The sequence below is a fragment of the Populus alba genome, chromosome 4 (assembly GCF_005239225.2).
Source record: "Populus alba chromosome 4, ASM523922v2, whole genome shotgun sequence".
NCBI classification, from domain to species: Eukaryota; Viridiplantae; Streptophyta; class Magnoliopsida; order Malpighiales; family Salicaceae; genus Populus; species Populus alba.
The window spans coordinates 9,696,624-9,762,396 of NC_133287.1; the positions used below are offsets into that span (position 1 = coordinate 9,696,624).

General features: G+C 31.7%; 5 protein-coding genes and 2 long non-coding RNA genes across 13 annotated transcripts in view; 1 reads left to right on the forward strand and 6 right to left on the reverse strand.

Annotated features, from left to right (window-relative positions):
• Positions 1-2,917: 2,917 nt before the first annotated feature.
• On the reverse strand, positions 2,918-4,525 carry LOC118056065 (uncharacterized). Its single transcript, XR_004688755.2, has 2 exons — positions 3,379-4,525; positions 2,918-3,293 (listed from the first exon to the last, which is right to left on the reverse strand). It is a non-coding gene; the product is annotated as an uncharacterized lncRNA (long non-coding RNA).
• A 2,984-nt stretch (positions 4,526-7,509) lies between these two features.
• On the reverse strand, positions 7,510-23,439 carry LOC118056028 (isoprenylcysteine alpha-carbonyl methylesterase ICME). 3 transcript variants are annotated; one of them, XM_035068122.2, is made up of 11 exons: positions 23,009-23,439; positions 22,457-22,533; positions 21,816-21,885; positions 21,628-21,708; positions 21,261-21,335; positions 20,906-21,007; positions 20,679-20,819; positions 19,880-19,945; positions 19,615-19,758; positions 19,211-19,301; positions 7,510-7,780 (listed from the first exon to the last, which is right to left on the reverse strand). In XM_035068122.2, the coding sequence occupies exons 1-11, from the start codon at positions 23,287-23,289 to the stop codon at positions 7,640-7,642; spliced, it is 1,269 nt and encodes a 422-aa protein (XP_034924013.1). In that variant the 5' UTR covers positions 23,290-23,439; the 3' UTR covers positions 7,510-7,639. The 3 variants fall into 3 exon arrangements, with proteins under 3 accessions (XP_034924013.1, XP_034924012.1, XP_034924014.1); XM_035068121.2 differs by lacking the exon at positions 7,510-7,780 and adding an exon at positions 18,308-18,918 and having other exon boundaries at positions 23,009-23,436; XM_035068123.2 differs by lacking the exon at positions 7,510-7,780 and adding an exon at positions 18,864-18,993 and having other exon boundaries at positions 23,009-23,438.
• On the forward strand, positions 10,871-15,191 carry LOC118056029 (uncharacterized). Its single transcript, XR_004688752.2, has 4 exons — positions 10,871-11,367; positions 11,480-12,650; positions 13,791-13,878; positions 14,803-15,191. It is a non-coding gene; the product is annotated as an uncharacterized lncRNA (long non-coding RNA).
• Positions 23,440-29,270: 5,831 nt separating the features above from the next.
• On the reverse strand, positions 29,271-38,010 carry LOC118056016 (uncharacterized). Of its 2 annotated transcripts, none has more exons than XM_035068095.2 (9): positions 37,758-38,010; positions 33,561-33,681; positions 33,294-33,394; positions 31,417-31,542; positions 31,178-31,298; positions 30,951-31,035; positions 30,576-30,689; positions 30,454-30,493; positions 29,271-29,641 (listed from the first exon to the last, which is right to left on the reverse strand). In XM_035068095.2, exons 1-9 carry the CDS (start codon positions 37,932-37,934, stop codon positions 29,489-29,491), a joined length of 1,038 nt encoding a protein of 345 aa, XP_034923986.1. In that variant the 5' UTR covers positions 37,935-38,010; the 3' UTR covers positions 29,271-29,488. The 2 variants fall into 2 exon arrangements, with proteins under 2 accessions (XP_034923986.1, XP_034923988.1); XM_035068097.2 differs by having other exon boundaries at positions 37,754-37,887.
• An 8,401-nt stretch (positions 38,011-46,411) lies between these two features.
• Positions 46,412-48,446, reverse strand: LOC118056062 (cinnamoyl-CoA reductase-like SNL6). Of its 2 annotated transcripts, none has more exons than XM_035068169.2 (5): positions 48,028-48,446; positions 47,678-47,853; positions 47,282-47,467; positions 46,971-47,124; positions 46,412-46,797 (listed from the first exon to the last, which is right to left on the reverse strand). In XM_035068169.2, the coding sequence occupies exons 1-5, from the start codon at positions 48,299-48,301 to the stop codon at positions 46,499-46,501; spliced, it is 1,089 nt and encodes a 362-aa protein (XP_034924060.2). In that variant the 5' UTR covers positions 48,302-48,446; the 3' UTR covers positions 46,412-46,498. The 2 variants fall into 2 exon arrangements, with proteins under 2 accessions (XP_034924060.2, XP_034924061.2); XM_035068170.2 differs by having other exon boundaries at positions 47,678-47,850; positions 48,028-48,441.
• A 1,093-nt stretch (positions 48,447-49,539) lies between these two features.
• Positions 49,540-56,158, reverse strand: LOC118055960 (proline-rich receptor-like protein kinase PERK8). 2 transcript variants are annotated; one of them, XM_035068010.2, is made up of 9 exons: positions 55,779-56,158; positions 54,281-55,337; positions 52,949-53,359; positions 52,309-52,395; positions 51,779-51,849; positions 51,437-51,519; positions 50,923-51,070; positions 50,136-50,297; positions 49,540-50,041 (listed from the first exon to the last, which is right to left on the reverse strand). In XM_035068010.2, the coding sequence occupies exons 2-9, from the start codon at positions 55,266-55,268 to the stop codon at positions 49,829-49,831; spliced, it is 2,163 nt and encodes a 720-aa protein (XP_034923901.1). In that variant the 5' UTR covers positions 55,269-55,337; positions 55,779-56,158; the 3' UTR covers positions 49,540-49,828. The 2 variants fall into 2 exon arrangements, with proteins under 2 accessions (XP_034923901.1, XP_034923900.1); XM_035068009.2 differs by having other exon boundaries at positions 54,281-55,542; positions 55,779-56,157.
• A 6,037-nt stretch (positions 56,159-62,195) lies between these two features.
• Positions 62,196-65,773, reverse strand: part of LOC118055959 (glucan endo-1,3-beta-D-glucosidase) — a 3,647-nt gene continuing 69 nt past the window's right edge. The window contains exons 1-2 of one of the 2 annotated variants that reach the window (XM_073408793.1): positions 63,406-65,773; positions 62,196-62,464 (exon numbers count right to left, since the gene is read on the reverse strand). The exon at positions 63,406-65,773 is cut by the window's right edge and continues 69 nt beyond it. In XM_073408793.1, coding sequence (XP_073264894.1) covers positions 63,474-65,699 — 2,226 coding nt within the window. In that variant the 5' untranslated portion in view covers positions 65,700-65,773 and the 3' untranslated portion in view covers positions 62,196-62,464; positions 63,406-63,473. Of the gene's footprint in view, positions 62,595-63,405 lie in introns of both variants that reach the window. The other variant, XM_035068008.2, reaches the window with a different exon arrangement.

Here is a 65,773-nt window from a genome sequence, read left to right on the forward strand (position 1 = left end):
ATTTTTAAATTCATCCCTTTTATTTGTTCATGGAAAAAAAAAAAGGTTATTAGGTCAATCTTCGGATGTTGTATAAACTTGGATGATTATTTTTATTAAAATAATATTATTTGTTATCTAAAAGAAATTATTGGTGGTAATATAATCATGTCTAAACTGAATTTTAAAAATACTTAAACAACTTAGATATAGTACAATGCATGATAAAGAGATTTTATTAATAAGGATTCACACACACAATAATTGGGATTTTTTTTTTGAAGATAGGAACTAATTCATGATTTTTCTGAATTATAAAGCGGATAAGCAAACAATAAATTTGAGGGTATTTGAAACCGAATACCCCCATAATAGATAGAAGAGTAGTTATTGAATCACATAATTTGGGCCATTAGAATATGAGGCCTTTGTGTACTTAATTTTTATTTAATGGTAGCATATCTTTCAAGTAATTCAATATCTCTAAGTTTATGTTTGGTTACTAACCGTAATATAAAGACAAAAATATTTTTTAGTTATGAAAATAAAGGCAAAGTTAAATTATATATAAAAAATAAAATTATCAAAAAAATAATTATAGAATGAATTTATGTATTTTTAAAATAAGAGTATAAAATTGAACATGTTTCTAAAGATAATATATATATATATATATATATATATATATATATATATATATATATATATATATATGTATTTTTTTTTTATCTCTAAAGTATTCTTATAAAAATCTCTTAATTTCAAAATTATCTCATATTTTTTTAGATAAATAACGCTAATTGTTTTAAAAATTAAAAAATAAGTCATTTTTTTTCTTTTCAGTGATCCTAACTTTCATATCAGGTATATCTTTTTTAATTGTTTTAAATATCAATTTCTTATATCTTTCATTGTAATTTATTGAGGTTGGTTTTTCAATTAAAAGATGATAATTTAATTTGAACGTACTCTTGACTTGAATAAGTGAGTGTTTTCTTAACTTGATGGATAACAAATAGGTTTATGAATATTGTCAAACTTTGACTTAAAATCCAATCGAACTTAACCCGAAATATATATTTGTATTGTATAAATTGGCGTTATTTTTTGCTTAATTTTTTATCAAATAAACGAGAATGATAAGATTCGAACTCGTGATTGCTTGGTCATCAAGGCTCTGATACCATATTAAAAAAATCATTTCAAACTCAATAGTTTAAGTTGTTAGGTAAAGTCTGAAAATACAATTTATATTATTTTCTAACATATATACTTTCAAATATATATATTATTTTATTGTTTATTGATTAGTAAATAATAGTAAATAATGGATATTTATTCTATACTCGAAGCCCGATGAATATTTTATCAATATCTAATTTTTTGCTCAATAATTAATAAATATAATATAGATATCAAGAAATCTCAACCGTGATTGCCATTTTTATCCCTACTCCTAATGCACATGTCATGGGCCAACGAAGAGGGAGAAAGAAAAGGTGAAGGGCATATAATGCAGGAAATCTCACTAAGCTGTGTGGGAGCTGTAAGCCTATTAGCTGTAAATTTATAGGAACTGAAAGGGATTGTTTTTTCCTTGGTGTGAGAAAAAAAGAAAAAAGAGAAAAAGAAGAAAAGATCGCAACAGATCACATTAGAGACACTACTTTTTCCAGCAATTGCTTTTTGATGTTGCTTTATTATTTGTCTATGCAACTTCACAACCAAATGGCATTTTGTGTTTGAGCTTTTTTAAGAGCTCTGTCAAAGTAAATATTGGGATGCCATCTACTCATTTTAAGCTATTTTAATCCGCGTTCTGTGACTGAGTTGTAAATTTTATCCCAAAAAAAAAATCAGGTAAGCAAGCTATCTTGATGTACTTTTTTATATATAAAAAATTTCAAAATATAAATCTAAAAAGTCTACACAAGTATTTATTTAAATAAATCAATAGTTTTTTTATGTAAATAAACAAAAAACAAATATTAACAACAAAGAAATTGAAGAATTTAAGAGATAAATGTAAATCAAAATATTCAATCACACAAAATAATATATTTAACTAACTGTGTTTATTGAACTTGTTTATTTAAATCAATAAAAAATAATAAAAAATAAAAATACAAAATAAAATTTATTGAATAAACTCAAATAATAAAAAAGATAGTACGCAACACCTGAAAAGAAATATTATATAAAAATAAATATTTTTTATTTTGAAAGATAAAGTTTTAGAAATATTATTTTGAGAGGGCTAAAAAGATAGTGGTAGCAACTGCAGCCAAATCGAAAGAGGCCATCACCAGCAGCAAATGAGGACTAGTCAACCTTTTGAAAATCTCACTGAGATGCTGAACCTGAGAGCTTCCCAGAAGACAGAGGAAACAAAGCCAACCAGAGCAGGAAGGCCCAACAAAAATGCAGAAAGCCATCAACCCCCAAATTAGAGATTGATATGATTATTTTCATGGAAATGCAGAACCATGAAGAACATAACCTAAAACTTGAGAATTGAGAAAGACAAATGAAACAGGCTTGCAGGTATTATCAAATATCCTCTTGTTTTGCTCTTAATTTCCAAATTAAGTAGATTTTTTTTAAGAAAGTTCTCTCTCATGTTCTTCTTGTGTATCCTTTCTTTGTGAGTGATTCTTATTGTAATATACCATCTCTTATACAAGGAGTTGTCAACTTACACTTAATCTCTAATTCTTTTGTTGGGTTCTATCATTTTGCATCTCTATATTTTTTTTTTTTTCTCTTTGAATCTCATTTGTTTATCCACTCACTCTTGAGACTTGTTTCTTCTAAACACTCAGGATCTGATCCTTTAAAAGCCCTATTAGACCGAGCCAAGTTTGATACTATTATGTTGGGAAGAAATGATATGTCGAGGGAAATACGATGGAAACATATTCCATTCATATCATATTACTTTTTCAAGAGAGGAAGTCCCATTGACATGTACTTAGATTACAACGCTTTCAACAAATATATTTATACTAGAGATAATTCAAAAGACTTAGAATAATTATAATATTAATACATTATACGAGCACTTAGAAAAGCTAAATGAGTTTTTTAGATAAACTTCAAAATTAATTCCACCACCAGCTGATTACAATTTCATTGCGAGACTACAGCACTAATCATTTGTTGGAGGGTGGCAGGCTAGCAGTGTAATTGGTTGGGTCTGCAATTAGGCACCGGTGATGGGGGTGGCTGCAGCACGCCTCCACGGCCCATTCCGCCATTGCTCCCATCATTGCCCTCAACGTTAGTAATTTCATGCCTGACGCCACCTTTTCCGTCTGCAATATGATTAACATGCCCACAGCATCAAAATCAAGAACTTGAATACTGGAAACACAAGCAAATGGAAAGAAATGCACTCACCAAACTCAAGTAGCTGTCGAGCAACAATGAGAGGATGGAGCAAAACGGTATGCAGGAGAAGAAAAGCGATGATAGATGTTTTCATCTTGGTACAATTTTAGCTAGCTAAGCAATATTGGACCATAATTTATAGGAAAAACAATATTATAATATAGAGAGAAAAGTTCATGTCAGTCGTCCATATTAATCTTTTCTATGTACAAGGTTTTTCAATATTCTTTCACGGGAACACCTAGACTTGTTAGCTACTAAATTTGACCATCTTTCTTTTTCCACGGGAACAGTCAGCTACTAAATTTGACTATCTTTCTTCTTCCACTTGTACAGTTATATTTGGTAAAGATACATTTTTTCAAGACTTTCTTATAATGAGATAATTCTTCTTTGACTATGTATCCTTCTTCTTCAACTCTGTTGTTAGGGAGGCTCATATATTTCAATTGAAGTTTTCATCATCTTAAATGATGGTTAATTTTCATATGCCTTGACTTTTTAAGTCTAAGAAAAGTTTTATCTAGATTGTCAAATTCCACATCAATATATTTTTGTTGAAATTAAATTTAAAATATTTAGAGCAAACCGTTTCGTGTATAAATTAGTGACAGTGTTGCATTTAAAATAGCTATTACTCTGAAAATCTAAGTGAAAAACCCTCGTAGACATGTTTCGGAGAAAGGAAGGAAGCAGTGTTTTTCTTTGTGATAATCCATGTTTCAAACACATGACTTCACGAGAATCGAAGAAACCTTGAGATTCTTATCTAAGAAGAAAATTGCTCCGTTTCGTAAATATATCATAGATTCACTGCTGTAGGCAGTGCTCTATATATACTTGCATATAATCAAACAAGCAAAACATGCACATAGACTAATTGAGAAGTTTTTTGCGCATTCAGAGATTACATAATTCCGAATAAAAGACTACAAAACGTACATATGTAACATCTACAGGATTGCAAGATTACTAAAGGAAACCTGTAGCATATGCATATCTGCCATGGCTCCCTCGGAGCTTTTATTTAATTTCCAGCGACCATATAATTACATTGATGATGGAAATGAAAGTAACAGATAGCCCTGGTGCTTTGAGCTCACAGCTTTTACGACTAGATAACGGACCCAAATCAAACTACTCTTTCATTTTCAAGGGCGATGGCACTCACGCTTGTAAGGTTTGCAAGGTTTTTTCTTCTTGGGAGGACAATCTCGTTGGTAAATGCTACATCCACTGCCAGTTCGTGGAGCATAGGAAGGAGGCAGGCTTCTAGATGATACATCGCCAGTTGATGGGATATTGACGGTAACGCTATCTTTTCCTGCAACGTCAACGCACGTTTAAACACGTTATGATCTGTATAACAGTATTAGGATGGATCTACAATACAGATATTGTTGATTTAAAATATGAAAATTAAATGACGAAGTCAATCCATGTTTGACGATAATAAACCAAGATCTTTATTAAAAAAAGCTTTCACACAGACTAGCTGATAGAAGATGGCCATACCATAGTCGACCAATTCTCGAGCTGCCGTGGATAAAGGAGAGAAGGCGATGGTAGCTATAAGAATAGCTATCACTAAAGCTTTCATACTGAAGAATATTGTGTTTTACATGGCCATTGCCTCTCCTATATCCTTTTTATTTATAGTCAATATATACTTTTAATAGAGATATATACTGATATTGAGGTTGTCTAAAACATCCTCGGATATTATTGTATTTACGAAGTTGTTATTGGCTGGAAAGCTTGGACAATTACGAACGTCCACCTGTCTAAGTCAGGAGATGAGAATCTGAGAAAGAAAAAAAAGATGCTTCTTGGATAATGCGAAAACCTAACCCTAGGAAAAGATTTCTAGAAATTCTACACCCTTTGAACAAGTCTATAGATGAGAAGACCTGTATCTTTCGTTTCGGTACCTTCGAAGAAAATTCCTTTCTCTCTTTCCTTGTGGTGCCAAAAACTAAAAGACAAATATGATTATTCAAACAGCAACAAAGATATTTTGCATTTACAGCACTGATTAATTGTTATATTATTATAAAGTATTTTAAAAATAAATAAATTAAAATATTGATGTATGGACTTGACTCCAAGTCAATGTAGGAACGACAAAGACAATGTAACCTCCCCGTAAAGCGACCCTCAAAACAGAAGGGCCTTCAAATAATTAATTACCCTTGAAAGACAGTAGAGTGGAGATGCCAAAAAGTAAATAATTCTCGATTTTTCTCAAGATTAACAATAAAAAATAAGTAAAATAGACTTGGTGATAATAACAAAAAAAAAACTGAATCTCCTAGGTATTTTTACTGTGGTGTTTTTTTTAAGCTAATTTTTTTTTTTTTTACAATTCCATCCTTGATTGTGATTTTCTTTCGGTTGATGGTCTTTAATAGATGCATATTCTTGAGAACTAAAGGTTATTATCAGGTTTTTGGACTTGATTTAAAGTACAAAAAATAAAGATCGTCAAAAATTTAGTCATTCTTTATCAGTTTATTTATATTATACGGATAATCTTGAATCAAGTTTTTTCTTACATCGGTAAATTTTGTTGTCAGTTTATTTATTATAATTTTTTTTTGGTTATCAGGAATGCTTGCATCCCCTTAATAATTTCTTTTTTAAGTTGAAAAAAGTTTAGATCAGCCAGAGAATCAGCACATACCCCTATTAGTATCAAATGTGAGTACTCCTCAACATAGTTATTAAATTCGGTATGGAGGTTGACCCGGTTAAAAAACCGGGTTTTGGATTTTATAGGGCCAACTCAAGTCAATTTATGTCAACCTGGAAAAATTATATATATATATATATATATATATATATATATATATAATCCATGTAAATATATGTTATACATATTATAAACAATTTTAAAATAATATTTTAAAAAGTTTTTTATTCCACATTAAAAAGATATTATGTTAAGCTTTTAAATTTCAACATTTAAATTAAAAAGGTTTTTTTTTATCCCACATTAAAAAAAAAACATAACTTCTTTAATGGGAACATAGAGTATATATACAAAAGAACTTCAAATCTCACATTGAAAAAACATGATTTTTTTTCTTGGAATATAAAGTATATATACTAATGGGTTTCAAATCCCACATTAAAAAAACATAACTTTTTTTTTTATGGAAATATAGAGTATATATACGAAAGGTGTTATCCTTTTAAGGTATTTTTATTCCACATTGAAAAAACATGATTTTTTTTTTAGAACATAGAGTATATATACGAAAGGTGTTATCCATTTTAAGTTGAAGTATTTAAACTAAAAAGGTTTTTTATCCCACATTGAAAAAATATGATTTTTTTTCTTAGAAATATAAAGTATATATACTAATAGGTTTCAAATCCCTCATTTGAAAAAAAAAAAAAAAAAAAAAAAGCCAGGTCTTGTCTGGGTTTGCCCAGATCCTGAATCGACCTGCCAGGTTACCCGGGTTTGGCCTGGTTATTGTCACAACCGGTCTTTTATTAAATCCCGGATCAATCCAGCCATCGAATTAACCAGATTCCAAATCAACCTACCGATCATACCGGGTTTAATAACACTGCTCCTCAAGCATCGGAGTTTTTCCAGTTTAAATTACTTTACTAGTCAAGCTAGTCCCTACTCTTTATATGTATATGTGGAACACTTTTTTTTTCATAAAAAAAAAAAATAATAAACAGTAATGTTGATGTACGGACTTGACTCCGAGTCAATGCAAGAACGACGAAGACAGACAATGTAAGGAAAAAGACAATGCCTTAACTCTATTGGATAGACAGTAGATATGCCAAGAAGTAAATAATTCTCGATGTCCAGAGACATTCTCAAGATTCCCAGTCACCATAAGTAAAATAAACTAATTAAATCTCACGGAGCACTTAGGATTTCACTCTGACGTTTGGCATTTGTAAGCCTCTTCACGGAGCGCTAAGGATTTCAACAGTGCTCCGTTGCAGTTTTCCGGATTTGTTGTTTTATGAGTTGATGATGTTTTATACTAGCACATTCTCGAGAATTAAAGGATCTCTTAATTTGAAGCCAATTTCGTGAGAAAATTCTTGAATTTGTAGCTAAAGACTTGGAATAATTATAATATTAATACATTATACGAGCACTTAGAAAAACTATATGAGTTTTTTAGATAAACTGCAAAATTAATTCCACCAGCAGCTGATTACAATATCATTGCGAGACTACAGCGCTAATCATTTGTTGGTGGAGGATGGCAGCGTTGGTTGGGTCCGCAATTAGTCACCGGTGATGGGGGTGGCAGCACGCATCCACGGCCGATTCCGCCAAAGCAGCGTCTTGTTGGAGGCATCCAAATCCTGCCATTGCTCCCATCATTGCCCTCAACGTTAGTAATTTCATGCCTGACGCCACCTTTTCCTTCTGCAAGATGATAAATATGCCCACCGCATCAAATGCAAGAACTTGAATACTGGAAACACAAGCAAATGGAGAGAAATGCACTCACCAAACTCAAGTAGCTGTTGAGCAACAATGAGAGGATGGAGCAAAACGGTATGCAGGAGAAGAAAAGCGATGATAGATGTTTTCATCTTGGTACAATTTTAGCTAGCCAAGCAATATCAGACCATAATTTATAGGAAAAACAATATTATAAAATAAAGAGAAAAGTTCATGTGACACAGCTAATACAGTCGTCCATGTTAATCTTTTCTATGTACAAGGTTTTTCGACACTCTTTCACGGGAGCACCTAGACTTGCTAGCTACTAAATTTGACCATCTTTCTCCTTCCACTTGTACAGTTGTATTTGGCAAGGATACAAGTTTTTTCAAGACTTCCGCATAATAAGCAGCACCGAAGTAGTATTTAAATAATGAGGAAGTTTGGTGGTGAGGAGACTACAAGTCTACCATTGACTTTATTGGATTCTAGTGATTTTTAAAGAATGTTTTTTTTTTTTAAAAAAAATATGTTCTCCAAATATATATATATATATATATATATATATATATATATATATATAGTAGTAATAAAAATATAAGTACGTAGCCTAGTAGTTGAAGGGACTTATTTCCTTTCTCCACACCAAGATTCAAGCCCTACTTGTGTACGCTTGTCACCCCCGCGGTGCCTTACATGCTCACTGAGCTTGTAGGATGTTCAGTGAGTTCCAGAGATTAGTTGTGGTGCACGCAAGCTGACCCGAATACCTCGGATTACCAAATATATATATATATATATATATATAATATATATAAAAGTATGTGACCTTCATGGCTTTCTGAGTTTGCCATTACATTCAAGGTGACTCCGAAACAAGCTAAAAAGCAAAAGTTCCAAGCACAAGGACTATTCCCGAAAGAAAATGTTGAAGAGATTTCAAACATAAAAGACAGGCTAATATATATATTAGCTGCGTACCCTCTAAGATTAAGATGTGATATTTTTTTTTTTTGCGTTAAAAATGTTCATGTAGCATAAACGTTAACTAGATTGGAACAAATAAGTTGGGATTATTTTAATTAGATGATAAAAAAAAAATGAAAGTAAACAAATTAAATTAATAAAAAAAATGATAACAATAACCTATTAAAAAAATTATAAAAGAAGATAAATGATGTAGCTTAATTCTCAACCCATTAAATATAGAAGGAATAAATAGCGTCAAAAAAAGCTAGTTTGAATTAATACAAGTTAGGATGATAAATTTGTATCTCAAAGAATAAGAGGCAAGTTAACTCGGGTAAACCTGTCAAAATCATGGCTTAGATCATAAGATTGAGATAACCCGATAAAAAAATATATAAAAAATCACAAAGCTAAAAAGAAAATAAGTTGAAAAAAGATTTTTTTAAAAAAATGATCTCAATACTAACTTTCCAAACTCATGACCCAATGCTTTGGATAAAAAAACACCCTATCTAGAAAAACCAGGATGTCCAATTCCTAACCAATTAAATATTGAAGGATTAACTTGGAAAAAGAATATCAATTACATAAAATGATCCCAAAAAAAATGACAATTAAAAAAATAGAGATCAAAATTGAAATACAAAATAAATTTTGTTTTTTTTATTAAAGGGTGAAATTGAAATTTTTTTTGAATAAAAGGACCAAAAAACAATTAAATAATGAGGTTCAAAATTCAAATAAAAATATTTTTTTTGATTGAATGTGAAATTGAAAAAAAAAATTCAATTCAACAAAATACCTAAAGAATAATCAAAATAAGAAGGAAAAATTTGAAAAACATAATATATAACAAATTGATTGAATGATGATATTGAAAACATATAAAACTTCTACAAAAAAATAAAGAACAAAATTTAAAAATTAAAAGAATAAGGATTGGAATTGAAATATCAACAACAAAAAGGGCTAGTATTTAATTTTTAAGGGAGAAGAGAGAAATAACAAAAAACATCATAGGAACATGAAGTATATGTGAAATTCAAAGGACAATATTAAGTGAGTGAACAAGTAGAGATTAAATTAAATAAAAAAAAAATCAGAACAAGTAGTTGGAATTACTCAAAAAAATAAAATTGATATAAAAGATGACTTATGCATGGATATATTGTCCAAACCAAACAAATCTATGTTGGATCAATCTTCTAAAATTACCTATTGAATTAGTGGTCATGAGTTGTTGTTAGGAATGATCAAACATATCAAATGAAGTTTTCATCATCTCAAAAGATGGTTTTATATGGCCTTGACTTTTTAAGTCCCAAGAAGTTTTTTCTAGATTGGGAAATTCTACATGAATATATCTTTGTTGAAATTGAATTTAAAATATTTGAAGCAAGCTGCTTCGTGGATAGATTGGTGACAATGCTACATTCAAAGTATTTATTCCTCTTATATAATCAAGTTTAATTTTTGACAATTAACTTAAGAATAAGTTTTTCACCAACAAAAGAGACTAATGTGGGAAACTTTATTTATTATTTTTGGTATAATTATTTTTATTGTATTATTTCCTTAATTATTAAGATTTTTTTAGGTTTTAAGGTGTTTTGTAAGTGTTCAACATGCAGTCTAGTAAAATAAGCATAACTTTTTATTTAATTGTTAAATGAATATGAAATTTTAACATAAGGTTTTAAATTTCTTGTTTTCTATAGGGTTTAAATTCCATAGTCATCGGAGATTGCAAAGGTTTTAAAATAAAACCAAAATGTTATTGTTCAGGACTTTTTTTATTTACCCATTCGATTTAGGATTCTTTCTCCAAGTCAGATTAAAACTCTTTTATTATTTTTTAATTTTTTTGTGAAATCTTTACCAGTATATAATAAGCCTAGAAGAGCAACGACATAGAGTTATGATTAAATATTATTGAATTAAATATCTTTATGAATTTATTAGAGTTTTCTCAAGGTTGTAAATTTAGAGTTTGCGATATTATAGTTTCTTTCTCCATAATTTATGATTGTAAAATTTTAGGGATTGAAAAACTTTTTTTTACCTGCGCTGCATGTTGCGTCACAAATTAAAAAAAAACTAAAACAGATCAGAGAATCACTGTAGATTGTGTCTAAAATCACTGTGGATTGCACTGTTCACGTTTAAAATTCATTCTTGCGGCAAGTCTTAGCCAGTTTTGTTTCACTGTTTTTTCATTTATTTTGTTGGGCACGTGGCAGCATCCCTACCATATATCTTTATGTTTTTTTTTTTTTAGCAGGTTACAGGTAAAGCTTTTCATCTCTTTGTTTTTTCTGATACAAACGCAGAGAACGCCTCCCAAACAAATCAAATAACACATTCACAATTGTAGATCTAACTCAGTTAAAATAAAAAAAAATGCTAGAAGGGCTTAAGAAAACATTGTGCCCACGGGGTGTAATTACTGTGTGTTGGAGCAGTTCTTATCGTTCACGGAGGGAACATCGTCTTGGTTTTACTCTAAGATCTCAGTTTGCATCAGGATTTCAGTTCTCACCAGGAGTTATGGGCGGAGCTTGCGTTTCGTTCACTCAAAAAGAATGGGATCCGGATTTGTAAGTGATTTTCTTCGTTACCTTATAAATCTTTGTGTTGATAGGGAATTTTAGCTCCTCCTTTTTCTTGCTGCTTGGGCCCTCACGAGCAGATTTTATAATTGCAATATAGATCCCAAAAGAAAAGACCAGGAAATGAAGAGTGAATGACGGCTTGGATTTCATGATGGCTTAGGCTAAAAGGGAAAGGGACTTTAGTCTGCAGAAACGTGGCCGCCACCAGAAAATCTGGCTTGATTTTAGAAGTCCTTTCTTCTGGGTTGTATGTGTTCTCAGTATGCTACATTAAATGCAATGCCCACTTGGTTAGATTTGATTGAGAGAGCAGGTGAGTTTATTTCATATCTGGTCATTTTTTCTTGAGCGGGAAATGTGGAGACAAGGTGAGGGGGCTGATTTGTTAGTTTAGTTCTGACTTGGGTAGGTGGTGGGTTGTCCTGGTGGAATATTTTTTAAGGACTCTATTTCATATCTGGTCATAGCAATCACTTAGGTTTTGTGACATCCAGTTACTTGCTTTTTATCATGTTAGTAGGCATTTATTTCCCTTTTTTCCTGCAAAGATATATAATGCTTTAAGCTCTGCTTTTGGGTGTGGTGGCTGCTAATTTCCCCCCCATGTTATACTAAGACAAAGGTTAGTTTTTTAAGATTATTCTATGCTTTTTCTCAGCTTTAGTTTTAAATCAATTTGGGTTGCAAGTTATAAAATTTGTACTGAGAGGTTTGTTTAGACATGTCAATGCTTTTTTCCAGCTTTTTCCTTTCGTGTGAAAGCCATATTTCTTTATTGTTTCTTTGCTGTATTTTTAAGATTTTGCTCCTTTTAGTTTTCTTAATTTTTTTTACTTTTGTTGAATGATTATTTGTACCAATCCTTGTGCCTCAGTGACATTTGACTATAAACATTCAGCAAATCAAAGTTAATGGAAGCATTCCTAGAATGTACCGTGACAGGGGAGATCATTATGATTTCCCGAAATATGATTTGAGACACCTGTAATTTCACTTAATGCAGTGGTAAACTGACATAGTCTGTGCTCTTGCTTAGGGAAGGGAGGTGGTGTGGGATAGTGATTTACATGCAGATGCTTTTTTTTTTTTTTTTTTTTTTTTTTTTCTGTTTTCAGTTTATGCTTAACTGAAGGGAACATTTTAGTATTTTGAAGAAAGAGTGCTTACGGAGAAACTTAACACTTAACATGGACACATTTATTATATCAGGGAATTCGCTTGCACAAGGGGTTGCTTAATCATTGGCAGAAGTTCACTTTTAATCCCAGGTAATTTGCTTTGCTCAGATGCTTCATGCATGGAATTACCTGACATTTATACTCAGTAGTTTGGTGAAACTTTGGGTGACATTTATAGTTATGGTTGGTATTATTTGTAAAGAGAAGCATGTTTCAATTGGTGACTGCACGTTTTAAGAAATTAAAAAAAATAGTAGCAGAATGGAAAGACCATGGAATTTTCATAGAGTTTTAGCGAAAAACCTCAGTATAATTTTTATTTTCCGTTTTAAATTTGTTTTTTTACAAATTAATTTGTTTTTTTTTTTTTGAAATATTAGAAATATATTGAAGTATTAGAAATATATTGAAATACTTTGTTGATAAAGTATTAGAAATATATTGAAATAAAGGTAAAAAAGACAAGTGCATGACATGATCATCCATTTTCAAGAACAAAAGATTGTGCTCCATAGGCTGTGAAACCACATATGCCAGCTAAATACATGTTTGTAATTTAAATATTACTTTGTCCATGCAAAATTAATGTGACCCATCATTATATAAAACACCTACTCTATAGTGAAACCCATTATTATTTAAATATTACTGTCCATGCAATTTTTATTTTTATTTTGGGTCCATGTTTTTTATAGTTGAGAGTTTTATGCTCTAATGCATGTGGTCTTTTTAATTGGCAAAGGCTGTCATGTGGCATTGTTTTTTTTTTTTTTTTTTTCATTTCAGTAACTGCAGTTCCCCTTATTGTTTTTATTTGCTTATGCGGTTTTGTTTGTTTTTTTTTTTTTTTCATGTTCATGTCATCTTATATGTATGCCTTTGATTGGGTTCCATGTTTTTTTTTTTTTCTTCAGTTTACTAGGTAATGTGTGATTTGTATTGTGTTATTCCATTCCTTTGTAACATGATCACCATAATTTATACATTATCTAATAACATATTTTTCCTGCATTATGTTCACACAAAGCCTTAGGTGGCTTCATTGTTGTTAAACTTCACGTTGTTTTGTTCCCTTTTAAAAAAAATTGTTATTTGAGATGGGGCATTTGAAGTTGATTGGTGCTTTAGATATGAGAAAAATAATTTTTTTATGGTTTTTTTCCATCTGGATTTTAGGTGCTAATTTGGCTGATTAGTGGATTTATGCATCTGAAAATGTTTGTTTTACAGGTTGCTTTATTTTGTGTGGACCTTCTCAGAATTTTTAATGGTGTAGGCTATTGATTTTGCTATCCACTTTCAAGGAATGTTTGACAAGGTATTTTCATGCCGTTTTTTTTAATTAAACAGTGTTCTGGTCTTAGTTGTTTCATTCTTTCTTACAAGCTATTTTCTACTAAATTTTTTAGAATATCTTTGTTGTTGTTGAAAGAGCTTAAGTTAGGTTAATCAATGCTTATTCTTTGTTTGCATGATAGCTTGAGATTAGGGTGTTGTTTTGTTCTACTGGAAAATATATGCTTGCTGATATGTGTATTTTTTTTTAAAAAGGTGTTGCTTGAACTCATAAAAATAATAATTGAACTCATGTTAATGGTTATTTAAAGAGATACATTCTGAAATGAAAGATGCTTAAGAATAAAAAATAATAATATGTTGAAGATTTTTCCGTTTGGGTGTTAATTGCTAGGTTAACTGATGAAATAATTTAGGCAATCAATGTTATTGCTTTTATGCTTCAAAACGGAGAATTAAATTGTTTTTTGGTTTGACATGGTAATTTAAGGTGTTGTATGTTGAATTAAAAATTTTTGGCATGTTGTTTTATATTTCCTTGACCTATGAATTAAATTATATATAGTTAGCAATTAAATTACCACTTTAAATTTCAGTGTGTACGATTTCTGCCTGAAATGGTTTTCAACTTTATGCTTAACCATTATTGTTTTGTTTGGTTCTATTTTTTCTCCACGAATATACATTGCTCATTTCAAGACCTTTCAATTCAATTACATATAATTGCTGGCTACTTTTGTTTCCAACGAAACTTGCATAGAAAAAATTCTCTTTTTGAAATTATGCTGTTAATTCCCATGCGTTTAATTAATTTTAGTTGCATGTAATTGGTGGCTGAATTATTGTTTTGAATTTAATTGCATATGATTAGTGGCTGAATTGGTTTTCAACAAGATTTTGGTTGGAAAAAAAATTGATCATTTGGTATCAACTCTGTTTGTTATAGCAAATTCCATTGTTGCCATCGTCAACCGGTTTGCTAATAGCCAGACCGCCTTCTTTGATAGCTTTGCTCAGTCTATGATAAAGATAGGAAATTTAAGTCCTTTGACAGGAAGCAATGGAGAAATCAGAGCTGACTGTAAGAGGGTCAATGAGGGTCTTCGGAAATTCTATGCTATGAGATGGAAAAACTATGCATTTCTTTCCTCCTTTTCAGCCTTTTTCCCTCAAATTCAACGTGTGCTAGAACTATATAATAAGAAGGGTGGGATTTTTTCTGGGTCTGAGCAGACCTCGGAACTGAACTTTGAATCCTCCTCTAGGTTGATGTATTAGGAGTGTACCAAATTTGTGTTAAACACATAATTTGAATGGAAGAAATTTTTAATATTATATATTGTTAGTAGGAATGAATAGAGTTCAAAAAAATTATTAGCTCTGCAGTACAAAAGCAGAGTTGCTGCAGATCACTTGGATGTAAATTAACTAACATAACAAAACAATTTGGGTTTGGATTGGTCATATCCGACCAAGATAAGGATCTGGCATGGTTTTAATTTGGATAAATCAACTATGAAAACAGCATATGTGAACATTCTCTTCTCTCTATATGCATATTCTTTCAAAGTGATTTTTTATAATGGCTTCCAGGAAATTATTTGCTGCTGCAGTTCTCATATCCAGATATGTTTCTATTGATGGTTGCTATTTTATTTTATTTTTTAATTATAAATATATTTCTGAATGTGATTCGTGGGCGAGTGGAAATTTGTAAAACCACATATGCCAAATAAATACATGTTTGTGATTTAAATATTACTTTGTCCATGCAAAATTAATGTAACCCATCATTATATAAAAACACCAACTCTATACTAAAACCCATCATTATTTAAATATTACTTTGTCCATGCAACATTTTTATTTATTTATTTTGGGTCCATGTTTTTTATAGTTGAGAGTTTTTTGCTCTAATCCATGTGGTCTTTTTAATCGGCAAGGGCTGTCATATGCCATTGTTTTTTTTATTATTATTATTTCAATAACTACAGTTCCCCTTATTGTTTTCATTTGCTTCTGTGGTTTTGTTTGTTTTTTTTTCTTTTCTTGTCATCTTATCTGTATGCCTTTGAATGGGTTCCATGTTTTTTTTTGTTTTTTTTTTTCCAGTTTACTAGGTAATGTGTGAGTTGTATTGTGTTCTCACATTCCTTTGTAACATGTCCAAAAAATACAAACAATAATGACTTGGATTTATTGTCTTTACATTGCAGAAGAATTAGCAATTCCTCTACAAATGACTTGGATTTAGATTCCTGTAACAAGAACATTGGGAGGAATCTTGCAGCTTATTTTCACTTTTGATGTTGTTTATAACTTAATCCATATTATCATGACTGCTGCCTCTGTAATTTTAATATAATTTAGAAACAACAATGTCCTTTAAGTGCTCGGCAATCTGGCAGCTTATTTACATTTTGTTGTTGTTTATAACTTTATCTATATTATCAAACCTTTAATATTATACCTAACTGCAGTTCTTTTTATCATTGCTTAGCAATTATTATTTTTCATACATGTTATTTTTATTCTGGTGATAAAATATATTTTCATTCATAACCTAAAATCGCCCGCAGCAAAGCGCGGGCAGTCAAGCTAGTAAAAATACTATGATATATCATTGTTGTTGACTAGGCTCGATTTAGATGAATAAAGTATCAAATGGTAATATTCCTCAAACAGTCAAGTTTTCCTGTTCAAATTATTTACTGGTCAAGCTAGTTAGAGCAAGTTGGCCTAGATAAAGCTCTTTATATGTGTGTGTGTGTGTGTGTGTGTGTGTGTGTGTATATATATATATATATATATATATATAGGGAACCCTTTTAAAATAAATAAAAATAAAAATAAAAGAATGTTGATGCATGGACTTGATTCCAAGTCAATACAAAAATACAAAGACAAAAAAAAAATAAAAAAAATTGTACAGTGAAGATGCAGGATGGAGGAAATTGTTTTTTAATGCAAACAAAATTACATGCACTGTCAAAGTGTTTATATTTGTGTGTGTGTGTGTGTGTGTGTGTGTGTGTGAACTTAAAAGGGAAAGTATATATTTAAAAAAATATAATCGAGAACCATACTAAAAAAATCTCAAGATAGATTAGTTAAAAAATATTCAACTCCCACCAAACACTCAGTCAAAAAACTGTAATGTATATTACGATATTTTATTATGTGACAAATAGAGCTTTTTAATTTTTTTAATTTACTTATACAATAACAAAATTATTTTTTGTAAGAAAACATCAAGTTAAAATCCATTTTAAAAAATAATTTTATAGTATAATTCTTTTTTTTTTCTTATTAATATATCGTTTTTTAATAATAGCAAATATCTTTTATGTTTTGGATTCTTAATTTATTAAAAAGATGAAAGCAATTAGATTAAAAATAAAAAAAAATATAGACAATTTGAAATAAAGATAAAAATATCACAATATAGAAGCATTCCACTAGTATTTTTTCACTGTACATTTAAAAGGAAAAAGACTTATTTGTCCCTAATTAATTTAGTAATAAGTAATGAATCTTACTGAAAAACTAAAATACCCTAAAAAGCTAAAGTTAAGTTTTTTTAGACGGAAGGGCAAAACCATAAAATCACCATTCAAATACAAAAATAATTAACATATTACTATTCATGCATGAACATTATTCATTCAAGCATTGTTATTTTATTTTTATGACTTCACATTCATGTTAGCTTTATTTTATATATAAAAAAGAAGCATTCTTGCCTTGGGCATGTAATGTAAAAATTCATTTTTAAAAGCATCCTATTATTAACCTATGTATTTTTTTTTTCTTCATGTTTATATTATTTGTATTTTATAAAACTATATTTTTATCTTTTTACGTATATATATGTATGTAAATATTTATTTTTGAAAAAATAATTAAAAAAATCATCGACAAGTTTTTGTGAAGTTAGTGTCATTATTTTTTTAAGCTTGGGTTTTAATAGATATGTTGATATGTCTTCTAATTTTTTAGACAACGTAGACCTAGCATGATTTTTTTAACCTTAAAACAAGTTTAATAATGAGTTGATATATTTTCATCCAAGTTTTGATTTTGATTTTTACCGATTAGATCAACGGTGTTTTTTAGTTTTAATAACTAACATACATCTAGTGCAATGTATTAAAATAAAAAAAAATAAGGTTAATAATAATTTCACGAGTGTTCTCCTAGTTGGTCAAGGTGAATTTACCGGGCATGAAGACATAAAAAACTGTGTTGGGAAACATTGCTATAAAATATTTACTTTTTTCTTTTTGTTTAAAATGAATTTTTTTATTTAAAAAAACATTTTTAAAAAAAATAAAAAAACATTAATTTTATATATTTTCAAGCAAAAAAAAAAAAACAATTTAAAAAGCAACTAATACTATTCTTCCAAAATCATAAACAACATAGCTAAATGATGAGATTCAACAGTCAAGTGTTCTAATTAAAAAGGCCATCATGTAAGTGCATTACATATATTGCATCTTAACTTTAAGGTTCGTTATAAGGTTTGTTCGGCATATCACAGGGCAGTGAAACTATAAATATTTGGCCCATGCAAGGAAATGGACATCAGCAATGACCGCCTAGTTGATGTAGTTTTCAGGTGCATTGTGCGCCAATGCAAGCCGGAAAGACTCTTCAATACTAATCCACAGTGTACCGGAATGATAGTTCGGCGACAAATCAAATTAGGATTCATGTTTGGCATGGTTTAAATAACTTGTTTTTAAGAAACAAATAATAAATTATATAAGAGGCCCCGCGAAGGATGCATATACCCAATGACGATAAATAAGAGGGTGTGCAACAACAGAAATGGCCGTTTCTGATATAAGAGGAAAGAAAAAAAACCTATTGGTGTTCAAAGCATAGAAGTTCAGGCTTAGAATGGGCTGATATGACTGGCCATTCTCAACAAAACCTCAGGAACTAGGCGCCTTCTTGGAGGTGCCATAGCATCCTTGGCAAGAGCTTCCTCATCACCAGCATGTATCACAGCGACCAGATGGTCAAACATGTCATCTTTACCACCTCTTAGAGGATCCTGAATAAGGTCACCACCCAATCATCAGGGTGTGTTGGATTCTCGGTGTCTCAAAATGAGTTCTGACGGCCAGTTCTAAATAAATTAAGCCAATTTGTATGAAATTCAGTTTAGTCCTTACTCTGACTGGCTAGCTTCTTATTGAGGGTGATTAAAAAACAAAAACAGAATATCTGTTCGTATACCGATGTGGTAGTGGGATTTTGATTGACTAAAAAAAATTCACAATTTGGCTGAGAATCAGCAACCAATCATAACAACTATAAAACAAGACATCCAACTCAGCACTTACTTGAAGAAACAAGTCTGAATGGGTTTTCCCATCAAACAAAATCAGCTCAGTTTGTGCTCCTAACCTTTGAAGAGCAGCTGCAAAATCTTTGCTGAAAAAAAAGAAGCTTATATGTAAATACAATGCGGTGAATTGTCCAAGAACTTGAGATTAATGCAAAGTTTCTCAATAGATTATTTAAATCCAAACGGATTATGATCCAATTTCAACTCTAATTTCATTTCTTCATAATTTTCAAATTGAAATTGTATGAATATCTGACACATCAAGGAACTTTGAATGGGACGAATTGTATCGAACTTGATATAAGCTATGTACTGAGATTCCAAAGCACTAGACTAAACCATTTATATATCTTTTTAATTCAAAGCACATCATTGATGTTAGAAACAGGATATTCTAACCTGGCAAATGATGGGATTGAATAATCAGCTGTTCCGTGAAAGAGAATAACAGGAGGCAGAAGAGAAACAGCATTTCTAATGCTTGGGTCCTCTATTCTAACTCCAGGAGAAAAACGTTTAAGGGATTCTTCACCTTCCATCATGCTGTAACCACAAGTCAGAAAAAATTTATTCTGGGTAATGAACTTTAGGCAATAAATGCATACTAGTATAATTCATGAGTGAATAGTGATCAGCATCCAGTGAGCTAATATTCTGAGGGTACCTTAGAAAAAGAGCACGGTACAGGCCTCGGTTGTTGAAATGATCGACTAATTTGCATAAATTGTACCTGTTCAGTGTTTCCAATTGATCTATGTGTGGATTATACACCATAGTGCACATTACAAGAAGATTAAAAAAAAAAAAAAAGGTGCTGAAAAAAACAAATTATAACTGTCAAATCATAAAATCCTCTTCAATCATTGAAACTGCAAGCGATCCGTGAGTAATTTGTACAAAACTAGATGATGTTTTCTCTAAGACATTCCACTTTATTTTCCATCTTATTTTGATTAATATCATATAAAATAAGATCAAAGTTCAAAAAGAAGAAGAAAACAAGATGATAACACAGCAGAGAACAAAGTCTGCAAAGGAAATTTGGTAGATTGATATCCTCATGCTGGGATATGTACCATTATTGTCCAGAGCAGCAGCGCACAGATGCTTAATAACTACTGGAACTGGCAGAGCTAATAACTACGCTCATCATCATGAGAATGTTGAAACATCTACAGAGCCAAAGAAGTTACAAAAATAGCTGATAGAGCTGAGAAGGTGTTTAAACACTATCCCTGATTCCCACAATCTGGTAATATCATAAGCAAATATTTTTTTCTCATTATAAGAAAACCAACCAGTAGATAGTAAATTTGGTTGAAAGAAACAGAGCCAGAGATTAGATCAGTGACTCTTTACTCATTCTCAATAAAACATTCTACTTGTAAATGGTAACTTAATGCTTTCCTTGATTTTAGTAAACTTCCACGAGATTCATGAAATAGATAGAGATGAAAGCTTACCCTCCAGATAGACCAAAATATGCTTTTATCTGGAAGACACTCCAGGAGATGCTCTCCTCTCCCTTAGCTTCTCTGATCGCTTGGTCCAAGAGGGCACAAGCAGAAATGTGTGCACCAGCTGATTGTCCCATTAGATAGATTCTACTCAATAAAAAGCAAGAAGAAATCAAGGAAATAGTTTTAAGATAAGAAGGAACATGGAAGAACAAAAGAAACTATTATATCACCTGTTAGGGTCACCTCCATATTCAGCAATGTTGTTGCAAATAAATGAGATCCCCTGAGAAGCATCTGTTACCATATCACCAATGGTTCCCTGGGGAAAATTTCTGCATAAGCATGCCGAACAAGCATGGTTGATGGAGGTAGACGACAAGGGAGCAATATGTAAGCAAGTAAATGCAAGTTCAGGGATAAGTAATGTTTCAAAAATATAAAAGACTCACGTTCTTCAAGCTGTCATAGATAAAAACGTCACTTGAATGTTGAAATGTATTATGTATTTTCCATCCCACGATAATGGGTTAATGAGAACAAAAACCATGAACTAAAATATGTTATGCTTAAATTGAAACCACATACCTGTAATCAATACATGCCACTATGATGTCTCTTTCTGCCAACTGTTGTCCTAGAAGACTTCCCCATGCTTTATACCTAGATCAGCATTAACGCACAGCAATGTAATGTGAGATGAAATGCAAGAAAATATATGGCCGTATCATATTCTCTGGCTCAAATCCTGCTTGCTTGAGGCTGTTTTGTACCAGGTAGCTATACTCATAGTAAAATGATTCATATATGGTATTTAAAAACTGTGACTTGGGCAACTTACAAATGAATAAACTGAAATCAGCACAAAATCCACAACAAACAATGAAGAATTCAAAATATGCAAATTCATCATGAACTCTAAAAGAAAGTCTACCAGCAACTTTAAATGGCTCACCCAATAATCCAGGCACCTCCTGTGACAAATGCCATGACTGGCTTTGGTCCATCTAAATTTTTTGGCAAATACAGATCCAACCTGAAAAATCACCGTTGCATTAGGAAAAATATAGCTTTGAGTCTATGATATGTGACAAGCTCAAGTTCATGGATATGAAAAAAATGATAAATCATAGGGTCAAGTACCTGTTTCTGGGTTGATCACCATAAACAATGCTTCGTTGAACCTGACTTGAGAAGAAATAATTATATGCAACTGCAGAGATCAAAAGGCAAGTTATTTTCCATCAATCTAATGATTTCACTGAATCTGATAGTCAACTTTTCCTGCAACTTCTTGAAAAACATAATATTTAAGATTTCCCCGCCCATTGAATGCTTGATCTCCAACTTATGGTCAGATACATGTTGGACATATTATTGAAAGAAATGTGAAGGTTATTTGGTACAGGCACTGGAACCACAAAAATCAATCTTTGAAAGTATCAAACAACGAAAAATGCATGAAGTAGGCTCAATGCACACGATCGAACTAAGATAAATACAATTGGTAGTTAAATAATAGGGTTTCCAAGTAAAAAAGATCGAAAATAGAGCAAGTTATGAAAAGCTGGGCAGTTGCCATTTACAGTGCATGAACTGAACTGGTTTAACTCATTTGAATTAAAACAACAGAACACAATTTCTTCTTTCATACAGAATTCTCAGTTCACTAAATTTACTTGCATTACATTTGAATTAAAACAACAGAAAACAATATTTTACTTACATTTCATAACCACAAGCTCATAATCATTAACTAATACTCATGCAACAAAAATACACACCTTGAAGAAAACCCGGCATAAGTAGAGCAGCATAAATGCCAAGAGCAGCTAATCTTGTGATCCACCGGTAGCCTACCCTGAATGAAAATATATGATTAAAAATGACATAATGCAAATGAAAAGAAATAACATTAATAAATAAATAAATCTTCTTTCTCCACCATCTGCTCCTTGAAATACTAACAATTTTAACCAAAGCAATCATTGCAGGAGCTAAATAACAACAAGCCTGGACCACCAGGCCGTTATTGCTCTAACATGTATAACATCAGTAATTACAGCTCTCAAAATTCATAACATAAATGCTTAATATATATATATATATATATATAAACAAAATTTAATTATTAAAGCTACACAGTTAAGGGAATATAATTATTTAAAAAAAAAAAACTGTTTAAAGGAAAGTCGGAAAATAATAATAAAATTTACAGGCATTTCTGTTTAAAGGAACGTCGGAAAAAAACTGTTCAAGTATCATACAAATACTTACACAGGTATTTCTACACAGTTACGATTGCTATACCATGATAATCAGAGAAGATATTTTACCCTAGATATCGGAGCAGAGTGATGGTAAGCCGAGTGAGCAAGTAGGTCTCGGCGGCGGCGTGACCGATATCTCGACTTAACGACTGTTGCCTCTCCGGCTTAGCCAGCTTACCGGAAACTCGTCTCCGCTGCATTTGATTAAAGCTACCGCCATTAACACTAGAACCCCGAGAAAGCAGCGGTTTGGCGTCCGTTTGATCGTTGTCATAACTCATTGTAGTTTCAGTCCCTAACGAACGGTTGCGATTTGGAGAAAGGGTAGCCGGCGGTGATGAGGTCATCGTGGCCGCTAGATTTGGATTCGGATTTGAGAATGATTTATTAAAGAGCGTGTGTTCTTGTTATTGATGGTGGAGTAATAACGGTTGAGTGAAGCCGTTGGAAAAGGAAACGAAGAAAAATGGACTCCCAATTTCTCTATAAATAATCTGCGCTCGGGTGCCCCAATTTCACAAATAAATAATCATTTATAATAATTATCAGTGTTTCTGCTTAATTTTTTTAATTTTTTAAAATAATATTGAATCGAATTCATTTGGATTAACCATGAATCAAACTTTGAGCTACGTCATAAACGGAATCAGGTTTAACAACTTAAATGGTTACATGGTTAACAAGTTAATAATAATAATTGTTAACAATTTACTTAGTCTAATTGTGTTATTATAATAATAAAAATAATCCAATTTAAAAATATTTTACTTGGTAGAATTGTGTTGTTGTAATATTAAACAAAAAATCAATTTAAATATCACTAGACATCACATAGTCGGGCAATATTGCGGAGTAAAAAAATAAAAATTTAAATGTGAAATAAATAAATAAATTATAGGAAATTATTTAATATTATTATTAAATTTAATTCAACAAGTCAACCTTAACTCTGTACTTTATTTAACTTAGATTTAAAATAAAATCATATAAAAATTAGACACGATCAAGTTAAATTAGTGATTTTTAATTAACTTTAACAATCAATAAAAAATAAGGTTTGATTTTAAAAAAAAAATTAAGATAATTTTTTTTAATTTTGAAATAATAATATATTAGAATTTTATGTCTTAACTTATTAAATTTATTATCTAAGTTATTTTTTAAACAAAAATTAACTTTTATTTTTATAAATAAAGAATGAAGAATATCTCAAGTTTCTTTGCATGCCGACGGTAATGTACGATGAATTAAAATAGAGCAATAAGAAAGTTTGCGAGAAAAGTGAAGATGATTTTTTATTTTGATTTTGATATAGCAAACAAACAAGTGACGTACTAAATTAAGTTTTTCTTTTTTTCAAAATTTAAGTCAAAATCCTCCATGCTACCGTGCCAGCCATATCATGAGGATGTGGTAGTAGAGTCGTGACCTGCCCAGCTCAGCTCCACTCAGATCTAACTCGATTAGCCGCAACTCTGTAATTGCGTTACCCCAGTAAGGGTCCACACCAACTTTTGGAACATCCTCGACTCTTTCAGAGATACATTGCCATGTGGCGTCTAATTTGCGATTAGGACCCCACGTTTATGGCCACCACCACCCCTCGCGTGCGAAGGAGATGCCACACCATTAAAGATAAGTTTTTTTAAAAAAACAATTAATAAAGTAAATTAAAAGTTTTGATGAAATAATATCTTTTAAATTTTTTTTTGTAAAATAAAATATTTTTGCATTGTCATATCTTTCTAAGTATGATTTTTACTAAAGGTAATTTTTGATAAAATAAAATATTTGTATATTGTCAGAACTAAAATTGTTACCTATTACTTGTTCAGACTATAGGAATTATACTATAGCTTTCACTAAAATATAGGTATTATAAAGTTATTTACAATTATATACATTTATATTATCTAATTGTGACTTTAAAAAAATATAATTAAATTGACATATTTATAATTCTAGATGATGTGCTCGTAAAGTATTTGAAAATAATCAAACATATATAATATGTTAATAATTTTTTAAATGATCAAACTGCATCGATTTAGCTACAAAAAACACATTTCAGTTGCCATCGATACAAATGATGCTTTGCAAGCTATAACTTGTTGGGATAAAAATAATAATTATGACTAGTTAAGCCACTATAAAACTTACGTATCACAATAAAATGCATGAAAAAACGAGATATTTACATAAATACATCTCATAATTACAAATAAAAAAGTATTTAGTTTGGTATATAAATATTACACTTTAAGTTATTACTCTAGATTTACGAGTAGATTTTTTCACCTAAATATATGCAATAGGACCAACTATTTTTATCTTAGCTGTACATTTCAATAACGTTAAAATTTTATATCAAAATAATTTTTTTTTATGGGTCAGGAATTTAGATTTTCTTATAACTATTTTTTTTTCACATCAATAAATCTTCTGTGTCGGTGATGTATGTTTTATTCCTTTCTGAATTGCGAATTAACTAATAAAGTTGGGCGTTTTTATCTGTAAAAGAATCAATCCACGCATGCAATATATTTGGTCACTGAGAAGACGAGGTAACAGGACATGAATCGATGCACGTGGAGCATGTTACTCCCTGCAAAGATAGAAAGAAATCTAGCACCGAAGTGTTGTTCTGCCACTACTGAGCATGCATGGTGACTCATGCATAGGACACTCTGCTTCTTCTTCTTCTTCTTTTTTGGATCAAATCATGTGGTAAGGAAAATTGATCACGCATCTCCGCAAGCAATAGGATTTCCCCATTTTTGGGCTGTCCTAGAAAAGCTTGGATGCAGGTATTATAGATGCTTTACATGATAAGTAATTGATTTTTTTTTTTAATCGTAGGAATGTGAAAATAATAAATAACTTGAAAAATCAAGGTTAATTCATAAGAAGGTCAAGTATACATAATTGCAAATAATGAAATAAAAAGCATTAGATAGATATTTAAGATGTGATATTTATTGTTTTAGAATTAAGATAACAAGAACATCTAAAGAGGGTGAATTAAGTTTTCCACTAATAATAATAAATATCGCAATTAACTTAATTAAATACAATTAAACAACAATAAAATTAAAGTTCTTAAAGTAAAGAATGTAGGGATAGAAATTACAAACTTGATTTTTAATGTGGTTTAATAAGCTTATATCCATACCTTAACCACAAAATCAGTCTGAAGTATTGTATTATTTACTAATCCAAGCCAAGGATTATAAAGTCCTTGAGGAATCCTCATAAAACCCCTTTTCATCACTTGAAAAAATACTCTCTTTAAGATTTTTTTTTCCTTAGTGATGTACCTCACAAATAACTAAGAGTTAATTTTTCATTTAAACTACTGAAGGATTACAATTGTTTGATATATAACAATACTCTCTCAAAGTGTAGATAATACAATTAAAACTTATATCTTTATTGTTCACTCAATAGCATTTAGAATGTACGAAGATGTTTAAGTGTAGTGAGTGTAAGAATTTATACTCTTATGCAAAAATATAATGTTTTAATGCACAATATAAGTATGATTTAGGATTGATGATTTGAAGTTGTTTTTAATCTTAAAATAACTTTTGTGTGTGTGTTGTGTTTCTGGTAAAAACTAGTTATTTTTATAGTCATTATTGTTCCTCTGACAGCTAAAACGATTGATTAGTTCAAATTGGTCAAGTTAATCAGTTGACTGGTTCCTACAAATTTCTAGGTGTGTTTATTCTTGATAAACAAGTGGTCGATTTATTCACTTCATATAGTCAAAAGGTTAATCAGTTTAACTTAAAATCTAGTTTTAACAATTTTAAACATAATGGATCTTGAACTGACTAAATACATATCAATCCTATAATGCATACAATGTGAAGTGTGTGAATTTATTTTAATTTGTGCTATTAAGTAAAATATAGAGATTTAGATAATAAACACTAAAATGAATCCTTAAGAACTAAGTCTTCACTTGCTTGGAATTTTGGACTTGATTTATTTATTCATTTAATTTTTCATGCTTGTTGATGATATTTGTATAAACTTGTTTAAACTTAATCTCAAGTAAGTATATCATTAGTATATTTTCATTTAATTGTTATCATCAAAATATATAAACATTAATATGTGACTCAAAGGTCAACAATATTAATGTAAAGATTTAACAAAGATAAAACAATTATCAAAGTTAAAAAATCTACTAATAGTCTTTTTATAGACTAAAATTTAGAACTATTTATATTGTGGCTAACTATTAATTTGATGGCTGGACAAAACATCATTTATAACATTATAATATGAACAAATGGTCTTTATTATTAAAGTTGTAGATAATTGTTTCATCTTTCCAACCTAAAAGTAACGGGCTTCTTTAGACATCTAACACTTCAGATATAAGCTAAACACCAAATAATATCTGGGTTATGGGATAAATTCAAATTTTTATTCTGTTGCTAAGATTTGAACTTTAAAAAAACAATATTTATTCTTAGAATCTTCATGAACATTTCATTTATACATATTAGCTCTCCATTAAGCTAAATCACACCTAAATCTGAGGTCGATAACTCTAATTATAACCTAAAAACCAAATAGTATTCCAGTTTAAATAGAACCAGCTCGACTAGGATTTCTTTTTCTAAGCTTAGTTCTCTTTTTGTCTCTCCATATAAACCCTAATTTCAATAATTAAAAACATCAATCAATCATTTGAATTATAAAATATGTTTATTTTAACAAAACTATATTTAAAATTAGCATTTATTATAAATTAAAAATATCTTATATTATTACAATTATTATTATAGAAGGTATTTAAGTTAGAAAACTTAGTGGTAATTTAAGTTTGAATCTCTTTCCTGTTAAACCCAAGAGGCTTTCCAATAAGATTTCAAAGCCTTGTATTCTTCGTTAGGGTTCTTACTTGGGCTGCCGTGAGAGTTTTGTCCAAGAATGTTGTCAATGATCATTTTAGAATCAGATTCTAATATTATATTCCTAAGCTAATGCTGAAAGCATCACAAGAATCTTGTCCTGTGATTTAGATAGCTCTCTTAAAAACTATGATAACACTTGTACTCTTTATTATATAGGAAATCATGAATGTGTTATTATTATTTTATTATTCAAATTATAAACTTCATAATCTCATTACACAACCCAAGGCTCGAAATCATCATTATTATATTAAGGCATTAATGAGCTTTTTAACAGCCAACAACTCTTTTCTTTTTCCAGCAAACAACAACCCTGTCAGCCTTCTCTCGTGCCACCAACCCAGTAGCTAATCGAGGAGTGCTACAGTATTTGCTATATGTAGCGAGTACTAGAGGTAAATATTTTCGATTTGATTTGGTTTTTATTTAAAAAAATTAACTAAATTGAATTTTTATTTTTTTAATTTAAAATCAAAATCGAATTAAAACTGGTTCAAACTAATTATTTTTTATTTGGTTTGATTAATTGAGAAAAAGAATAAAAAAAAACCAATATAATCTAGTTTTGTTTCATGTGAAGAGCAAGTTGATGCCAACAAAGTGAAAATGAATGATAAATTAATTAATTAATCTAAATGGCAAGAATTTCAGCCATGTACACAATGCAAAATAACAATTTTAACCAACAAGATTTCTACCCATTCATAGAAAAACCAAAACAGCCCAAAAAATCCATGAAACAAAAATAGATAAAAAAAAAAAAAAGTGCATATCCTTTTATGTAAAAACATGTGGAAAAAATGCACATCCCTTTTATGCAAAAGAAAGTTTTTTTATCTCTTTATCTGTTGTTTAAAAATAATGATTATGAAGTATTCAAGTATCAAGATAAATATAGTATGAAAGAGAAAAAGATTGAAAATTTAGGGTAATGCTGATATTTAAAGTTTTGGCAATAATTGTTTTAATGCTTGAGTTTTGATCTAAAGAATTAAAGAACAATGAAAGAATTAAATAAGAAGAATAGTGAGAGAGAGAGAGAGAGAAAGGCAACTTAAAAGATATTCCAATAAAAATAAGAGACAATCGAGACAAATTGTGAAGATTTAGATTTCAAATTCAGTTCAATTCAAACTGTTTAAGATTTCAGAAACCAAATCAAAGCAAATTTTTTTATATATTCTTTAATCAGTTTATTCATTTTTTTTTAATTCAGTTTTTTCAGTTTTTTTTTTTTTTTAATTTTTCCATTTTAATCAGTTTTTCAATTTTTTTCACCCCTGACAAATACTGTTCATTTGGGTAGAATAGCTATCCAAGCAGGAGCAACAATGCTCTGCTATTTTTTCACACACACTAGCTACTACAGCTAAGGATGAGTTTGGCTCCCAAGAGTGTGGATGCAAGTAATAATTTAAGCCAAGTAAAATTATAATACATTCTCCTTTCTATCTATATAATCTGTAAAATAGAGCAATTTGAGATTAACAGTAAGGATTTATCCATCCAGGACCAAGCTGGCTCGTTGGCCACACATCTTGATTTGGTTTTTTCTTCCGAAGAATGAAGCTACCATCTCAGATGATTCTTTCTTCCTTTCTCGTTGGCCACACATTTACCTAAGCCACCATCTTTGAACAGCAGAAAGTGGAGTGTTCAAGAACGGGCAGTGGCGGTGGACAAGAGGATTGATGGTCCTTCCGATCTGAGCCCACACGCTCTGATGGTAACCAGCAGTCACAGGGGCATGATACATGAGCTTCAATAGCTGTTAAGAAAAAATTTGAGAAACAAGAAAGAAAGGCTTAGTTAGGTCATGCACCTAAAATATTCTAAGATCACTGGAATGCCACCATTTCTTAGCTGAAAATGTTCCTAAAAATCTATAGTGAAATATTGTACCAAAAGGGAAAACTCATTCCATTTTCTTAGCTGCAAGTAAGCGTATCTCATCCACCAAACACAACAGAGCAAATTTTAGGGTCCCGTGAGATTCAAAGACCATTTTGAATCCCCCCTACCAATCACCATTAAAACATACTTAGGAGCAGAACCTAAAAATAGTAGCACGTTCTTCGTTTGATCAGCTCAAGACAACAGATTCATAACATCAAATTCTCATAATGTGCTTCAAGCATTTTGATTTTTGCAGGACCAACGCTTTTCAATCTGGCTCCAAATTCTTTGGAGGACTCGTTCAATTTCATAAGTTTACACCTTCACAATCCCAGGAAATTTCCGTGAATTAAATAGGAGGAACACATTTGCCTAAGTGTATGCATAGATAGTCTCTAATCTACTTCTTGCCTTCATTTCTTAAATTGCACCACTATAATATATAAGCACTCCACTTTTGAAAAGATCAATTTTCATCAAAACTTTGATTCAGTTCAAATGCATGAGTGATTGCTTCCCTGCTTTCCCAACAGGAATGGGTCAGCATGCATGTCCGTATTGATCAAACAAATATCTATTTGGATCCACCCCACAAAAAAAAAAAAGAGGAAAAGGGGAATTTGTTTACATTTTCAACAATGAAATTCATTCATCACAATATTGCATGATCAGAAAGTAATTTACCTGCCAGTACATGAATGTTTGTATTATGTTGCGTTGCCACCTGCATTCATCAAACCATGATTATTATTCCAACAAGAAAAAAAGGTCAGATCAAAAGGAAGGGAATAGGTTTAACAATTTACGAGAACAAGGAGACAATTAACAGGAAGCCAAGCCCAATTTCAGTATGAGAGGACAGAATGCTGAGGGTAGTTGTGTTGGACTCCACCCATACACAAGGGTCTTCAAGGTACTTCCTGTGGAACCAAACACAAACTTTTCAAGAAGAAAAGAAAAACAATGAATTACAAGATAGATGCCACAAATTCACAAGTTAAGAAACTAATATAAAAATGAAACAACAGTAACAACAAATCAACTCCAGTCAAATGCTAATCATTTGAAGGTCCATGACCACTTGACCGGTATAAGGAATAACCATAGAAACTTGTGCCAGTCAAACTACTGAAACTAAATATCCGTGCATTCATTGATGTGAAAACACAAATCTCTTCTACCTGTACAAGGTGGAACTGCTGAAATTACACCTCAAGAATTTGGCAACATGCTCCAGTGATCGGCACAAAATGGGAATTAAAGCAACTGCAAAAATGGTCAACATCAATACTCAACGAAAACACTGAGCTACAGAAATGGGCCAATTAATGGGAAATTGGAATCAGAAAATTATTGACTAAAAAAACATAAATTCAGAATAAGAAATTAGAAGCCAATTAATGCTCACCTTTGAGGCAAAGATGTGAAGTGACAAATGTAAGGCAGTAGATGAAGTAGATAAAATCTTTGGTTGCAATTATTGACTGAAAGTAAACTTGAATACCCTGCAAGTTCCATGCTCTGGGTCTCTACAAAAGACACAAACCTGGTTAGTGAAGAATAACTGTAATAAAAGGAAGACAGCACTGAAAAATATGACTTATAGGATAGAAAAAGAAACTGAAAAGCATATGTATTTCAGGTTACCCCATATAATGTGTACAAGGAATACAGAGACGAGCATGCAGTGCCCATAAACGACAGCCGATATGCCCTACTTGAAAGATTTTTAGGTGCAAGGGGAATGATTGCAAGCACAGCCACAACAAAAACCTGCAGGCAAGGACAGAAGCATATTATGAGAGATATATACTGAATTGAATGTACAATAAGGGTAGAAGCCCAGATTACAAGGAGATACATCAAAACCTGTGGGTAAAAATCTTTAGTTCTCTACCACAAATTAACAGGTTTATACCAGAAACTTAAAACCTATCCTCAAGAGAAAAAAAATAAAAAGAAGAATAACATCTTACTCCCAACCCCTCTTTGGATGGAATACAAGAACCAGAACCCTCCCCTCTGTCCTCTTATCTCATTCTTATTTTCTGAAAGAACCTAACAAATCTTACCACACTTGATTCAGGATTTCAGTGTTTTCTATGACAGTATATAGACTAAAAAAAATGACTAACATATTATTCCCAGAGCTTCAAGGGAAACAAGGTTCAGAAATAAGCCAAAATTAAAATCAAGACATCCCAAATTTTTGCTAGAAATTTATTCAGGACAGCCACATGGAGCCCTTCAGAAGTCAAGGCTTTCTGATTATTTCCAATAAGACTACAGGAGACTTGATTCACATAATTGGGTTTAATTAATTTTACAAGCCAAGGGAACTGTTGAGTTTCCAGGTTTGTAGGTATGGTATGAATGTTATCAGAGGCTTATAAATTGAATGTATTCATATTTTTTGGGGTTTTGACCAAAGTTCATACAGGCTGAAGAGTTAAGATTAATCGAAAATTTTAAATGCATCCCTGTAACGCTTCAATCCAAAATCAGGAATAGTTACGCAGTTTTAGAAAATTAGTGACTCTAACCTATGAGCAAAGCTGACAGGCCCATGGCCGCAATGCCTGAGGCTTGCAGATGGAAAACTCAGACGTTTCTGTTCTTTTCTTAATTCTCTCAGGAAACCAACTCAATCTAATTTTTTATTCCATCAACCCTGAAATGTTACCTAGGTGGTGGGAAGAGGCAAAAGGAGGGTGGGTGGAGAAGGAGGTAGCTAATCATTTACAATGAAGAGCTTCCTACAGTCAGAACCAGCTTTTGGCGAATCTGAAATAAGTGAAATAATTCCATCACATGAAAGCTGCTCCATAAAAATGTGTCTAACCAAAATTGAGGTCCTGTCTGATCAAAACTTTACTAGTAATTCAAGGAGTTCAAGAAACTAACTAAACAAGAACAAACACATGGTTCTTAGGAATTCAAAAGATGGATTTAGATATTTGTAAAGTTCAAGCAAGTAAAAGATGAATGGCTTATGCACAAATATTCAGCTGAATCTGTTAATCATCTAGTTTTACATACCTAACAGCCTAGAGAATTTCAGAAGGTTGTGAATGGAGCTGTGAGCTTTACTTGGGTAGTCAAGCTGATTAGCTGGAATTGGTGGTATAATCAATACAGGAAAACTCATTATGGGCTGTTTCTCAAGCAAGATTTTTTTAACTTGCAGAAGGAGTAAAAAATAGATCACATTTCAGGGAGAATAGTCCCCTCTCACCTCTAAGGATTTCTATATAATTGATATACTAGATAATCTCTGGTCAATTGCCGATCCTCTATCTTACATGTAGTGAACAAAGTATACAATATAACACCCAAAACAAAAGGCATAGAGTGCATATTAAGTTTTGTAATTTTCCGTTCCTTGTGAATGAAGAAAGCAAGCAATAAAAATGAAAAGAAAGAAAATTATAGTCCATAAACAAATAGAAATGTGTAGCACATTTGACAAAATCTATCCTTCAAGTATTACACATGCAAGCATACGAGGGAAAAGAATACTCTACCCAAGCATTGACAGAAAATTGTATGGTTTGTCGATACAAGTGGACAGAGGTTGGATTTTGGCCTGCAGTTGCTGATGGTCCAGAGGCTCTAGCAGTTGACCCTACAGCATCACAATTTTGGTCCAAAGACTCAATCTTATAAAAGAAGCAAAATGACAGACCAATAACAAGATAGTGAACTTGACTTTTGTATACATGTAGAAGAAGAAAAATTCATGTGATTCTCTTTATTTCAATCAAATTAAAAACTGGAACAGATTTTCCAACCTGTATTGCGTATTTGAGGTTGGCCATCTGAAGGGGGTGATGATGAAGAGGATGATGCAGATGAGTTTGTTGACTGAGACGAACCATTAGTAGACATCACCTCCACCACTAGATCAGGGTCCTGCCAATTAAACATGTACAACAATTATCAACTACAGCAAATTCATATGCAGCAGCACCTCTTAAATATTACATGAAAATGCGCAGCAAAACTCTAATTAGCAAAAACAGCAGAAATAGTAAACTAGAAACGCATCATCATTTGGCATTGCAGTGAGCTGGATTGCACAGCTCCTACTTGGATAGTATCCAGGGATTATTAGTGTAAGGATCAACAGAATCCTTTGGCAAGTATGGGATATGGATAGGAGGCTCATAACCATAGAGTATTTTGTATGGAGTGGACTTAGTAGAAGCATAGTAATGGGTATTGTACCACCATTCAGCTAGGGATAGTCATTTGGACCGTTGACTAGGATTAGCCCTTGACATGCACCTCAGATAAGTCTCTAGACATTTGTTGACTGCTTCTGTTTGGCTGTCAATCTAGGGATGATAGGCCGTAGAGAAATGCAATTCAACCCTTTGTTGGCCAAATAAATGCTTCCATAACTGATTTAGAAACACAGGGTCCCTGTCATTGACAATGGTAGCTGGAAACCCATGCAACTTATCCACATTATCCATGAAATCAGTTGCTACAGTCACAACAGAGTATGAGATGTGATAGGGCTATGAAATGAACATACTTGTTGAATCTATCCACCATCACATAGATGACACTTTTACCATTAGACTTAGGGAGGCCCTCAATAAAATCCATGCTTATATCATTGAAAGGGCCTGTGGAATAGGAAAAGGCTGTAGCAAGCCTGGACTGAGGACAATTTTTGTTTTATTCCTCTAGCACACACTACACTCACATATTGCCTGATGTGTCTCTATTGCCTTTCCCAGTATAATAAACCCCCAACTCTTTTAGCAGTAGCAATAACTCCAGAGTGACCCCCTATAGGTGAATCATGGTACATAGCAATAAGCTTCTTTTGCAACTCAGGATCATTACCAACTACTATTTTTTCCTTCCTGTTTAGATGACCATTCACACATTATAGTGAGGGTGTGAGTTAGGATCCTGTAGCATATCATGAATAATCCTTTGTGTAGTGTTGTCCTTTTCTCAGGATGCCTTAATCAGATTCATTAGTGTAGTGGAGACCAATGACACTACCATAGTAAACAGCTCTCCCTTAGGATTTCTAGATAAAGTATCAGTTGCAGTGTTATCCTTACCCTTTTTGTATTCAATCTCAAAGTCCAAGCTTAATAGCTTACGGAGCCATAAGTGATGCGAGGGAAAGGTGATTTTCTGCTCCATTAGATACTTCAAAGTAACATGATTTGTTCGAACCTTGAAATGTCTGCCTAAAAGGTAGTGTCTCCACTTAGAAACTGCATGATGTATAACTATCATTTCCTTTTCATAGGTGGATAGAACTTGTTGTCTTGGACCTGGAGATTTGCTAATGAAGGCTAGTGGGAGACCCTCATATATCAACATTTCCCCAATGCCACTCCATGAAGCATATGTTTCTATAACAAACATCTTGTTTAGGTCAGGTAAAGCCAAAACTGGAGGTTGAGTCATTTAACTGTTTCAGCTTCTCAAAGGCTTCCATTGCCTCTCTGTTCCACAAGAAGGCATCCTTTCTTAGCAACTGTGTCAATGGTTTACAAATCAATCCATAACCCTTGACAAATTTCCTATAGTAACCTGTAAATTAAAGAAACCCATGCAATTGTTTGATTCGAGGTTCAAACCAATCAGTCACAGTTGTTTAGATCAACAATGAAAACATCTACCACAAAGCTTACCCCCTACATCTTTCACTTGAAGTCCTTACACATTGCAGTGCAACTCATAGTACTACCATTGGCTACCTCAACTGTTAAAGGCTTAATTGATAACCAGTCATATTGTAACTTCCTTGCTGATTCAATGTTTAAAAAGTTATGAGTACTACCTGAGCCAATCAGAATGAACACTAAATGTTTTTCCTTTCTGCCAGTGACCCTTAGCATATGGAACCCCATTGTTCCTTCCAATGCATTGATGGAAATGAGTGGAGTAATGGTATCTGGTTTATTTTCTTCCACTTCATCATCACCTTCTTCATCTTCCACTATGCACAATGAATATAGTTTCTTGTTCTTGCATCTATGGCCAGGTATAAACCTATCATCACACTAAAAGCATGTTCTTGCATCTATGACCAGGTATAAACCTATCATCACACCAAAAGCATAGGCCCTTGGCTCTTTTATCTTCTAATTCCTTGGTTCCTAGTGATTTGGTAGGTTTGGAATTTAGGTTGTAGGTGTAATTTGGGGTAGGTAGTAACCCAGCTTGGACCTATTTTAAGGCAGGGTTGTTTGGTGGGTTTAGGTTCTCAAAAGGGTTCTGGAATGATTGTGGTTTTGTTTGGGTGGTCTGTAGGGTGGTTTGAGTGTAGTGTCTGATTTGTGTGGGGTGTGATCTTCTAAGGATAGAATTTTGTTTTGTAGACGAACAAGGTTGTAGGTCTGTTTTAGTGTTTTTGGCTAAAACATTTTAACTAAATTCTTTATCTCTACCTCTAGCCCTCCAATGAAGAAGAGCATGGCTTGTTTCTCGTTGATCTCAGCTCTGTTACACAAGACATCAAAATCTTGTACGTAGGTTTTAAGATTTCTAGTCTGCCTCAGGTCCATCAGCTCTTCCAATGGGTCCTTCTGACCCCCAAAACTTGGCACATAAAGCCTCCACATACTCTTCCCATAGTATACCCTGACCTCCCGAACTCCTAATATAATTTTGATGCCAATACAAGGCTTTCCTATTTAGATGGTAAGAAGCTAACTTCAGCTTCTTCCATATCAAAATATTGATTACATTTGTACAACCATTTGTGTACAACCTCTCCATCAAAAGGGTGGAAATCTTGTTTTGGCTTGTGCAATCTGTAGCAGTGCTGCCTTTCTTCACAGGACTTGCAAGTTTTGGTTGCAGAATCTTCTGTGTAAGGGTTCAGCTTCTCCCTAGCAGAGCTGGTTTCACCAACAGTCTATTGTAGAGTCTGCAATATAGATATTTGTTGATAGGATAGACCACTAATGAGGTCCTTCAGTTCATCCAATCGAACTTCATGGTTGGATGTAGTATTCTCTAGCTTTTTATTGTAAGAATCCAATATCTTCACCATGTGTTCATATTTTTGGGCTTGATCTTTGTCAGATTCGAGAGAATCCTCCAGTCATTTCAAGTCTTGATATCAAGTGTCAAGAGCCATTCCACTGATGTGAAGACAATGAGTTTTGATACCACTTGAGTGAGCTAGATTTCCACAGCTCCTACTTGGATAGTATCCAGGGATTATTAGTGCAGAGATCAACAAGGAAAGCCCTGCTAATCAATGGTAGCAATGACAGAAGCAAAAAAGAAGAAGAAGAAGAAAGGGAGAGAAGAAGAAACTTAATTCATCATAATTCTCTTTTTGTTATTCCCAGCAGAATTTATGTTCCATATAGGGTACTGTGCTTCCTAACAGTACAACTCCTAATTTTTTATTAACTAACCCACTCTTCTTCCTGACTATCTTCTTTCTTCAACAGGGTGCATAATGTATACGCAATTAGTCAGTAATACGAACATACGACAAAATCTTAAAAGTAACATTGCAAATGTCATCAAATGACATAGCAATACTCTATCCATCGTGTCACAAAATCTCATTTGTAAGAAAATGTGCATTATTCAATCAAACCCACACATCCTAGGATTCTCAAGAATTAAAAGCCAAAATTTCAAAAAGAGCAACAAAAGAAACCAAACCCATTAACAATTTCAACCAAGATCCAAACTTTGATATTTGGCTTATACGCATAACCAAGAATCAAGAAACCCGTACTACCAACAACAGAACCAAACCTGATAAGTAAATTAAACAAAAAGAAAAGGTTGGATTAATTCACAATACTGAATACATGCAATATTAATAAGATTATAGTGGTAGAAAATCAAGTAAAACAAGATTCCAAACCCAAAAACAAACAAGACCCATTTGAAACCCACTATTCCAAATCCCAAAAACCCAAGAATCAAGAGCCAAAACCAATAAAAGTGAGAAGGAAAAGAATAAAGAAAGAGGGTGTACGGACGATGTAGCGTTGGTAGAATTTGCGCTTGAAGTGATCAAGAACATCAGAGCGAGAAGACAAGTGAGGAGGGATGAGGATATTGGACCAGTAATCAGCCCATCTAGGGTCGTTGTCGTAATCATAAGCAGCAGCCGCTATTCTCTTAAGCTTCTGTGAATCCTCTGTTTCTTGTCCCATTGTAGCTGATCTTTTGCTAGTAGTATCTGGAAGCGTAAAGTTGTGTTGAATCTTCCACTGTCTACAAAAATACTACAATTGGCTACGCTTTTAGTTTTTTACATATATTTGGTATTGTGATGGTGGTTGTTTTTTTTAAGTATTTATTATTTAATAATATATTAAATAATAATTTTTTATTTTTTAAAAATTATTTTTAATTTTAATATATTAAAATGATTTAAAAATATTATATATTAATTTAAAGTAAATAAAAAATAATATTTTTTTTTTAAATGACAGACAGGATTTTAAATTGATACTTTTTTTACCTTTTTTTTATTATTATTATTATTATTATTATTATTATTATTATGAGTGATATTTTCTTTCTCTTTTTAATGTATAAGCATTTTATGCATGTGTTTTAAATCTGACTCTGACTCAGTGCTTGTATTATAGGTTTTGATTAGATTATTGGATTATTCTCAATTAATTTTTTATTTTTTATTTTTAAAAAAATCAAATAATATTATTTTTGTTTAAAAAATCAATGAATTTTATATTGATTTTTAATTAGATTTTGTTGAATCAACTTGGATTTCTAACTGGATCGGTTGAGTTTTTACTTTCCTTTATTTTTTTAAATTGATCCATTTTTAATTTTAGATTATCTGGATGTGAGGTGTCCTGTCAGGCAGTTTTAAAAATATTTTTCTATGTTGACAATTTTAATAAAGTGATTATCATTGTGTTAATATGACTATTGATATGTCGTATTGAATGATTAGCATAATAATTAATTTATCGATACAAATTTATTAATATAATTGATCCGTCCAACTACTCGTCCATTACAATTTTTAGGTGAACTTAAAAGGATTTTTTTTTTAAGTGAATGTATGTAATTGTTTCTGTTTTTAAAGCGAATGATATAAAATATATATTTCATAAAATATAAAATATTATTTATTATTTGTGGACTTGAGTTAATTTTATGTTGAAAATATAAATGAATTTAAAGCAACTTCAAGCTGTTTCACGGGAAGTATATAGTGAATTATAATTTATTATGCACTCTTCACTTTACAAAAGTGATTAGTGGATAACATATTCATCATTCATAATCAGATTAGTTCGGTTCAAACCTAAATGTTTTTTTATTGGATCCGACCTAGTAAAAAAAATCCAATTGTTATTTTATTTTTAATTGTGTTTTATTTATAAAAAAAAAAAAATTAGTGTTTAACATTATTCAATAACATTACATAAATTAAAAAGAGATCGTATGATAGTGTAGCATTTGCAGAATTTGATCGTAATTCTAATTTTGTTCCTGATAATATTTTACATAATTTTGTTGCACACTTAAAAAATCACGAAAAACTATAGTCCTCGTCGAATGAATTTCATACGTGATAGAATTGTAGATAGTTTAATAGAACAATAAAAAATATTTTATATAAAATATTATTTATTTCAAGATGTAATAGCAGTAATTAAATCTATAATATTTAAATTAAAAATCATCAATATATATATATAACCTTAATTTGGAAAATATTATTAACTAAACACAGTAAATTATTTTTTGTTCAACCTTAATTTCAACCATAATTTTAACCAAACATATATAAATATCAAGCAAATCTCAATGAAAAACACTTTTTATAAAATATATATTTTTTTTAAATTATAACCACAAAAGTTATTACAATATCAAATATATAAAATAATTTTTTTTTAAAAAATCACAATTTAATTATCACAATACTAAACACACTTGTTATATTTTATGAGAATATCACCGTTAGTGCCCTTCTATCATAAAATTCCAATTTTACGTGAACTTAGCTTTCTTTTCTTGCAAATATATACATACAAAAGACAAAAATATCTAATAAAATATGTTATTTTTCATATCTTATTTTTTTTTATTTAATAAAAAAAGAATTTTATATTTATATAAATTAAGATTGACCGAATGAAAGTTACTATCATTTTAATCCCTCAAGATAGTAAACGGTATTGCTTCAAGTATATAAATTTATAATATTACATTCCTTTTCTAACTCTTTTATTATGTATATTACATTACAATTCATGTTTTCTTTATTTCCATCGTCAATTTTTTTTATTTATAGTTTTATTTTTTCAAGTTGTATTAGCATGGTTTTATGTGTTGGTATTTCTTTCTATATGCATTCTCTTACATATATGAAATGTTGAAGGATACTTTGATGATGAATTTTTTATTTCAATCATCAAAAAACTTTTATTTACAATTTTATCATTTCAAATTATGTTAATATTATAATTTGTTCAATTGACATTCTCTTACATATATGTAGTGTTGGTAAATATTTTGATGATGCGTTAAATATCCATTTTGTTGTAGTTAAAAAGAAATTTTTAAAAAAAAGTACTAAACCCTTAAGCAAAAAACACCATAGAAAAACTTCATTTTGCTCCATAAAGTTTTGGTTTATCTATTATTTGGTCTCTAATATTTTCATGTTTCACATTTCACTCATAAACCTCATTTTTTGTGCTTCAATCCTTGGATATTGAGATAAAAAATAGAAAATTATCAAAAAATGTTGAAAAGAGAAAGTGCTCATATGATCACTTTCCATCAACAAAAAAGACTAATCTTTGTGTATAAGAATTTCTTTCTTTTAGAGAAGTTTATCAAAGATTATGTTGTCCTTTAACCATGTTGAAAAAAATCAATTAGAACCAATGAAGTTTTTTTTTATTCATTTTTTAGACTGATTAAAGTGTATTTTGATGTTGAAAGGGGGTTTATTGAGGTTTTTATAGTATTTTTAAGTGAACATAAATAAAAAAGAAAGTTTTAAAAATCTCAAAACTTATCCTTGATTTTTCAATCATCAAAGGTGATCGTAAAATTATCCAACAAACGACATATTATCTGTTTATAAAAAAAATTAAAGTAAATGATACTTCTTAAAAAATATCTATAATTGTTTTTATATTTTTTATATAAATAATTTGTATTTTCATAATGCAACATTAAAACAAAAATAATTTGTTCTTAGCAACCATAATTAACTTTAAGATTAGAAAAATAAAAAAGGATAAGGAAGGTAAAACATTTATATATGTATATGTTTTTTTTTTTACTTTTATTAGGAAGGTTGGCTTTCAACTTTAGTATTTAATTAGATAGGGGGGCCGCATTATACTACGGGTCGATATGAAGTTTCCAACTTAAAAGATGCTAAGGCAACACCAGCGTTCCTAAAAAAACCAAAAAAAAAAATATGAGACTCGAGTTATTGGTTCAATTGTGTTTAATAAGCTCAACTAATGTAAACAATATCAATGAAAAATGCAATGAAAATGAATAAACTAACAAAAAATATTGACAGCATAAAAAAGATTTTTTAAAAAAAAAAAAAAAAAAAAACCTTACTCGAGCCTATTTAGGTTAACATGTCAAATCTACAACCTTGTTGGAATATTGGGGTAACCCCATCAAAAGCACACTAAATAAAATTATGAAACTCAATTATCAAACAATCTAATGTTACATGGTGAAACTAAAAAAGAGTCCAACAAAAAAAACCAAGTAAACTCGTGTTAACTCATTAACCTCGTGACTATAGGTACAGGATTGAGATAACCCTATAAAAAAATTGAAAAAAAAATACGAGGACTAATTCATAATAAATTAAATATTAAAGGATAAAATTAAAAAAATAAAAAGAATAAAGTCAACACGTGTTAACCTTTAAAGCATGTGACCTTGGTCATGAGCTCAGGACTAACCTCATATGTAAACGTCGGGCTTAAAATCTAGTAAACCAATGTTAATAAGGCAATCCTCAATTTAAAAATAATAAATTAAGAGGAAAATTGTTGTGAATTGGGATGAACATCCCCATTAAATTAACTTTAATTTCAGATGAAAGAAAGTAACAAATCAGAATGTGAAATGTCAATTAGTTACAAATCACGTAAATCTCCAATCAGATAAAATAATTATTAATTTTTTTTTGTAAATTAGGGTGAAAATATTTAGACACCAACAATAATGATGATGATAGAGTGGAATTTTGAATAAATTAATATAGGATTTTCACGTGAATAATATTGACCGTGTATAAGCCCTGTATATAATTATGTAATTTAACAAAGAATGGTGAAAATTCTAGGAAAAATATGTTATACTCTAAGGTGAAGATTCTCCAAGAGTTAATCTATAAAGATATATGAATTTAGTTATTAAACAGTGCACAAGAAGCATTGATGACCAAGTAAAAATATAAAATTATAACATATAGGAAAATTAATGGTATTTATATAATAAGTCAAAAGTTCATTTCCCTTTCTCCCTTAAAAACTGATAACAACTATATAGAGAAGGGGATGACATTTTCTTCTTCTTCTTTCTTAAAAACAATGGCTTGATCTTGCAATTATATGTGTTGGGGTGTAATTATAGGTGATCATTGATGGAGAAAACAAGATTAAAGAGAGAATTGGGAGGGAAAAACTTATTTTAAAAGTGGGAAAATGAGAGAAAGAGAGAGAGATGCAATCATGAACGAGGAAGAAGAATTAAAGGGAAGCTAGCAAAGGAACCTTGTAAATGGAGTTTAGATGGGTTTGTTAGATGCTTTTGCATAAGTTATTACAATTATTTTAGTGTTTAACAAAAAATAAAAAGAAACCTCTAAATTCTCTTTCTAATGTTCTTGAATAATATTTGGGGGGAAATGGGAAATTAATGTATTTACTAGTGTGTGTGAGATTGTATGTTTATTGAATGTATGAAAAATTATGTTTAGAAAATATTTTTTATGATATGTGAATATTGTCTCAAATTAGTTGAATAGTTAATTTATATGTTTTGAGAAATTGAGGAAATAGATTTAAAATGTTTAGTTTATTATTGTATTTCTGTGTTTGAGTATGTTAATCAGGGTAGTGTTTGGACTATATGAAATTATATATGAAATATAAAAGTTTAGTTTAAATTGATGAATTGCTTGTGATTTTTTTAAAGGTGGGTATAAGAGATTGTGTTTGGATAAGGTTTTTTTATTTAATATATAAGTTTATAAGTTTGAATGGGAAAGTTATGGATGTAAATTTTGTAATATTGAATGTTTGTGATATAAAGGGGAATCCTTAAAACTTAATTTGGGTAAGATTATTTGTTGAATGTAGAATTTAAAGGTTGTAATTATTGGCTTATGTTAAGCAAGAAATTAGAATGTATTAATTCCTTAGGACCATTTTCTCTTTTTTTTTTCTTTTCTTTTTTTATCCATTAAAACTCGTTGTTAGTTTTTCTAACATTATAAATTTTAATCTAAAACTCATAACCCTCATTTCAACCTCAATTACACTTTAAATTTATTTATGAAGATCACCCTCTCCTTTCCATGTCACATTTATTATTGTTTTTGTTATGTATTCATTTCTTTTCATCCTAAGTTTTCATTACTCATTGAGTTTTTGGTGTCATTGCCTTTGGTTATATGTTTATGTAGGAGTTATACGTAATTTAAGAATATTTTATTTAAAATTTTTTGACCTATCTAAGTTCAGGTACTTTGTTTTTTTAAAATAATATTATTTTATTTAATTATATGATATTAAATATAGTTGCTTGTAGAAAAAGCAATCAAATATTTTTCTTTAAAAAATATGATGGTTTGTAAAAAAAGAATATTTACTAGATTGTTTTTTTTTTTTAAAAAAAAAAACATAGTTATAATCTTATCCAAAACAAACTTAAATCTTAATGGTATCTTTAAAAATAATACCAGGAAATATATTTTGAATTAATTTAAGAAATTAATAAAAATATATATACAATATACATTTAGTTATCTAATTTCACATCAAATAAACTTTATTTTTTCATCTAAAAACACATGGGAAACAACCCATAAACATCAATGGACCCATATCTAACCTTAAAACAACGTTTAATTAGTAAATAAAATAAAATTTGTTCTTATTTAAAAAACATTCTTAAAAGTCGATTTACCTTTCCTAATATATTGAATGGTTAAAACACCTCAATGATATTTTTCTTATGAAATGAAATCTATTGACACTAATAATGACTTTTTATGTCCTTTGAACATGGTCAATAATTACTTTCTCTCTCCTTTGCTGTAATTCGATGATTCCTTCTTCTCTCTTAAATCCAAGAATTGAAATGTGAATAAAATGAAGTCTTAGATCAAATTGTATAATTTTCAAACTAAAGGGATCTAAGCTATTTTGGACAAGCATTGACACAATTTTCTTAAAAAAGGTTACCAATTCACCTAACTTTAATTTTAGTCTTTTTAGTTTTTATTTATCTCAAACAACAAAATTGAGTCTTCTTCTTCTTCTTCTTTTTGCAAATTTAAGAACCTAATGTTAGGATATTTTTTTTTTAAGATTATGATAGCCTAAAAGAAAAGCAATACGAACTAAAATCACGAAATCAAATCACCAGTTAATGCAATGTGAAAGGGTGAATTTGAAAAGAAAAAAAAGCTTGGTAGAAAAACTGAAGAAGCAACATAAAAAATTAAAATATCATCTTTTCAAATAAATAGTTTTCATTTCACCTAACTTTTGATTTTGATCCTTTTATTTAAACGCTTGGCAAACAATCAAGTCAAATTATTTCTTGTAATGTTAAGAATCAACGGGAATGTTTGTCGAGACAATAAAAACTTGAAAGAAAGAAGCATAAAAAAAATCATGAAAGTTAACTTTAAATTAATAAAATAATAATTATTATATGACCATAAAACACAAAGGACAGAAAGAAAGTATCAATGCGCGAATCCAGATCAAATTCTTTCCCCAAAAGACACTGTTTTAATAAGCCATCTAAATTTATTTATTTTTTAATTCTAATTCTAATTAGAATTAGAATATTTGTGATTATAATATTATTCCCCGGAGATTACTAGAACCTCTACAGGCATTCACTAGATAATGATGAAAATTTTCCATCTCTCGGTTGACGGCGTTGACTTGCGGACATGACAGTTAGGTAGCGTTTGACAGCGAGAAAGTACGTTAGGAGTAGGAGTTGGAGACCTCTCATGGCTCGCACTAGTTACTGTTCCAACACAAAAACTGCATCTCTATTCATTGCTGAGTATACTGTTAATGTCTGTCACTGCCATGATAAACAAAAGTTGAGTTTCCTGGGTGTGAAAAATGCTCTAAGAACTGCGTTTAAGTGATTGTTTAGGTGGTTTTTGGCAATGTGGCAGCCACACATTTTAGCGTTTGGTAAAGAAAACAAACCTGATTTTAGGTGGTAGGGTCCAGTGATTTTTGCTGCGCAGCCGCAGAATCTGAGAAGCAGCATTTGATGCTTCTCGTGGCTACTCTTAGGAACAGTGGAGCCATGGCTCCACTGTTGAAATACTTTGCAACAGGTCCTACGTAGATGCCCGACAGCTTCAACAATTCTTTGAAAGGAGGCAGCCTTCTCTGTTAGCATCGAGTTCACTCGTCGCAATGTTCCTTATTCTTTTTTTTTTTTTTTGAAAACTAGCGAGAAAAGTTTAGATTTTTTTTATAAAAAAAAAAACAATTAGAAAAGTTTAGTTTTTTTTCCCCCGAAAAACCAATGCGTGAACAATATTTTTTTTAAAAAAAATTAGTTTAAGATGAATTAAATTTACTTGTATTGTAATCTTAATTTTATTTCTGATAATATTTTACCTAATTTTATTGCAAGCTCAAAAAATCATATGGAAACTGTAGTTCTTATCGAATGACTTTTGTACGTAATGAAATTGTAAATTTTTTTTAAAAAAAATTGTGTTTTACTCAAAAAACTAGTATTTAATATTATTTAACAACACTACATAAATTAGAACGATATCACATGATGACGTAGCATTTGTGGAATTTGATCGCAATTCTAATAATAAAGATATCACAATCTTTATTATTTAATAACACTACATAAATTTAAAAATTTAGTTTTTGTTATTGCGCGCTTAAAAAAACCATGGAAAATATAGTCCTTGTTGGATAGATTTCGTATGTAATTACATTGCACATAGTTTAATGGAATAATAAAAAAATATTTGATATCAATATTATTTATTTCATAATGTAATAACAATAGTTAAATCTACAATATTTAAATTAAAAATAATTAATATATATATATATATATTAATTATTTTATAACCTCAATTTGAAAAGCATTTTTTTAACCAAACACATAAAACTATTTTTTGTTCAACCTCAATTTCAACCACAGTTTTAACCAAACATATATTTTTTCAAACCAACCTCAACTAAAAACATTTTTTATAAAACATTTTTTTTAAAACCACAACCACAACAGTAACCACAATACCAAACAAACAAGTGACTCCTCATTTTCTGTGGGAAGCGATGGATTTTGCCGTGAGGTCTCACTGGAAGAGAAGACCATACTGGAGATTTAACATCTAACAACAGCCATAGCCATTAAATTCCTGTACTGGTAGAAAAGTAGTTTCATGTTCATTTTTTATTGCCTTGGCACTTGGATTCCACAACATGTAAATAGAAAATGGTGGATTGGTGTTTCATTGATTACAAGACATGTGAGGGGCTGCAAATAACAATCTGTTAAGCTTTGAATTGCTAAGATTGCTTTGTATTTCTTCTGATATGATTCTACTTGTTCCTGCTGACAATAGACCTTGAATCTTCAACTCATTTTCAAGTTGAATGGCTTCATCCAACCTTTGTACCACTCTTTCAAAGCAAAGATATCGTCCGTAAGCTCCATTATCCATGGCTTCATAAACACGGACATGTGCTTCTGCCACCTTCCCTACATCTGCTAAAGCTAGCAGACCTTGTCGTAGCATGATTGAACCACCTATCCATGAGTTTTAAACGTTAAGTTTGGTATAGAGAACAAAATCCAATTAAATACTATGAAGAGCAAGAGCTATTAATGCTCGATGCTCTAGATGTTCCTTCTTTTTAGAATCTTGGTTTCAAACTTAAGCTCAGTGGAACAAAAAATTAAGAATTAAATGTTGTTCTAACCTTTAAGATATGGAAAAGAGGTTTCTTTGTGATCATGGGGGGACGATGAATCTATGAGAAGGCCAGGGCAAACAGTTACAAGTTTCACTTTCATTTCTTTTGACTTCCTCCAAGCAATCTTTTCCGCTCTCATCTTACCTAATGCATGCCAAAGCTGTTTTCCATTTTGAAAATCCATAGAGATTGAATAACTCATTTTTTGATCAAGTAACATCAATGGTATCAATGGTCTTGTCAAGGAACTTTCTGATATATTGTCATGAACAATAGCAGATCAACAGGAAACTTTTGTATGCAATGAATTTGAGTACCTTGTTTTCTCTGCAAAATTCCTCACTGCTCCAACAACTCTCATCAATAACGCTGTCTACATTGGAAGAAGTCCAAATGGAAGCAAGAAGAGAAGAAGTGAAGATACATCTTCTTCTGTATGCTGCCCTACCACATGCTTCAATAACATTCCTTGCACCCTCAGTTTCAAGAAATGCCATTTGTTCCTGCAAAGTAGTATGCAAAAAGTAAACAATTGTAAGAAATAATTAATGGCTAGCATTTGGAGTCCGAAATTATTCTAATTTTACCAAGTCTGAAAAGCTTTTGGAGTTCAACATTTAATTTTCCTTCAAAGTTCATAAATCACATGCAAGAACTTCAAATTTCAAGCAAGGTTGACATTAAAACTTGTTTGTGTTACTGTAGTAGCTTACTGAGTAACCTGAGATCCCATGTGGATCGATGAAGGAGGAGGTGTGGAAAACTGCATGACAACCACTAAAAGCATCACAAAGACTGTCCAGGTCTTTCATCTTTGCCACAACAACACTCTCTAGTTTATTCATGTCTTCTTCTTTGATCAGCCCTTTCAAGTCCTCAAAATCCACTGCTAATTAATAAAAAACCAACCATGGTTAAAACATACACAGTTAGTACTAATTAGAGGAAAACTACAAGCCAGGCTGCTGATCCAACTGAATCCGTTTCAGCTGTGATCTTCTACAATCCATTTCTGTACAAGTGCAGATAAATTTGCCCTAGAAACTGTGTACTCAGTACTGACCTTGGTTATGAACGGTGACTCGAACAAGGTGGCCACGAGAAAGGAGCTCTTTGACTATATGAGAACCCAAGAATGAATTCCCATCTGTCACACAAACCAGGTTATTCTCTCCTGCTTTCAAGCTAGAGATGATTTTTTTCCCAGAACAAGGCTTTCCTTCCTCCCAGCAGAAGGCCGGCACCAGTGAAGGTTTTGACAACAACATTTCTTCCATCCTTCTCCCTCCCTCCCTCCCTCCCTCTCTCTCTCTAGATATCTTCCGTGTGCATGGCATGTCAGCAAGAGGGCTGGTAGCTGGTTATGAAAATGCTTGGACGGGGTAGTTGGCAATACACGAGCCACGAGGGTAGATGGTCTTTCTGTCTCAAAGCAGACCAATTTTTATGTTATTCTATGAAGCCAAGACTACAGATGGCACCATCCAACGGGCCAAAAAGCCAGATACTGCCAAGCTCCAAGGTCATTCATGAATTATCATGGAAGAAAATTATGCAGCAAGTGTGATTATGAAGGGTTGGAAATGGCTTCATTGTTCAAATAATGACCGCGTACCAGGGGAACAACTTTTCTATCAGGAATTTATATCCTGTTAAATGCCAGTGAAGTATGAACATCACTTGACATCCCCTGGTCATTAATAGATGCCATCCCCGGGCAGCGAGCTTGTATTTTATTGTGGATTTATAAAAAAAATTAAAATTTTTATCAGCTTAATAGTAGCAATTAATAATTTTTTTAAAAAAAAATTATAAAGCTAAATTTTTAATCAATTCAGTATAAAAAATAATAAATTTTAAAAATTAAAAAAATAAAATCAACAAAAACAAAAAAAAAAAAAAATGGGGAAAAAAATAGAAAAAAAAAAAAACATGAGGAAAGCTAAAGCTTAATTCTCAACCAGTTTAATATTAAAAAAATAAATTTAACAAAGATAATAATAAAAAAAAAATATGTGAGTAAACATTGCAGCAAAATAAAAAACTATGTGAAAAAAACACTATAGCAAAACAATCCATAATGTTACTTTTAAAAATATTACGAAGTTAAATTTTAAATCGGTTCAATATGAAAAAAAAAAAATCAACAAAGACCAATTTAAAAAAAAATCATAAAAAAAAGAAATAAATTAATATAAAAAAAATATTACAGCTATCCATAATGTTTTTTTAAAAAAATTACATAGATAAAAAAATTTTAATTAGTTCAATATTTAAAAACATTGGCAAAGATAATTTAAAAAAAAAAAATTAAAAAAAGAGTCAATTTTAGAAGGGAAAGAAAAGCATGTAAATAAAAAAGGGGATCAAAAGCCAAAATAAATAATAAAAAAAAAAAAACATGTAGAGAAAGCAACCACGCGTTTTAGAGTTATTGATAATAATGTTTCGAGCAAACTGCTGTAGGTCTCGAAGTGTGAACAAAAGCTCCTGTCAATAAACAAAAAGTAGAGGAACAGGCTGCGTGCCTGCATGACTCAGCTGGAGTGGAAAGGGGATTTTCACTGCTCTAATATATATAAATACCAATATGGACTCTATAAATGAATTTAAACCACAAAGAATACAGAATGAGGCAGCCATAGAGGCGAAATCGTGTTTGTTAAACAAGGAAAACAATACTACTAGTAAATGGCAGCTAGTAGCAACTCTAGCTAAAATTGAATGAGATCTCAATCAAGGGTCTCAAAATCCAAGACCGAGTGCTGTCTCTCTTTCCAAATCAGCTGTTACCAAATTCCATGTTATGGAATGGAAATGTAGGATGAACATGATGAGTTTCGACATGGCAAAGAATTTGAGGATTAAACAGAATCCCCATGATCTCTACTCCTCCAGCTGCTCTGCGTACGATCAAAAAATTCTGAACTATTATACTCTTGGCTACCAAATGCCAACCTCTGAAACATTCTGATTTGCGCAGAGTGTTGTCTTGAATCAAATATTTCACTTTGACCAGGTTTCATTCCATTAGATAGATCCGATGACTCGTCTAACAAGTCCAAGGCTCTCACCACCTAAAATGGCAAAAACAAACACCAACACTTTTAACTAGGCTTGTCCAGTATGGTGAAGGGAAAAGGAAAATATAGAGCACAAATACATGATTACCTGACTCATCCGCGGCCTTTTTGCAGCTGAATGACGCACACAAGCTGCAGCTGCCTCAATCATCCGAAACATTTCACTTGGAACATAGTTCTTCTCCAGCCCCGAATCAGCCAATGCTTCAAAGTCTTCATTTTCAATTGCATCGGTAAGCAATGGTCGAGCCTGAAAACAAGTTTGAATTTGGATTATTCAACTAAAAGCTTACCAGGTAGTTAATGACACAAATGACACTATTCATCAGGTCAAACGTTTCCAATTCTCATAGATGACAAAACCCTGCCAAGCTGAAACAAAGCACCTATGAACACAACCTGCAGACTTGTTGTAGCCGACATGCATGATTAACTTATGCTATAAGTGGTCAATATTTTGCACGGTTCTAACACTTCTGGATTACCAGAAATTATGTGCCCTAAAAAGCATTCTCGTAGCTGGAAGTTAAATTTTTGAAGCAAGATGAGTTTGAAAAACTTTGAAGCCGGATTACAGCTCACAGGCAGTTAAAGCTCACATCAACACTTCGAAATTAGACAGCAAAATTGCAAACATGGTTGAGTATATGAAATTTTGATCTTGTGCCACTGCAGAAATTATGAGCTTGTACAATACTTTACTAATTCAAAGATGAAAAATGACGTTCCAAGAAATTTCAACTAGGAAAGAAAGTTCTAGAGAAAGAATTGAACGTCCCCAACATTTTACCAACCAAAAGAAACCATAAAATATCTGTACACCTCGAACATATAGTATCAAGTAGATAATGAGTTCGAATGGTTATGGAACTTACCCATTCAACGAGGCTTTCATCACCCAGTGGCTGAGAGGCATCCACAGGCTTACGGCCTGTAATTAGCTCCAACAGCACAACACCATAGGAATAAACATCAGATTTTTCAGTCAACTTTCCACTTGTTGCATACTCTGGAGCCATGTACCTGGACAAACAATGTTCCATTCAAAAGAGTAATTAAAATAAGAAAGTTGGGGCACACATTAACAAGACATCAAAATTACAAATTTCACATGTGCTATGCCACTAACAAAATATGTCGTTACAAAATTGTCATCTAAACTCCAAGCATGCACAGCTTACAACCACCCTTTGCTTCAAATGAAATCATACAGGTAAGAGAAAATAACGCTACTCACCATTTAAGTAAAGTTAGCTTCCTTTCACTCAAAAGAAAAACACATTATATTTAGCTCTCTTTTCTTACCAAATTGCTTTCATGACACTAGCTTTACCATTATAAATAAGCGTCACATTAAATGTTAAAGAAATAAGTACTTGAGGCACCTACCCAAAGGTTCCCATCACACGTGTGGATACATGAGTATTTGAATCCAGTTCCAGTGCTATCTTAGCAAGCCCAAAATCTGAAACCTGATAGAAAAAAACTGCTTGATAAAGAGATTGAAATTTGAAGAATGTATCATAGAAACAGAAGAAACAAAAACATGTTACAAGTGCAAAGAAATGGAACATATTACAAGTACAATAATGCGAAGAAGATTGTTTACTTGACAAAGGAATAAAATATTCCATAAGCATTGTCATGGCATAAGTAATTGGCCATAGGGGCACCTTCCATAGAGTAAAACACGGTTCTTAGTGATATTAGGATTTACAGAAACAGACATACCCGAGCTTCAAAATTTTCATCAAGAAGGATGTTAGATGACTTGATATCCCTGTGAATAATGCGTGGATGGCCTGATACACACGACAAAAGAAATGAGATCAAAATGTTTCAATATATTTTGCAAACATGCAAATAGAAACAGATGCGAGATGGTGAGGAGAACAGAGTGAAGGAGTGGCACATTTATGCAAGTATGAGTGATATGTAACTTGTGTGATGAAGACAGTACATGCTTTAATATTTCCTGGTTGAAGCATGGATGTTGTCAATATGTTAATTCTGCTTCTTATTCAAATTACTCAATAAGGTTGTTAACATATTATCAAATTGTTCTACAAGGCATCTTGGATTTTCACTTGATTAACTAACAGGGAAGAACATATAACTGGCACTTATATGTCAAAATTTGAAAAGGAAAGACAAAGCCTCCAGTTCCAGGACTCAAATCATTTATGTCAGTTGTCAATGCAATGTGCTTAAAAAGGTTCGGAAGTATAAATTGTAAAGTCCAAGAAAAATGGGAAAATTACAATCTTCATGCAGATAAGCTATGCCGCGAGCAGCACCAGCAGCAACCCTGACCCTTGTTGCCCAATTCATATATGGTCTGCCTTCACCTGCAAGGATCTACAAGAATTCAGGAAATACAAGACATTGCCAATTTTACAAGGGAGCTATTTGCAGTGTAACTTCAAACATGAAGAATGGTGATGTTGCAAGAACAGAAATGGAAAAGCCAGAAAATATTAAAATGAAACTTGTACTATCATTGATGGACTATGATAAAGAGAAACAAATTGGCAAATATCAATAGATTGGTAATAGTCCAAGCCAGCAAAAAACATATAAAAGCAACTTCTTGTCCATATCTTAATTTAAATGGATAGAGCACAGTAATTATAATAGCCTGTTGCAACCAAAACAGCAATATCTCACATAACCATTTCTGTAAAACCTATTTACAGCTATTATACTTTGATCACCGCCAGAATCATAATTCAGCAGATGATTAAAAAAAAAGCTTTCAAGGCATAGGACATACTTTAAAAGATTTGCAGTGAGATTGGATAAATTAGAAGAAATATGTGTCATGTCATATGCGTGAAGATAAAGCATTCATGGAGGACACTAGCAATAGTGAATTTCTCATATTCTAAACTACAAACTTACCGTGCAAATGGTAATAAAGAGTATCATTGGGAAGGTAGTCATAGACAAGCAGTCTTTGATGCTCAGATATACAGTAACCCACCAGTGAAACCAAATGTCGATGATGAACTCTACTAATAATCTCAACCTCTGCTCTGAATTCACGCTCCCCCTGAGAACCACCAATCTTTAATTGTTTGACAGCAACATCTCTTCCATCTACAAGGACACCTTTGTATACACATCCAAATCCACCTTCACCCAGAAGATTCTGAGTTGAAAACCCATTTGTGGCTTGGACTAGTTCTTCATATGTGAACCATGACCTTGAATTATTTACCACACCTGCCTCTGATGGTGAATATATGAAATCACTGCCAGAAGGACTGCCAACCAGGGGAGCTGGAGGATAAGGTTTTAGAAATAGTGAATCTGTAAAGCAAAGCTTTCTTTAATTCCAGTCACATCTCAATAAGCATTTAAATATTCTTGCTGGACAGCTTAAGAGTATAGCCTTAAAATGTCATTCAATGAGAAGAAAATTCAATAATTCAAAACTTTGAAGAAAATAAAGTTGAAAAGGATATTTGACATAGACACTCGTTTGAAAACAGAAGATAAAAAGAAACTAAATGACATATTATGCTCCAATCTGTAAAGTAAATCATCAATATTATAGGGAAACCAGAAAAAGAACTAGTAGATTGTTCTGGATCGAGTGAATGCGCTCCAAAATGACAAGCTGGTCATCAGAAAAAATAAATAAATGAGAAGAAGAAACACAGACCATGAAAGCTAAAGTGGCTATGGTTCAAATACGACGCTGTCTAAATGATCAGAAGAAAAGCAATTGTGAAGCTAATCCAGATGGCTTGGATACGATCCAGCCTCCAGGACTGGTTTTACAGCCCCAAAGTACTTTGCGTAGGCCATATAAAGTTTACTTGAGTTGTTAAATTGCTAGATGTCAACAGCATTGATCAAAGCATTAGAAGTGCTATCAATCACCAATTAAGTATCTAATATCAATTCATATCTCTAAACAGGGGAACCTATGACAGCAGATTTCTAAAATGTCTTCCAAAGGGATTGTGTTAACAGGCAAGTATCAACTTTTTACTCTGATTGACACATATCCCATCACAAGGGTTTACCACTCCAACAAAAAAGATTTTACTTCATTTTAAGATCCAGATTCAGCATCCAAGTAACCATGATCCATATTCTCATTTGTAAAACAATTACCAACTCTAAGGGCTTTTAGAAACAACACCATAGCTGCTTCAGCAATGAAAAATTCATAGAGTCAGTACTGCAAGACTGATAAAAATAGAACAATATTCAATAAATTACCTGAATTTTGTGAGGAGGCAAATGGCGAAGGGATAGTGTAACCAACATTTTCTCGTCGTCTTCTCTTTCGCTTTTGTGCAAACCATACAGCCACAACTAGAAGACTGAGTACTGCAAACCCGACCACAATGCCTATTGTGACTGCACCTGCATTGTTTAAACCCCCTGGACCAGTGGATGACGTATTTGTGGAGACATCAGTTCCATTGGTTGCTCTTGCAGTTGGTTTCTCTGTTGGAATAGCAGGAAAGGGTGTGGTAGGACTTCCCGTCACTGATGAATTAACTGGAGGAGCAGGAGGTGTTGATGAGGTCGAGGGAATTGATGGAGGCGGCGATTGAAATGTGGATATTGGAGGAGGAGGAGAATTTTTTGTAGGTGGAGGACTATCAGATTGAGAACTAGGTGGTGGAGGAGGAACTGTTGGAAGTGCAGGGGAGCTTTCAGGCGGCTTTACTGTTGAAGGAGGAGGCGGATTGGTGGCAGGGGGTATAGGGTCATTTGCAGGAGGAGGTGGAGAAGGGGAGACAGCTTGAGGGGGAGGAGGGGAGGTTACAGGAGTCGTTGGAGAGGCACGTGGAGGAGGGGGGGTGCTTATCGGTGGTGGAGGGGTTGGTGCAATGGTAGAAGCTGGGGGAGGCGCAGCAGGTGGTGATGGAGGGGTTAAAGCTGGAGGGGCTGGTGGTGGAGATGCTGGGGGTGATGGTGGTGGGGCGGATGGTGGAGGTGTTGAGGAAATTATTGGTGATGGTGGTGGTGGAGCTGGAGGGGAAGCAGCGGGTGGTGCTGGTGGTGGGGATTGAGGAGGTGGGGTGGCAGGGTTAGATGGTGTTGAAGGTAATGGGGGGTCAGTGGTCTGATCAGGCTGAGATATTGAGGGAGGGGGTGAATTGGTGGTGGAATCTGGTGTTGATGGTGGAGATGGTGTTAAAGTGGAGATTGGTGTTAGAGAGGGGGGAGAGTCTGGTGAAGGTGTTAGGGAAGCCATGTTTGTATCTAACAATATGCCTAAATCTCTTACAAATCCATATCTAATAACTGAAACCTATATCTCAAACTGCTCATCACACAAACATCAACTGTTAGATACAATACTCCAAAATATACAAAAGACTCGAGCTTTGTCAACTCTTCCACTGCCAAATGCCCAGACTCTTCAGCAAATGACAAAGATATACAAAACCAGATACAAAAATTCAAGCAAAAGTCTTCTTAACTGGGAACACCCAGATCCTCTAAATCCCAGACACAGCTCAAAGAACCTAATAAATTTGCAAAAAGCAAGCAAAACCCAGTTCTCAAAGGTCCTCAATGAGCAAAACCCAGATACAAAAAAACTACAAGTCTTGAACAGAAAATGAGATCAACCAGGCCATTTAGGCTCCAAAACTATTATTTTCTTCCTGTTTTAATGGGATAATGAAGCATTACCCAGGTCACCAAAGCGACAAGAAAGAAGACCTAGAAGTGAAAAGCGAAAAGCTAAAGAATGTCTTACCTATCTCTTTCGAAAGGAAGATTTTCTATGGCACTTTTGTTTCTTCCAAGTTGCAAACTTTGAATTCTAGTGGTGTTTTCTTCAGGGCAGTGCTATCTCTCTGTCTCTCTCTTCTTTTCTTGAAAATGGAGGTGTGTCTGCCCACAAATTATGCATAGAACGTGGGGGCAACTCTAGAAGAGCAGTCGTCTTTCTTTGCTTCACATGGAGTCCGAAGGAATGAAGGATGGAATAGTTTTCATTTTCTTTTTTGAATTTAAAGCTTTAAAAAAAATCAAAAATTAAAAACAAGAGTTTATTTTTTGTCAAAGAGACGAATTTTTCTTTGAGGTAAATCAACCACAGCGCGTTCTGAAACCTGGGCCCGTTACCATCTTAGCTGTTCATAGTAATGGTGGTGATAAACAATAATAAATAAATAAATATAGCCAGTGTGATTCATAAGGAAAGAAAAAAGAAATTAATATAATTGGACGCGCAAATAAGGCAGATTTAATTAAGCAATTATTCAATTATTACAGCAATGTGAATTGTAATAATTGATCCTCGTGTGCATGTCCAAAATAATGCACAAGAACATAGAAGTGGTTACAGTTGGCTTTGAAAACTATAAAATAAAATAAAAAATATTACAAGTAGAAGGTAGCATTCAGAACATAGATACCAATGGAGTAATTTAAAAAACAAGTCAGCCCTCAACGCCATATCATATTAACATGCACAGGACGGTTTATTTCTAGTGTTTTTTGATCTTTCAATTCTTGCCAGATCTCGTTCTCCCTGTCAGAATTCAACAACCTTGCTTGCCAGGTTGTATGAATGTGGGTTTTTCTAATCCAGAATCATATAAACAACTCTTTGTAATTATTATAGCTGTAAAACATACCATGACTCGTCGGATTAAACCGGGATTGGCCCACCTAACCCTTCACATTAACCAAATTAAAAAAATTAACTTGGAATTGACTTGATTGACCCCTTAAAACCCAGTTAGATTTTAAAAGGAATTTAAATTGTTTTTATATATATATATATATATATAAAAAGTTAAAACAAGTTTACTTAAGTTATTTTTTAGCCTTGAGTCAAGTCATGAGGGGTGTTTAAGAATACGATAATAATTATTTTTAAAAGTTTTTTTTTCTTCTGAAATACATTAAAATAATATTTTATTAGTTTTTAAAAATTATTTTTTACATCAATATATTAAAATGATCTGAAAATATTAAAAAATATAATTTTAAAGTAAATGAAAAATAAAAAAATTTATTTTAAAAATAAATATTTTTAAAATACAAAAACTAATTGTACTATGAAAAAAAAAACTAAGCTAGCTAGATAGAGTGTGTGATTATCTTGATCTTGGTAGTTTTTGTCTTTTGGTGTTGTTTATGGTGGTATCTTCAAAACTAAGATTTGTAAGTTGGTGAGCTAATGATAAAAGCTTTGGCTTCTGGATTTTTTTTTTATTTTTTATTTTATTTTTTGTTCTTGCTTGTAGTTTCAAGCCAAGATAGGCCAGGCTCATGGTTCCCACCCCAACAAAGAAAATTTGTAAAATTGGAGTGTGTGTGTGTGTTTGGGGTTTTTTTTTTCTTTGGTATTTAAAAAAATGTAAATATATGTAAACAAAACATCGCTTGATTCAATCAATGACGCTTGTATTTAAAGATCGGGGAGGCTTGCACTTTTGAATGTCATGGTATTATTGTCTTGGAATTTTAGGTATTGGTGTTTTCTTTGTCTTTATATTTTAAAAATATTAAATTTTTTTATTTTTTTTTTTTTAAATTATGTTTTTATGTTTTTAAATTATTTTGATGTGTTGATATAAAAAATAATAAAAAATTTTATTTTAATATATTTCTAAGTGAAAAATATTTTGAAAAACAATTATACTTTCCAAACAAACAAAAATAGATTTGTTTTCATATTACTATATAAGATTTGAATTTTGAAAATGTTAAAAAGAAAAAAAAAAGAATTTTCTTATAAATATATTAATTTAAACGTAAAATATCTATTTAACACTTTACTTAAAAAAACCTGATATTTATTTGCAAAAAGTGACTCAAGAGCACGTAAAAGTTAAAATTAGAAAATATCAACTTTATAATGGAAAACCAAGAATTTAATTTCTTTGTTTTATACAAAGTTTATAGTAATTTAAATCATTTTTCATCAATTTAGTAGTAAGATTATGACGAATAATAATAAAATTTGTTACAAAACAAAACACTAAAAAATCAATGATATTTTAAAATATGTTACATTGGATCTAAAAAAAAATCAAATCATATTTATTTATTTTTATTGTCATTTGATTTTTTATCTTTTTATTTTTTTTTTACTCATCAAGTTAATTATTTCATATTAAAACAATTCCAAACTATTTAATTTGAAATATAAATTAGAAAATGAGTTGAGTTAAGAATTTTTAAAATTTAAACCACTAGTAACAATACTAAAAATTCTCCGCAACAAACCATCTAGTAAGTGATCCAATGATAAGAATTTGAAACAAAAAAAAATTTGTTTCCCCTTGTGATCTTAAATTCGAGTTATGGTAACTACTAGAAACTTATATGGTCGTTAATTTCAGGGCACATGGAATTAGTCAAGGTATACACAAGTTGATCCGAATACCTACGTTAATAATAAAAAAAATCCCAGCAACATTGTATTATTTTCTTATATGTAAAATAATTTTAATCTGACCTACAGTATAAGTTTACATATTTGGACATCCAAGTTACACTGTTTTACACGGAGCGTTTTTTGTTTTTTTTTTTTGTTCTCTCCAATTTGATCTATGCCTTATCGTTTCCTTTGCTTGAGCATTTCTGCATGTGCCTGTGCCTTGGCGTGTGCGCGTGTTTGTGAGCCCCTGTGCTCAAATGGATGCGGAAAAACAAAAGAAAGCACTTATTAGAAATATATATATATATATATATATATAACTTTACATCTGACTAGCTATTTGAGATGCGGATCATATATTCTAAAAAAAAGAAAAATTATATATACATGTATTTCTAACACATTTTTGTACATAAAAAAAATTATAAATATAAATCAATATATATAATCAAATAAATCAAGAAATATTTGTCAAAAAATTAAAAAAAATAAAGTCATTGATGATAAATAAAGATGAAAATAAAAAAAAATTAAAAGTCATGTGTAGATCAAGATATTTGACTTTGCAATGTGAGTCTTTGACCCAATTGTGTTAAATGACTTTGTTTACTAAAATTATTTTTTATTAATCAAACAATAACATGCATAGAAACACATGAAATTGATTGAATAAAATAAAATAAAATATGTAAGATTATATTATTAGAAATATTGTCCAAAAATAGATATTTTTTATTTATATAAAACATAAAAAATTATAGATGAATTAGAAAAATCTTTTTTAAAAACTAAATCATTCAAAATAACAAAAAAAAAAATAGCCACAACTTAAAAGAGACTATATAAATAAAATAAAAGAAAGAAGGGGCATTTATTTATATATAAATAAAAAAAAAACTATTTCAAAAAATACATATAAAAAATGTATCAATTGAAAAATCAAATTTTGAGAAAAAAAAAAAAACAAAGAAGAAGAAGAAATGACTAGATATATTTTTAAAAAAAACTTAATGCTCGTGGTCAATGTTCTATTATAACTAGATATGAATTAGAGCTCTTAAAACTAATGTATATTATGTTCATTCCTTTATTGAAAAAAAAAGCAATTGTTCTCGTAAATTGAGGTATAAGAGATATCTAAAACTAATATCCAGATGTTTGTTAGATGACATGTATATTGAACTGACCCGTAAGAGAATTCTATATAGAAAAATCATTTATGTTTATGAAAAGGCTCGTATAATAGTTGTGAAAGTGATTTTTGGACTTGAAATCACTAAGTTATCTTATATAGGAAGTGTTAAGTTTTAATTCTAATACATTGTTTTAATAAAGAGTAACAAATGAATATATATTGAGTATTAAATAAACAACATTCATCATAATAATGTATTGATTGTGAAATTTTTTGCTAATGCAGAATGAGTTTTGAAAAAAAATTTAAAATTACATTCAAATAATTAAGGACTACACTGTTGGAAACTATAATGATTTAACAAAGCAAACATACATCATGTTATAATGTTTAAATTGAAACACTCTTGATGAAGGAATAATAATTATATTGAAAAAACTTGTCACTAAAAAGTTAAGTCAAACCACTTATGACTTTCTTAATATTTGGAGAATCATGACAGGTTATTAAACATTGTACTTGATCTTTAAATATAAATCAATTGATTATTAAATTGATAATTATTTAATTTATTTAATATTATTTTATAAACAGAATGATTAATCAAGTGAGACTTTGATTGTGAATAAATTTTAAAAATTAAGGACTAGTACACAACTATATAGGAGATTGCAATTCTAGATCTAGAAACAATCAAGTAGGGACTTGATAAATTTTTAAAATTAACCTAAAAGAATATTTGTGATATTATTTAAGGGCAAATTAATATTTAACCATTTATAGGTTTTTTAGATTTTTCTATAAATAAAATATTATACCTTTTATTTCTTATGAGAAAGGTGATAAGAGTACAATATAGAAAACATCTAAAATACAAAAGAAAAGAACTAGCATTCTAAAGTATAAAAATCTTTCTCTCCTAAAAGGTTTTTAAAAGAGTTTTTACTGATAATTCGTATGAATTACTATTAAAAATTAGATATTTAAACAACTTATGATTTACAATAACCTAACTTTAAATATAAACCCTAAATAACTCGAAATCTATATGGTAAAAGAGTTAAAATCCATCCAGACAAAAATTACAAGAGATGTCGGAGATTGTTATTGGTGTTTAGTAGTGTCGACTGAGTTAAGGATATATAAACGTGGGCCTTTAATCTAAGATCCATGTCAAACTTCACAATTCTCAAACAAAACAATTAGGTTTTTTCCCTTATTAAATGTGGAATAATATATAGTGTAATAGAACAATATTTCATTTAATTTATAGGATAATTTAATATTTGAATTTGATAAACTAGCAATAATTTCCGGTCTTTGCTTGAATGGTTGTTAGGCATCCAAAACCCAATTAATGAATATGGAAATCAGCCCCATTTGCTGCTGGCTACAAGGACATTTCAGATTATCCTAATGTACTAAAATAATGAGAAACTTTAAGAGCTTCATGTTCATATATGAACAGTGAAGTTCCTTTTTTTTTTTTAATTTCCTAAGTTTTTTTTCTTATCAATTACATCCTAGATCTTTTTTTTTTCTTTTCTAGTTATTTAACTATTTTTCTCTTTCAATTATATTTTTATGTAGCCTAATTAGATAAAATTAGGTTTGGAATAATCATAACGTTACTAAATTATACATTAAAAAACCAAAAAATAAAACATAGAGAAGATATATTATTAACTCAAAATATTCATTTTGATACAAAAGTTTATTATGTTCATTTTTAGTTCATAGCCAAGTTTAGTATTATGGAGTTCCATTCCATAACTTGAGTTTAATGGTTGTGACTTTTTTCTTTAAACATAGCGCGGGATATGCGGGATATACAACTTTAGTTTAATTTCTAGAATTTAATTGATTTTCATTTTTTGAGACATTTTTGGTTGTTTCTGGAGTTGTTAGGTGGTGGTTATATTATTTTTATGGTGTGTTTGAGGTGTTTTTAAATAAAAATAGGTTAAAAAATGGATTTTCAACCCAATAACCAAAACCCAATTTTATGACCACTATAATAATGGTTAGATTCTAAGTTTTCTTCAAGTGGACAATGCCCTTTAAAAAAATAAAAATTACTCAAATGAGCAGGCTTGCTTTAGGCCCACACTCCTAGGTTTTTCTTAAGAGACCTACGGCTTCGCTTGACCTTTTTCTTACATTGATTTTTTGATCTGTAAACGTAATAACTTAGTATTTTCTAATAAGGTTGCTAAAGGACATTTCAGAATTGAACACCATTTTTCTTTTTCCTTTATCATGTTCTTCACAAATAAATAATATTTTTACTTTTCATATTGAATTATACGAAAAGGACACTGCTAGGAAAGTGAACAAGAATATATCACATTTGGTTCAATCCACTAAACATGAAAACTTTTTGCCAAACTTTGTTTTGAGTTCAAAAATATCAGACATCCTCAAGCCAGAAGATATCCGATACATGTCATCAACCCACGAAGTCAATGACAAATTCAATTGTAAAACAAGAAAATTGATGTAAGCTTAGTGTTTTTTCAACAATTTCGCTTCCTTGTTTATGCTAATTGCAAAGCCAGGTTCCCACCATGCCTTCCCCTTGCTGAAACTAGGAAGGAGGACACGATCCCTTCAATGAATAGAGCTTTAACACGGTTTTAAGAGGTTAATATACCAAATAACACAGCAATGGAATTTTTGAAAATGTCAATTTCAATTTGGATTTTGAGAGAAAGTAACTTGGTTTCTACAAACATGTGGATTCAAGGTGATCCCAGCTCATCACTACTGCAATATCTTGTTTCAAAGGCAACCCTGCAAGCTAACATTTGCGTGAACATGGACCAGGACATGCATTACTTCCTGCACAGTTATGCATGCGTGTGTGTTTGTGCAACCATCTTCCCAGTTTAATCCAGAAACTTGTTCACAACTTTGCGGGGAATAAAAGAATCCAGATGACAACAAGCAAACAGGTTAAGTGTCCGAAAAAAAGAAGATAAGAGAATAAAGATAAAGACTGGATTGTAGATACCGCAGTGGATTCGAGTATTTTTTGCAATCTGAACAGTAGAGAATAAAAGATCAAGTATAAGCATGCCTGGACAAGCCTAAAGGTTATACATCACTTGGTAGATCAGGACAGTGATAAAGAAGTTTCCAAAGCCAACAACTCCATGCATCAAGATCAAGCTAAAAATGGCAGTGGAATGGGTGCACGTTTGCATGTTTGGCAGAACAAAGGAATAAGGAAGCTAAAGGAGATCAATTGCGTTACTTAAAATGATTGTTCATCACATGTAACCGATTGATATACTGGCAAAAAAGCTTAATGAAATGCTTAAATCACTGAAACAAAAACTAGTATAGTAATCATCAACTAGTAGCATCTAGGTTATATCTTGGACACGATTCTGACAAGCAAATATGAAAGAACAAGTGCAATGCCAAAACATGCAAATGGTTACACTCTCTCTCCCGAAAAAAGGAAAACAGATAAAAAAGAAAAAGAAGTATGCCACGGCCTGCCATTAAAAAGTGCAGTTAAAAAAATTTCGGTCATGGCAAAACATTCAATGGCCTCAAAATTCTTCAGTCGTTCTAGTTCTCTAAAAATTTCAGTAGAAGAGAAAAGTGTGAGTATAATTAAGTTAATTAAAGTCATCAACTCATATAGCATTTGAATGATATAACAAATATTAAACCATGGACTCCATGATATCAGACAAGAAGATCACATGAAAGTCTTTGGAAGCTCAATATTATCAGATTGAAAGAAATGTATAATCTATTTCAACCTTTGTATTTGTATAGATTAATTAAAAAAAACACAGAAAGCAATCATAAAAAAGATTGGCCCTATAAGGAAATCACCTCAGATACTCTCATTGTTGACTCCAATCTTCCCTTCATATCCGCACAACAGGTATAAGGAAACAAATTCAGTGACAATAGTAACCAAACCAGCTGAATTTCCCACCTGCTTCCCACCCCACTTCCTCTTCATCACCTCTGCTGTGAATCCACCATAACAGATTAGTAAGTGTGTTGCCATCATCATGATCATTCAAGTTCTTAATCTTCTCCAAAGCAATCTCTTTGTCATAAATGCCTTCCAAGGCATAAACAAATCCTTTCCATCCTTCTCCAACTCCTTCTCTCCCCAAAGCTGGTAATGTCCAATTCACTAGCTTCCTTACAAATCCAACATCAGAGAATAAAACTTCGCTAATAGGCAACAAGGGTAGCAACTGAATGCCGAGCCTACACTCTTTCCACTCAGGAGGAGCAAACCAGAGCCCGCTATCCCTCTTGCTAGCCCACAAAACACCCACCAACCTGTTCTCCCCAGTGAAATCTTCTGTGTACAGCTTATCGCCCTCTTTTACATGCCACCATGTTTGTGCTGCATGAATCTCCAACGCAGCAAGCATTGATCCCGTGGCAACAAGATGAGTGTCTCCATATGCTAAACCCATTAAAGCAGCTGAATAGTATGCATTCACTGCCTCACTTGTACTCTCTTGGTTCCGACCATCAGCAAATTCAGTCAGCCCTCCAGCCCAAGAGTGCAATTTATACAAATCAAAGCACCTCAAGCGCGTATAATTTGAATTTGATCGCCTTCCCAAGTTCATAAAATCAGCCATAAGTGAATAAGCTTGTGACCTGTATTTCCTACCCCATGCTGGATCAACTTTTGCAAGAACAGCAATGCCATACAGAAAGTACCCCAAATGATAGTGATGGTCATTATAAATCCCAAACCCAAAATCAGCACCCGAATCTGTTAGCCCTTGTTTGGTGACAATCCCACCCCATTTATCATCATGTAAGAAACCATTCCCACCAAAAGTCCCTTCCAACCATGGACCAATTGTTTCCTTCAAGAACTTTCTTACAGTTGGAATCACATCAAGAAAATTCACCTCCTCAGCTATCAAAGCCAACCTTGCTGCTCTTGCAATCAGTTTACCATAAAAATAAGATGATGTTGTTGTTATAGCTGATGACTCTAAGCCCCCAACATCCTTAACAAGTGCATCAACAATTTCACCATAAGATTCCTCTTTGATACCCTTAATTGAGTGCCAAGTTACTGAAACAGGATCAGTTTTCAACACCCAAGAATCTCCAACAACACCAACAAGTTCACCATCAATACTATTATACTTGAAATCATCTAAGACAGTAACATCAGAATCCTTACTAGATAAAAGCCTTAAATGCAAAGGATGTGCAAGCATAAGCAAATCACCCCAACCTTTCTTTTCCCATCTATACTCTAAACAAAATGGTTTTGTGAAAGATGCATCACCTGATATGGGATAGCAAGAACTGAACCTATCAAGAATTGCTTCATATTTAGGATCAGAATCCGGCAATACAGCAATCCTTATAATCCCTGAAAACCCTTCAGAAGTGATAGAAGAAAGATCGTGACTCAAATTTATAGGAGAAGATGAATATATGAGCCATGTTTGATTGTTGTTGAGCTTGACAGTGTACTTGGTGAGCGAATTACTTGAAGAGAATGAGAGAATGGCGTGGATCGTTGAAATGGTAATTTCAGTATTGCCAGTGATCAAACAAGTCAAGAAAGGGCTTCCTCTAACAAGAAAAAACCGAAAATTCGAAGAGGGCATATCCAAAGTGACGCTAAGATCACTATAAGACGAGATAACATGGCTTTTCCCTGGATTTGGGTCAGTTTTATTTGTTGCAGAGATGGTTAAATCAACGACAAAAACCTGGTAAATGAAAGAAGAGTTGTGAAACTGAGATGGGTAGGAAACAGAAAGGGAAGAAAGAGAGGATTTTATGAGATATGGATGGATATATTCAGGTTGATCACCATTTTTAAGAGTAAAGTTTTGAAAGAAAGAATTGGTGGGCAATGGAGAGGAGAGGAGAGAAGGGGAGAGGAAAAGAGATGGATCAGGAAGGACTGTGGATTGAGCTTTCGGGAAGAGAAATGGAAAATTTGGTGGCCTGTGCTGAGAATGTTGAGGCATGGTTGGAGGTTGCGGAGGAGAGGGAGATTGTGGAGGTGGAGGTGGAGATGGACTTGGACTTGGAGAAGAAGGTTTATAAGGCATTCGCTTGCGAGGTTTTCTGAAGGACTTGCGTATCGAGGTGAGGACTCGTCTCTTCAGTTTTTTCAACATCTTCTTCGAAGTGGGGTCTTTGGTAATTTATTGAAGTTGCCCAGAGGAGATGGATGGAGGGATAGATTTGATTT

Bases quoted from the DNA above. Each gene is read 5' to 3' on its own strand.
- LOC118056028 (XM_035068121.2), bottom strand. From the start codon at position 23,289: ATGACCTCATCACCGCCGGCTACCCTTTCTCCAAATCGCAACCGTTCG. The intron at 21,886-22,456 runs GTGTGTATTTTT...TGATCTCTGCAG, and splicing joins TATGCCGGGTTTTCTTCAAG to TTGCATATAATTATTTCTTC. The intron at 21,336-21,627 runs GTGAGCCATTTA...ATGCTGATCTAG, and splicing joins GGAGGTGCCTGGATTATTGG to GTATAAAGCATGGGGAAGTC.
- LOC118056016 (XM_035068095.2), bottom strand. From the start codon at position 37,934: ATGGGACAAGAAACAGAGGATTCACAGAAGCTTAAGAGAATAGCGGCT. The intron at 33,682-37,757 runs GTCCGTACACCC...TTTAATTGGCAG, and splicing joins AATTCTACCAACGCTACATC to GACCCTGATCTAGTGGTGGA. The intron at 30,690-30,950 runs GTAGAAGAGATT...TTGGTTCCACAG, and splicing joins AGCAGTTCCACCTTGTACAG to GAAGTACCTTGAAGACCCTT.
- LOC118056062 (XM_035068169.2), bottom strand. From the start codon at position 48,301: ATGCCATGCACACGGAAGATATCTAGAGAGAGAGAGGGAGGGAGGGAG. The intron at 47,125-47,281 runs GTACTCAAATTC...AATGGAAAACAG, and splicing joins AATTTTGCAGAGAAAACAAG to CTTTGGCATGCATTAGGTAA. The intron at 46,798-46,970 runs GTTAGAACAACA...ACTCATGGATAG, and splicing joins CTCTTTTCCATATCTTAAAG to GTGGTTCAATCATGCTACGA.
- LOC118055960 (XM_035068010.2), bottom strand. From the start codon at position 55,268: ATGGCTTCCCTAACACCTTCACCAGACTCTCCCCCCTCTCTAACACCA. The intron at 52,396-52,948 runs GTAAGTTTGTAG...AGATCCTTGCAG, and splicing joins TCTTTATTACCATTTGCACG to GTGAAGGCAGACCATATATG. The intron at 50,042-50,135 runs GTAATCATGTAT...TTGCCATTTTAG, and splicing joins AAAGGCCGCGGATGAGTCAG to GTGGTGAGAGCCTTGGACTT.